The sequence below is a fragment of the Columba livia genome, chromosome 23, assembly GCF_036013475.1.
Source record: "Columba livia isolate bColLiv1 breed racing homer chromosome 23, bColLiv1.pat.W.v2, whole genome shotgun sequence".
NCBI classification, from domain to species: domain Eukaryota; kingdom Metazoa; phylum Chordata; class Aves; order Columbiformes; family Columbidae; genus Columba; species Columba livia.
In genome coordinates, this window is record NC_088624.1 from 5,762,215 (window position 1) to 5,823,162 (window position 60,948).

Consider the following 60,948-nt stretch of genomic DNA (forward strand, 5'->3'; position numbering starts at 1 on the left):
TGAACACCAGACTGGCCATGCCAGGGAGAAGGAGGAGCCCCAGGTGCTGGGTCAGAGGGCCCTGGCTCCAGGCAGGGCTATGAGATGGGCTGAGGGCCCATGCTGATATTTGAGGGGTGCAGGAATGCGGGTGTGCTGGTGACTCCAGAGGGTGAGGGGGGGTGTGTTTGCACTATGGAAATGTATGAGGCAGGCATAATGGAGACAGTCCAATAAAGGGACACTTAGATGATGAAGAGACTGGAGCATCTCCGACATTGTGATAGACCGAGAAGCCTGGGACTGCTCAGTACAGAGAAATCTCAGGGAGATCTCATCAGTGTCTACAATTATCTGAAGGGAGGTTGTGAAGAACATGAAGCCAGGCTCTTCCCCATGGTGTCCAGTGACACGACAAGAGGCACTTGGAACAAAGGGAAACAGTGGAGACCCTCTCTGAACACCAGGAAACACTCTTTCACTGTGACGGTGAGTGAGCTCTGGCACAGGATGTCCAGAGTGGTTGTGGAGTTTCCCTCCTTGGAGAACTTGCCTTCTTCAGTATCCAAAAGAGAAGCTGTGAAGAGAAAGATTTTTGATGCTTCTAGCACTTGACTGCAGGTTGAGGAGCCAGATGGAGCCAAACTCTGCTTGAGCACATTGCAAAAGGGAATGGACCTGTTTGGGAAAAGGAGAAATTCCTCCTGGAAATTGGAATTGTGTTTTTTTAATGATAAAGGTGGAGCATGGGTGGAGATGGATCTCAGTTAGAATGAGACTCTGACTCCACAGAATGTTGATTAAAATACTGGAGATAAAACAAGAGTGTAAAAGGGGATGGCACAGGTGATGTGATGCCCTTTCAATCGTGGGAACCCTGAGTTATGGAGCATGATGTGGATCTCCAATTGGGTTTTAGCACATAGTGCAAATCCCAGCCATGCAGAGATTTGCTGGTATTGTCATCTTTTCAGTTTTCATGGGACATTTTTGGAAATACAACACTCCTAGTGTTGAGTGAAAGGACATTTATATGAAAGACCAGTGCTTCACTCCCAGATCAACACAAGGACGTGTTTGTGGCAACATTGCCAAATTCTGAGGGAGCCACAGGTGTTGCTGCTGGAGGAGGGAGAAACCCAGAAGGAGCATTTGAGGCACAGGAAGAACAGATCAGTTGTCTTCCCCACTTCTACATTTGCTCCCCCACCAGAGTGGTTTCCTGTAGCTCTGGTATCTCGGGGCTGGGAGGTGCTTTTCTGACTCTCTCACTCAACAGGCAGGTCGGTCTCGTCATGCACCTCAGGTATCTCGTCCTCACTGCCTTTCTGGGGCAACTGCTGGGTAAGTCTTGGATTTTCCTCAACACAGTCTTTCTTCCTCTGTAGAAACCCTCACCAGCCTTATCAGGTCCATATGGGAAAATATTCTTGAATTATAGGAGAACACTGGGACAGATTAACTCACATTTGTGTTTTTGCATTGGCTGTCTCAGTAATTTTTACTGTTCAAAAAGGGAGAGGACATCTCAGACCTCTTCTCCTGCTTTTCTATTGCCTTCAATCCTTCTCTCTCTGTCTCTCTTCTCTGATCCACAGGCTGTCTTCTTGGGAGATCCCAGCTGTCTCTACACTCTCACATTTCTTCTTGAAAAGGAAGAAATTAGCAGATCTTGTCAAAGCTGCCCCAGGGACTATAAAGCTCCCATGTGATTGACATTAATAGGGGTTCCATTCTGCCTCCTGGCTGGCACATCAGCCACGGCTTCCAGTTTTCTCCTTTTTGTTGTTGTCATAGCCAGGATTCCCTTATTTCAGGCTCAGCATTCTGTACACTCAGTGAGCCACGAAACCTCTAAGAGAAATATGGGGAAGAAAGATTATTTTCTTTTTTTTTATAGCTCTATGGATGGCTCAGCCTGCTGGAGGGGTGCTGGTCCCCAGACATGAAGGTCAGGCATGACAGGCTGTTCCCTGGTCCTCTGGGCAGTAGGAGCAGGCACACAGCACAGCTGTCCTCAGAATCCACACTTCCTTGTGAGAACCAACCTCCTGCCCAGAGCTACTGTCTACCTCTCTGTCCCCTGGCATAAGGATTTTCCTGTATGGCAAGGGACAAGGAACCTTCTACAGGAGGGTTTTGCATCCATTCCTGATTTGTTCCCAGGGCCCTTCCCTGCAGAGCTGCTGACCTTCACTGTCTTCCAGGCACCATGGGGCAGGTCACTGTCACCCAGCAAGAAGGACAAGTCATGGTGAAGCAGAAAGACACCTTCCAAACAACATGCACATACCAGACACCCACCTTTAATGGCTTGCTCTGGTACCAGCAGAGGAAAGGCCAAGCTCCCCAGCTGGTCTCATATCACGCAGGATCTGGCCTCAAGCGCAGTGACCGTCTCAGCACAACTCTGAACACCACGGGGAAATACAGCGTCCTGCAGGTGGAGGAAGTCGAGGTCTCTGACAGTGCCTTGTACCTCTGTGCTGTGCAAGACACCCTGGTGCAGGGAGCTTCCTTGGCTGAGCAAGAACCCCGGGGAGGGAGGGGATGTGTCTGTGCAAGGCTGAGCTTGTGGGAAGGGGCCCTGAGCTGTGCCCTGGCAGTGCTGCTTCCCCTGTGCCCCCAGGGATCTGCAGGGGAAGATCCTTTAATATAATGTTTTCTGTCCATTCCAGACACCATTTATGAACACATGGTATTCAATATTCTCATAACACAGTAGGTGAAGGCAGTACTCTCTTCTTGTCAATGCATGGGAAGCTCCAGATTCTGATAAAGTATAAGCAGCATATGTGAACATTTGTATTGACATATTAACAATTTGTTCATCTTGACCACTAATAATAACCACAGGAACATCTCTCATCTGCAACAATATCTGGTTTAGTCTTGTCTTGAGGTGGACACACCTTCAAACTGGTTTCATTGTATTATTCCCGTCTCGATCTTCAGCCATTGCAGTTGATGTTAAGAGGTGCTGTAACTTTTCTGTCCCCTCTTGTGCCAGATTCACTGCACCCCCGGCCCAGCCAAACCAGCAGCACTTTGGCCCAGGCTCCAAAGGAGGTAAAGGCCTGAGCTGCAGCCAGGCCAATAACTCCTTTTAGGAAACCCACAAGGAAGCAGGATAGCAAACGAACACTGACAAATTGTGGGTGCACGAATCTCATACAGACCTTTGCCACTGTCTGCAATTTGACTAGGAGTCAACCACCTCATTCTATAAATATGACAGCCTGAGTGAGCCCACTTTGAGCTCTCTCTGCTAAACAAGCTGGCTGTACAGCAAAGGTTTTACTGCTCACAGGTCAGTGGATGATCACAATTTAAATTTCTGATTAATCATTTACCTGAAGTAAATGCATACTGAAAATAATGAATCATCTAGAAGCATAAAGTTGTGTTCTTTTTTATACACTCCCTGCTTCATGTTACTTAGTGAGCTGAATTTGCTGCTATTGTTAAGCTGTCAAATTCTGCTCATATTTACCAAAAACAACTACAAACTACACTGAACATGTACAAGATAAGGTCTAGTTCGCATTTTGCTGGAAACAATTAAATTCATTGAGGAAAAAATAATGATCCCAAGGGTAACACAAAGACATTACAGACATCTGCAAAATGAGGCCTGATTTGCACTTTGCTGACAAGAAAAGTATTTATTCAGACAAAACAGTACCTGCAAGGCTGTGGACTATAATCAGTGTTTACAGCTGAACAAAATACAGGCACATGTGAGATCAGTGAAAAAGATACAATGAGAAGCAAGAAGACCCCAAACTAAGATATTGCTATTGGACAGAAACATGGTATGAATGGTCTTTAAAGATACGAAAGTCTATGGTTTTCTATGTTCAGGCTGGAACTCTGAGCAGGTACCCAGATTGAGTCAGCCCTCCTGCTATTCTACTCCTTTTCTTAAAAAAAAAAAATAATAATATATATATATATATATATATATATATATACATATATTTATTTCTGAGAATTTTGTTTCCTGAAAGTTTCCTCCATGAAATGACATCAGGCCTCCCCTGAAAGTCTGGCTCTGGATGTCTAAAACACAGACTGGGGAGCGAATGGTTATCAGGGAGGAAAGATGCCTGAAATTTTGCTCCACAAATGGGTATCAGGCTCCTGTGGAGAAGGGAAGCAGCATTCGGCTTGCCATATTTCCTCCATGCAGTAAATAATAGAGTGAACCTGTCACCAAAATCTTTTAAGGCGCACTTTTCTTTGAGAAACCTTAACATTGTTCTGCAGTAAGCAGAGCCCTAAATCACTCCCCTGTGACATCTATCCATTGGTATGATAATAAACCAAAACAAATACAGAGAAAGAAAAGTGCAGCTCCCAGCATGAGACATCCATGGGTCTTCATTCCCCTGTTCTCCCTGGGGAGGTAGCAAAAGGCTCAGCCTCATTTCAGCAGGTGTCTCGTCTTTGCCACCAGAACAGTAGGTTGAGGGAAGGTTTCCTCCCCCTTCACTCTGCCCTGGTGGGTCCGCACCTGGAGTAATGTGTCCAGTTCTGGGTTCCCCAATTTAAGAAGGACAAGGAATTACTGGAGAAAGTTCAGCGGAGGGGAACAAAGATGATGAGGGGGCTGGAGCATCTTTCTTATGTGGAGAGACTGAGAGAGCTGTGTCTGTTCATCCTGGAGAAAAGAAGGCTGAGAGGGGATCTTATTCATGCTTATAAATATCTCAAGCTTGGTTGTCAAGGTGATTGGACCAGACACTTTTCAGTGGTGCCCAATGATGAGAGGCAATGGGCAAAGACTAAAACACAGGAGGTTCCATCTAAACGTGCAGAAACTTCTTTACTTTGTGGGTGACAGAGCCCAGGAACAGGCTGCCCAGAGAGGTTGTGGAGTCTCCTTCTCTGGAGACATTCAAAACCTGTTTGGACACAATCCTGCGTGGTCTGCTCTGGTGACCATGCTTTAGCAGGTGGGTTGGACTAGATGATCTCCAGGCATCCCTGCAACCCCAGCCATTCTGTGATTCTGTGATCATCACCCCAAGGAATCCATGTAGACATTCAGTTTTCTAGTGGGAGCTGGTCAGTTCCTTCTGCTCATATTGTGCTATGAACTGGCACTTGTGACAGCAAGTGTCCTGTGTCTGCTTCATCAGGAATGAACTTCACAGTTCTCTTTCCCTAATGGGTCTTTGGTTTGGTTTGGTTTTTGTTTGTTTGATTGTTTGTATCTTTTGTTTGTTTGTTTGTTGTTTGTTTGTTTGTTTTTCCTGAGCACAGAGGTGGCTCCTCAACAGAAACAGCTCCACAAACAGCAGCTGCTGCAGAAACTCCACATACAGGGCCAGTCAGTGTCCCTCACTCTGCTTGGTCAGGGAGGACAGATGCAGCACAGCCGCTGCTTTACAGACAATACCTCTCCAAGCTTCTCCTGGTCACATGTGTGACCTCTGAATGCCTGTACCAGCCTGGGCCCCACACCCCTGGGCAAACACATGGCCTACCCCAGCACAACAGCACAGCCCAGAAAAAAGCTGCATTGCCATTGACCAACAGGAGCAAATGTCACACCAGCTTTGAAAAGTGTCAAGATTGCCCAAAGCAGCTGTGACATTCTATGCTTTTAACGTGTAACCATTCTCAGTCCTCTTGGGAGCTGCACACCCCAGTCCCCAGGAAGGAAACACCAGGCAGCCGGTGACCTGAAACCATGGCAGGAGCCCCTGAGTTTCTAAATTTCAGGTATAACTTGTATAGGCTAGACCGAGAAAAGAAGAGCGGGAGTCAGGAGTGAGTATATCCCAGACCCCAGCCCTGGTCAGTCAGTGTCCACACTAGCAGGGTGCAGGATCCCATGGGCAACTTTTCTGACCTCATTCTCTGCTGCAGGACAAAAATGGAGGGGCACGAGCAAAGCAGGACATGGATGGGGTGTATGGAGGGCAAATTTTTGATGCAGGCAATCCATTAATGGAACAGAGGAGAGGCTGCATTGGACATGCTACTCACAAATGAAGAAGAACAGTTGGATGATGTAGAGTTCAAGGGCAGCCTTGCCTGCATTGGCCAAAAGGCTGTGGAGCTCCAGATCCTGAAAGGACTGACCAGGACAAACAGGATGACTACTGCCCCAGACTACAGAAGAGCCCATGTCAGTCTTGTCAGGGACCTACCTGCTTGGCAGGGTGCCATGAGAAACTGTGCTGTAGAGCAGAGGGCATCAGGAGAGCTGGATACCCATCAAGAACATCCTCTTCAGAGCACAAGAATGGTCCTCTGCAATGTGGCAGCAGGGTGACACTGTGGGGCGCAACCACAGCCCCATGGGGACACACATCTCCAAAACCCAGTAACCTACGGGCACAATCCTCCCTACTGCAAGCTGAGCAGATATGAGAGGAATATTTTCCCCAACTGGATATTAAGTCTTTTCCTCAAATAGATCATGGCCTGTGGCATATCAGGGTGTTCTTGGAGCCCATCCCAATCTGTAAGCAGTTAGTACCTTCCTGGCTGCAAGGAAGACAATTTTTTCACCTTTCCCTCACTCTTACTTTGTAGATACTCATCACTTTATTCTTGGGGTAGTGGGGCAGATTTCCATGAATTAGGGTTACTTCTGCCCTGGTATCCAGCAGAGACATAACCTGTTGTTTATTGTGCTGGGCCCACAGGGTTACAAGCAGAACATAAGGACCATGTTTATTTCCACCCATGCCTGTGCCTGTACCCGTCCCTCTCCCCATGCTGAAGAGGGGACAACCCTTCCCTGGGCTTGCTTGCAGGGAAGGGAGGATGCCATTCTGTGCACCCCCTGCCCCACGGCTCCACCTCACCATTTTGTGCCCAGACCCCTTTGAGATGCTGAGTCTGCATCTCACACAGGGCTGGATGCTTCAGCTCCAAACATCCCCATGTTCACTACAAACACAATAGTAACAGCATTAACATACCATGAGTTTTCCTTACTTTTTTTTGTTCTACCCTGTCTTTCCTGAAATAAGTTAATTCTTCAGGTGGCCTGGGACATTCAGCTAATTCCTCCTTACTTTCTCAATTCACCAGGAGAATCACCTGGCCAAGTGTCCTATGACAGCCCCCCATGCCTGTGTGTGGGGCCAGGCAGGCATTTGGTGTCTCTCTTCTTCACTATCCTTTCTCTACAAAGGCATTTCCCACTAGGACCTGCTGACTACACCAAGTGTTTTGCACCAGGAGCTGCTGCTTTGTTTAGATTCCCCGACTCCCCTTAAATATGAAGCACGATGTTCATGGGATGGAATACTCTTGTTGATCAGTTTGGATGTCAGTCAAGATCTGTCCCATCTATGACCCTCTTCCCTGATGCCTCACACCTGTGGGCACAGCACTCACAATGCCCTTGGCTCTCAGACAAGAGCAATTAAAAATGTTAACTCTGTGCTGGGGTGTTATCTCTTGTTCTCAAATGGAGTCCAAATAAGGAATGTACTAACTATGAAAAATGAAGCTTTCTAACTACATGGAGAAAATTAACTTATTTTCAGTCAAATCAGCATACCTATGAAGAAAGAGGAGGGAGTAGAGATGATCCGATATCCTTCAGATGCCAGGAGTCCCAAGCTATAACATGTACTGTCAAACAGGCAGCTCCAATCAGGACACACCACAACACATATACGCTGCTCATGGAAGTGTGTCTTTTGGTCCACAAGCTTTTAGAAGATTTTTATAAAATAAAATATTACTATTTATAATTTCTGCTATGAAACAGGAAAAGTGTTTGCATGAGAACTTCTTACTGCATTTGAGACACAGTGAAGGACACCCAGAGAATGTAACCACAGGCACCGAGCAGGAGCTGCCTCCAGGCTCATCAGTTACAATCAACTGGATGAATTTTGCCTCTGGCCAAGGGATCTGTGCAGTGCAACATTGCCCTGAAGGGCAAACTCTGCATATAGCACAGCAGAGGACAAAGCCTCCTCAGTAATCTGTCACATGGATCATTAACTCCTTGATGTATGGGGATCTTTGGCTGAGGGTGATGGCACCCTGCCACTTGTTTACATCATGAGGACGAATACCAGCTCTTGAACCTGCTCAGAGCAGCTTTCACATCCTTGTTTCTTGGGGTCTACATCAAGGGGTTGGGCAGGGGATTAATAACCATGTAAAGAACAACCACTGCTCTGCCTGGTTGAAGGCAGCTCCCATGTAGGTGAAGAAATATGGGCCATAGAACCAGGCCACAGCAAGGAAATGAGAAGCACAGGATGAGACAGCTCGGTGCCTAAATTCTGAAAAGCAGAGCCACAGCATAATTTAAATCACCATTAAATAAAACAACCTCAGGCAACAATGCCAACAGTTTGAAGTGTAAAACCTGCCTGGATCCTGTGTCCCTTTCCTACCGATCCAACGCCTCCTCAGTTGTGCAGCCAAGCCGGGAGTCATGCTAAGAGCCTGTGGCAGCCCTCTGGCAGTGCTTTGCAGAAGGGCTTGCTCGTCTGTCAGGAATAATGTCATTCCTCCCTCTTCATCAAGGACAATTACAGATGGTATCATCAATGTGACAGACCTGAGGTACGTTGCAGTTGTTGCAAGGTTTAGTGCAACAAGGTTAGGAAGTGCAGCTATTCTGCTTTTAAAGACATATATTAAGAGCACAACTAGTGAGGAAAGATTTCAGACGTGCAAGTGAAGTGCCCTTGTGAAACTTTTGGCTTTCAGTCATTCTGAGATATGCTTCGTCAGCCATAATGCCCTTTGCTTGGAGGACATGAGTGTACAGATTTCCATCATTCCACCTGGAAAAAAAATATATGAGACTGTAGTGGCTACCAAGCGACATTTCCACCAAACAAAGAGGCTGAGATGTACATTTAAAAGTACCCTTTCTCAGCTCCAAGGGATGGTGCCCAAATTAGGAGCCACTGCAGAGTGTCCCAACTTCCCATTCTTTTGTCAATGGAGAAGGATCATCTTGAACCCTCACCCACTTCCACTCCAAAGTAACATGCTTCTTCTTTGGCAGCTTGGGGAGTTTCCAAACGGGGAAGGACCACATAGAGACCAGGCTTGAATGCAGCAGAACTTTAATGCATACAAGAGGGAAACAAAGTCACTGCAAGTGGAGGACAGCAATGCAGGAATCCAAAGAGGAATCCCAAGGTCTGCAGTCCATGGTCATGAAGAAGTTTGTGCATGATGTTCATTTGCCTGCCCCACAGAGGGAGAAAAGACAGCTGATCCCCACCAGGCTGGACCTGGGGAACCCTTGTTGCCAAGAGGAACCAGAGGAAACAAAGAAAAAGGTAAAAAAGGTAAAGCCATTCAGCTCTACTGAAAACAGCCAATATCTCAGTCCTTTGCCCAGCACCATGTTTTGAGTTCCTCGAGGTGTCTCCCTGGGCCTTTCCCAGAGTCTTTATCAGCGCAGGTACCTTCTGCCAAAGTAGCGGCTGGAAATGCCAGACAGGTCACAGCAGCCAGAGTTGATGGGCACTCCATCACAGCTGAGGATTCTGCCAACAGCAGCAGAGGTGGAGGAGCCCACAACAGTGTTCTGTGGAAAGGAGCTGAGGATGGGGCCAGGCAGGGTCACCACAACAGGCGAGGGCTCAATGACAACTCTGGAGTCCTGGCACTGTCTCACACAGGATTCATTGCAGCTGTTGGCCAACGGGGTCGGGCCACAGGGCTGGCAGGGCAGGCACTGGTCATAGCAGGACATGTCTTGAGAGCAGAGGTTCACCTGGGAGAGAGGGCAGGAGAAGGCAGGGCATAAAAGCAGATAAGAAGTAGCCTGGTTACCCTCTCCAAAAGCAGCCAAGGCCACTACTGAGTGGGGAGCTTGAAGACATGCCAGGAGGCGCACAACCTTCACTGCCCTACAAGGAGCCTCACAGCACAGGGTGGCTCTCTTAGTGAAAAAGCAAAACAGCCCTCTGCAGCCTCCCAGCATCTCTCCAAGCAGAACTTCTCACCCCTTCCATATCCCATGACAAGGAGATGCAAACTGAGGAAAGGACATAGCCAATATGAGCAGAGATGTCCGTCAGTGACAGATGTCAAGTTGGAAGAGAATCAGAAGGGACTTCATACTTACCTGGTTCCCAGGAGGAAGAAGGCAAGAGAAGTGGATGAGAGAGCAGTGACTTGGGCTGCCTTTTATACCTGCCCTTCATTGCCGCAGGACCAGAGGCACCCTTGGCAGAGGTAATAATTTTTGGACAAGCTCATCTTGAATGCAAACATATGGGCTGTGCTTTAGCTTCCAACAGTGCTGCCTTTTCATTTCCAGGCTTGTGCCATGCTCATTCTCCAGTGAAGGCTTTGTCTGATCTATGGGGTTAAAGGCCCCTGGATTTCTCAGGCAGGAATGCAGACAGAAGACTCAGTTCAGGTGGTGGATCGGTCTGAGAGAAGGCAAATGATGTCATTCTGGGTCACTCTCTGTTGCTGATATACCAGTCTCAGGAAGAAGCTGCAACCATAATCGACTGCATGCCCATGGGCTCTCATGCATGAGGATGTGACAAGTCTTCATCTTTCCTTAACTTCTCAGCTCACCCTGATGGTTTTTGTGACTGTTGTGTTGCTTGAATTTGACACCATCCAGCCTAACACTGTCATCAGCAGAGTCCATGAACTTCTCTTAATGTGATGGTTCAAGGTGTTGCTATGTGTGTTCTTTCCTGTATGCACTTGCAAGCAGCCAAGTTTATGCAGATGGACATTTGTGTATAATTGCACACTGGTGTGCATGAGTCTAAGTATGTATGTCCTTGTCTGTCAATCACCACAACAAAATGTGCGGTTCATTGCAGGGACACTCTCTACTGCTCAGTCTGTGAGCACCACAGAGCAGCAGGTTCACAGGACCTGAAGGAACCCGAGTGCAGCTGAGTGATGTTTGCACCAGCCTGCCAGAGATCTGCCCAGGGAAGAGAAATGCAGCCCCTGTCTCCTGAGCCCTCCTTCTCCTGCCCATCCAAATCTGTCACTTCCCTGCTGTTGATTTCAGCTCACAACAAGGATGATTTCAGTCCAGTTTAAATCCTTGGTTTAATTCAGTGTAACAACACCGTATTTGTCTCAGCATGGCTGGCAGCCTCCCCTCCCTGCATCTCCAGGCCAGGAAACGCCTGCTCTCTCCAGCACTAGATAGTTCAAAAGGAGGAGTTTGCTCTGTGGGCAAGGAGGAAGGCTGAGGAAATTTCTCGACCATGTGTTGGCCATCCCTGAGGGGATCTCCTTCCAATGAACCCTAGAATGTGTCTGAGATGAGATAGAGCCACATCTCATGCACAAGTGAATGCCAATGTGCAGTAGATCGATCAGGTCCTATGTCAGACAGGAGTTATGGCCTTCAATCAGAGAGCTACTGACTGAAGGGAACATGGAGTCTGATGTTGCTGTGCTGTGAGTAGAAAGACAGACTGTGTAGCTTCCACTGCGAAAGCCAAACAACAGGCTTTGGACTTCAGCACGCACTGACCATCACATCTTGCATTACAGTTTCAGTCTTCGTGCCCAGGAACTGCCCATGGAAGGGAAGGAACATGGAATTCAAGAAAACATCCCCAAAACGCAGCTGTTGTCCCTCTTTCTAACAAGCACTGTTCCCAGCAAGCACTTTACTGAAGCCTCCACTCCTGAGTGTTTGTCAGCTGCAGCTCAGTTGGGGGCTTTCTGCCTTCCCTTCAGTGACCTCAGTGAGATCAATGCCAGGGAGCTCTGCTGGGAGAGCTCAGCCAGGGCTGATTTGCCCTCTCCATGAAGCTGCTTTGAGCTGAGGACAATGGGCCAATCCCATTGCTTTTTCATGAGGTAACAGGCACTGTGGACATGGAAAGGGCAGGGATATCTGTACCTGGAGCTTAGCAAGACCTTTGGCACTTTCTCTCTTACTTCTTTCATGACCAAGTATGAGATGAATGGGTGCACTGAAAGGATGATAAGGTTTGGAGAAAATTGCCTGGACTAACAGACTCAGATGGTTATGACCACAGTGCAAAGCTCAGCTGCCCAACACTTATTGGTGGGGTGTAGTAGTAGAGATCCAGTAGTAGAACCAATACTGTTTGATGTTTTAATGAATCCCATTAGTCATGGGAAGTGGGGCACTCTGAGAGACTCTGTGCATAACACCCATCTGGCCCATTTGAGATCTTATCTGGAGTACTTCTGCTAGACTGGGGCTCCCTGCTCAAGGAAGGGGATCAACATATGGAAGTGAGTTCAACAAGGCCACTGTACATGTTAGGCAGCTGATGAACATGACATGCAAGGAGACACTGAGAGAAATGGGTGTCTTCATCCTCAACCAGAGATGTCTAGGAAGAGTTTTGCCTTCTATAATTGCTTGTTTGGAGGAACACAAGAAAATGCACACCACCCGTGTAAGTTCCCAGGAGACAGACTTGGTGCAATTTCTATCCTGCGAGGTGCTCAAGAATGGACTGAATGTGACTTTGAGCAACAGAATCTAAAGGGATCTGTTCTGAGCAGAGGAGTGATCTAGGTGACCTCAGGAGGTCCCTTCTTCCCTACATACTGACTCTGTATTTCCCCTCCTCCCCTACTCACACTGACACCTGCACGGTCATGGGCACATGTGTCCCCACAGCCCCTCTGTCACAACACAACTTTCAGGCATTGTGCTGGGATTACACAGAGGCAGCTGAAGGGAGGCTCTCGGTGTCCTCACTGCAAAGCCCAGGAAACCAGTGGCTGTTGTTTCCAGCACCTGAGCTCGGAGACAACTCTGGGAAGCTGGTCCATCTCCTGGGTCAGAGCCCTGCTGTTCCTCAGGCTGCAGTCGGCGCTGTGCGAGCTTCGTTTTGCTGGAGAAAGGGGCGAGTCCATTTCCCAGGAGCGAAAGTTGTGGCCGTGAAGAGCCCCGGAGCCCTGTGAGCCCGAGCGAAAATGCGAGCGGCGCAGGCGCAGTACTCAGCCCTTGGGCGGAGCTCGCTGTGGAGAGAGGAGAGTGGAGGAGAATCGGAGCAGAGAGCCGGGGCTGGCAGGGGCAGCGAGGTGCGGGCGGCGGAGCGGCGGGATGCGGCGGTGCCGGGGCGCAGGGCTGGCCGGACTGGCCGCGGTGCTCCTGGGTGCGCGGGGCTGGCGGGGCTGGGTGGGTGACGGGGCTGAGCCTCGGGTGGACCCCGCAGGTCCCTCGAAGCTCTCGTCCCTTCTGGCTTCTTCACAGACTTCTGCCCCCAAACCACCCTCCCTCCGTCCCACATTCCCTCTAGATAACTCATCGTTCTATTCTTTGTCCAGTCCTCCCTGTTTCCTTCCTTGTCTCTGTGTCTTTCCCTATAACTCATGCAGTCATTCTTTCCCCTTGCTACTTTGTGTTTATCAGTATTTTATCCCACTTATTTTCTTAAATTATTTCACCCTTCCACCTATCGTGCACGCATTCATGTCTCCACCAAATACTATGGACACTTGCATTACTCGTGTGTGCACGTCTTCTGGAACGCCTTCTCATCATCTCTTTTTGTTCCTCAGTGCTTCTGTGGGATTTGTTCCAGGAAGCAGCAGGCAGGACTTTGAGGTTTTGGTGAATTTTGAGGGTTTGAGCATATTTTTCTTCTTTTTCTCCCCGGCAGTGGCTTCGGGCAGAGCCCAGGTGCAGCAGGAGCCGTCGACAGAGACCTCCGAGGGCACCGAAATCAGCATCAACTGCTCACACCCCAGCATACAGACCGGTGATTTCATCCTCTGGTACCGTGTCCTCCCGGGCCGGGGTCCCGAACTCCTCGTGAGGGGTATTAAAGGCTCCAAAGCGCTGTCGGACCCGCCGGGTTGGCTGTCGGTGGCGGCAGACCGCCGGTCCAGCGCCCTGTGGCTCGAACGGCCCCGGCGCGGGGACGCGGCGGTGTATTACTGCGCCGTGGGAGACACGGGGAGAGGAGCCGGGGCTGCGGCCGGACACGAACCGCCGCGGGCGGGGCCGGGCGGGTGTGGCGGGTTCGGGGAGACAGTCCAAGTCGGGCCCGCCAGGGGGCGCTGCCGCTCCGCCCGCCGGAGCCGCCTCGCCCCCTCCGGCCCCGGGGCGGCTCCACCGCCCGTGCAGCACCGGCATCAATATTGACATTACCACCAGCCACACCCCCACATGGAGGACTCAGACCACTGAGTCTACATGCTGATCCTTCCTCCTGACCCTTCCGAATGACAGGAGAAGTTGCCCATGGACAGTTGTCACTTGCTGAGGGCTGGTTGTGCTCCCCAGGAGGGGCAAAAGGTGTAGTTGATCTCTCCACAGAGCCTCCTCATGGCAGAGATGGGCAGTCCCAAGCACACCTGATTGAAATAACTCTCTTAATTCCCTCCCGTCACCTTTTTACACACATTGCCAATGTCCCCCCTGAGCCCTCTCTTCCCCAGGCTGAACACTGTCAGCCCTCTCAGTGTATCCTCATAGGAAAGATGCTCCAGTCCCTACTGATCACAGTCCAGTATCTTTCTTTTATTGGGGAGCCCAGAAGTGGAGTGAGCGCTTCAGAGGTCACCTCAGCAGTATTGAGTGGAGAGGATCAGGTCCTTTGTCCTGCTGGTTGACTCTCTTCCTACTGCAGCCCAGGCTGCTGTTGGCCTTCCTTGCCATGAGGGTCCATTGCCACAGCAGACACAGGAACTCCCCAGAGCTGCTGAAACTGAGCAGGACACAGCAGTGAGTATTCAGGAGAAGTATCCCAGCTGCTTGTCCAGCTCTTACTCTTCCCTCAGCATGCAGCAATGTCCACTGTTGGAAAACAGGACTCTTGTTAGGAGATGTGGCCTCCTGTGTCTTTACCTACTTGCAAAAAAAACAAACAAACAAAGCAAGACAAAACAAAAAAACAGAACACTGAGGGGAAGGTAAATGTTTTCCTAGCCCTGCATCTGGGGATCAGTGAAAGTCTCAACATGCAAGCAAGACCAGTCAGTCAGGCACTGAACAAGAGTTTCTGTTCAAGTATTTGACCTGTTGCTTTGCTCTTCATGTCTCTCTTCTGGCTCTGAGGGCTCACCAGTGCTTTGCTGGGAGGAGTACACCGTGTCTCTGTTGTTCTTTGCCTGACAGAAAATGGCTGCTGGTTGTATTTCTGGGGTGTGTGTTTCTGGGTCTATTTTTCCCCTCTGTGCATGTGTCTCATTATACTCAATCTGTTTTGGAAAGCAAAGAGCTGGACCTGGAGAACATCTTTGGTGGAAGCTGACAAAAGCAGCCATGGTGACAGGCCAATATACTGTGCTTAATGGACTGATGTCACATCAGTAAACCCTGATGGCTGGTGTTTGCAATGAAGCCTTCTGAGGTGACAAAGAAAGCTCAGCTTTTGTGGAAGAGAGAGAGAGGGTGATACGTGCAAAGGAGTCATGGGCCAAAGGGAAAGAGAAGTAGGCTGTCACAGAGGCACCCCAAAGTCAGTTTTAGGTGGATCACAAGTTCCAAAACAGACTTTATTCTACCCAGAAAAGTGCAGACAATAAACCTTCCAGAAACAGGGTTTATACTCTTAGTTAGCACTCCGACAACAGAAAATACCGGTTTGGATATCAGTTGAGGACATTACTCGGGTAGAGCAAAATAAGAATAATGAGGATCCACAGCATGCATGCACACACTCAAAAGAAACAAAACCAGAGCCCTCTGACTCCAGGGTACCCACTAGAAATATTCGCTTGCCTGGGTTAGGCAAGGACTCATTCAAGGATAAATCCAGTAAATAATTACTCACCCAAATGAGGAGGTGAGGCATTCTCAATCCCAGGAAGTTTCCTTAGATGGTGTCACGGAGGCACCCCAAGGTTAGTTTAAGGGGCAACAGGGTCCAAAACAACTTTAATTAAATCAGTGAGAAACAGGGTTTTAGCACTCCAAGAGTGACTTAAATAAAGGTTCAGATATCAGTTGATGAAAATTATTAAGGGGCAGCAACTGATACAACAGGAGGTCCACAGAGTGCATGCACATGGCCTCACCCAAAACAATGCCGGAGCCATCCCTGAGTCCTGGAAGAGTCCACACTTGCCTGGACATGGTGTGGAATTATTTTAAAGAGATACAAGTACTTGTGTTGAGTACGGAAAGTGTACACCCACAATTCTGCGAGGGTAAATTTATAATACACTCGCAGTCCTGCGAGGAGAAATACATGTGCAAATATGCACAGAATATTACACGTGCTTATGTGGGAGCATGGGAGGAAAATACACTTGTGATTGTGTGAGGAAATAATTTATACATGTGCTTGTATTCAGCACGGAAAGTTACACATGCAAATGTGCACTGAAAGTAGATACACTGGCAGTCCTGCGAAGGTTTATTTTACACGTGCTTGTATTAAGCACGGAAAGCACACATGCAAATGAGCATGGAAAGTTACACATACTTATGTGGAAGCACTGGTGGAAAATACACCTGCGATTATGCGAGGATTTATTTTACACGTGCTCATATTGAGCATGGAAAGTACCTGTGCATATGTGCATGGAAAGTATAAATATACTCGCAATCCTGCAAGGAGAAATTTTACTCACACAGGCAGCAGCAAGGCAAGCAGAGTCTCCATCCCCGGGGGGAGCTCTCGCCGGCAGCATCTCGTTCTGCTCCAAGAGTCCCGCGACAATGGGCAGAGTCTCGTCGAGAGTCACGTTTTTTATTGGCTGATCAGATCTGACTGTAGACATTCCAGAAGATTCTCTGCACTCCCACCCTGGCTGTGGTGTGCCCCTGAAGCTTCCAAACATCCCCCACACTGGCCGCCAGCGCCCAGCGCCTCGGCACTCCCTTCTCCTAACGGCCCTGGCGAGTGTGCTCTGGGGCCAAACAAAAGAAGCTGTCAGCCTCAAGTAGCAGAGAGAGGGAGAGATGTGTCTACCCCTTCCATGATGAAGAAGCGAGCGGGAGAGACGGGGTTTACATCCTGCCACAGATGGTGTCCCAGTCTAAGGAGAGGCCTCCAGTTCACAGAGCCAATGCTCTGAGAAGGCCACTCCAAACGAGGCCTTCGACAGGAACCCTGTTTTATAGTCTGGTCAGATCTGGCTGTGGGCATTACAACATGGTCCAGTGCACTCTGGGCACCTCCTCTGCTAACGACCCTGTCAATTGACTTAGGGTCCTGTCAAGGACCCTGTCAATAAACAGAGATTCACACGCCTCCTGCCCCTTCAGCTGGTGGAGGTGAAGTCACCCTGCCCCAGGTACCTCAGTACCACCCTATGTGTGTACATGGGGAGAGGTACAGTGGGGCACAAAAGGTGCTAAAAGGGAGACAAGGAGGAAGACCAGAGCTCTGCAGCCTCTAATTGATGGGCCATTGGGCTACTGCAGGTGTAGCTTTGTAGTGGGACAGGCTGAGCTTTGTAAGTGACAGGAAGCGACAAGAAGAACAGGAGGATTCCCATGTTTGAGATGGGTCCTGTGGGACTAGACAACACTTCTTAAGGCATGTGTAGGGGAAGGCTCAAAGATGGGGGGAAAGAGGAGACTGGGGAGGATCAAGGGGAGGCAAAAGAGAGGGGGAAGAATAAAAGGTTGTACACGCACCTAAGCAGGAGTTGCTCAGTGCAATTGTTGAGGTGCTCCCTGTGCCTGACCACTACAGTCGCCCCTGTCTTGTTATTAAATCCTTTCTTAAGCAAGAAAGGGAAAGGCTGTGTAAACCTGGAGATCCTCTACATCTCTAGGAACATCCTTTGACATCATGAGGTCCAGCACATCATCTGTGAGGACATGAGGTGAGGACTCCACTGTGAGCAGACCAGGAACAGCCCCTTCCCATGATGAGGTTTCCTCAGTTACCAGAGCATCTCATTTTGTAACTGTTTAGAATGCCGAGTGAGCCACACATGTTCTTGCTGGAGGAGGGAGAAACCCAGAATGAGAATTTCAGCACAGGAAGAACAGATCGCTTCTCTTCCCCACTTGTACATTTGCTCCCCCACCAGAGTGGTTTCCGGCAGCTCTGGTATCTTGGGGCTGCGAGGTGCTTTTGTCAGTCTCTCACCCAACAAACAAGCAGGCTGTTCTCAGCATGCACCTTGGGTATCTGGTCCTCACTGCCTTCCTGGGGCAACTGCTGGGTAAGTCTTTGCTTTCTATAAATTCATCCTTCTTCTTCTTCTCCCAAGGAAACTCCCACCAACCTTTTCAGGACCATGCAGAAAACTACTCATGATTAAAGGGAAAACACAAGGTAATGTCACCTCACATTTGAGGATTTGCACCAGTTTTCTAAAGATCCTCTTAGTGTTGGGAGAGAGGAGATGAGAGGAGAGGAGAGGAGAGAGAGGAGAGGAGAGGAGAGGAGAGGAGAGGAGAGGAGAGGAGAGGAGAGGAGAGGAGAGGAGAGGAGAGGAGAGGAGAGGAGAGGAGAGGAGAGGAGAGGAGAGGAGAGGAGAGGAGAGGAGAGGAGAGGAGAGGAGAGGAGAGGAGAGGAGAGGAGAGGAGAGGAGAGGAGAGGAGAGGAGAGGAGAGGAGAGGAGAGGAGAGGAGAGGAGAGGAGAGGAGAGGAGAGGTCTTCTGACCAACCTACTGTCACCATAGGAGATCACAGCTGTCTCTGCATTCCCACTTTTCTCACTTTCCAACACAAATGGTGTCCTGTTCTGCTTCCAGCTGGTACATGTCTGACATGGCCTCCAGTTTTCTCCTGTTTGTCAGCACCGCCAGAGCTCCCTCTTTCCAATATTCAGCTCAGCTGTGTGTTGACTCAGGAGCCCTCACAAATGACAGTGTTTGAGAATCAGGATGAATCTTTTTGTCATACCTCTGCACGTTTCTCATTCTGCTAGTGGGGTGCTGGTTCCAGCACATGAAGGTCAGGCATGACAGGCTGTTCCCTGGTCCTCTGGGCAGTAGGAGCAGGAGCAGAGAGGAGGAACAAGGACACAGCACAGGTTTCCTCAGATTCCAGCACTGAGTTCCTGCCCAGAACTACTCTCCACTGTCCCCAGGCATCAGGATTTTGCTGCACGATGAGGGATGAGAAGCCTTCTCCTGGAGGGCATTGTATTCATTCCTGGTTTGCTTTCCAGAGTCTTTCCCTGCAAAATTCCTGACCTTCACTTTCTTTCAGGCACCATGGGGCAGGTCACTGTCACCCAGCAAGAAGGACAAGTCACAGTGAAGCAGAAAGACACCTTCCAAACAACCTGCACATACCAGACACCCGACTTTTATGGCTTGCTCTGGTACCAGCAGAGGAAAGGCCAGGCTCCCCAGCTGGTCTCATATCACGCAGGACCTGGCCTGAAGCGCAGTGACCGTTTCAGCACAACTCTGAACACCACGGGGAAATACAGCGTCCTGCAGGTGGAGGAAGTCGAGGTGTCTGACAGTGCCTTGTACCTCTGTGCTGTGCGAGACACCCTGGTGCAGGGAGCTTCCTTGGCTGTGCAAGAACCCCAGGGAGGGAGGGGATGTGTCTGTGCAAGGCTGAGCTTGTGGGAAGGGGCCCTGAGCTGTGCCCTGGCAGTGCTGCTTCCCCTGTGCCCCCAGGGATCTGCAGGGGAAGATCCTGTGATGTCATGTTTTCTGTCCATTCCAGACACCATTTATGGAGACATGATCTTCAATATTCCCATACCACACTAAGTCAAGGCAATATCTTCCTCTTGCCAATGCATGGGAAGCTCCACTTTTTGACAAAGTGCAAGCAGCACACACAATAGCCATTGCATTGGCATATTAGTCCTTTGTTCATCTTGACCACTAGCAATAGCCACATGCACATCTGTCCTCCCTGGCAGTAGTAGGGTTTGTCTTGTCTTGAGGAAACACCTTATTACTATTTCCATTGTTCATGGCAGGTGTTTTTAAGAGGTGTTGGACCTCTTCTTTCTCCTATTGATATGCCAATAAACCACGCCACATACAGACAAAGGGAAGTGCAAGTGGGGTAGGTCCCAGCATGGGCCATCCATGGGCCATCGATCGCCTGTTCTCCCTGGGGAGGCAGCAAAAGCCTCAGCCTCATTTCAGCAGGTGTCTGGTCTCTGCCACTGGAACAGTCGGTTGCGGGAAGTTTTTCTCCCCATTTACTGTACTCTGGTGAGGCTGCACCTGGAGTAATGTGTCCAGTATTGGGTTCCCCAGTTTAAGAAGGACAAGGAATTGCTGGAGAGACTCCAGCAGAGGGACACAAAGATAGTGAGGGGTCTGTAGCATCTTTTTATGAGGAAAGACTGAAAGAGCTGTGTCTGTTCATTCTGCAGAAAAGAAGACTGAGGGGGGATCTTATTTATGCTTATAAATATCTCAGGGTGGTGTCAAGAGGATTGTCCAGACACTTTTCAGTCGTGCCCAATGATAGCATGAGGGGCAGTAGGTACAGACTGCAACACAGGAGGTTCCATCTAAACATGAGGAGAAACTTCTTTACTTTGAGGGTGACAGAGCCCTGGACCAGGCTGCCCAGAGAGATTGTCGAGTTTCCTTCTCTGAAGTCTTTCAAAACTTCCCTGGATGCAATATTGTGTGATCTCTTTTAGGTGAAACTGCTTAAGCGTGTGGTTTGAACTAGTTGATCTCCAGAAATACCTTCCAGCTGTAGCCATTCTGTACTTCAGCAAATCTATGTGCCTGGCAAAATTATGGAGAAGGTTATTCTGGGACTTATTGAAGAACATCTGAATGACAATGCAGTCATTTGTCACAGCCAGCATGGGTTCCTGGGTGGAAAGTCCTGCTTGACTGGCTTACTTTGTTTCTACAAGGTTACCCACTTAGTTGACCAAGGGAAGTCTGTTAATGTGATCTTTTTGGGTTACAGTAAAGCCTTTGATATTGTCTCTCACAGTATCCTCCTGTAGAAGGTGTCCAACATACAGATGGATAATCACACAATGCAGTGGGTGAACAGCTGGATGATGGGCTGGGCTCAAAAGGTTCTAGTAAATGCAGTCATGCTGGGCTGGTGACCAGTCACTAGTGGAGTTCTGCAGGGATCCATCTTAGGGCCAGTCCTCTTTCATATCTTTAGAAATGACTTCGACTCAGGACTTGAGGGATTTCTTAGTAAGTTTGCTGATGACACAAAGTCAGGCGGAGCTGTCGACACTCTTGAGGGCAGAGAGGCCTTGCAGAGGTATCTGGATGAATTGGAGAACTGGACAGTCACCAACCACATGAAGTTCCACAAGAGCAAGTGCCGGATTTTGCACCTGGGACACCGCAACCCTGGCTGTACGTACAGACTGAGGGACAAGATGCTGGAGAGCAGCTCTGCAGAGAATGGTTCTGGGGGTTCTGGTTGACAGCAAATTGAACATGAGCCAACAGTGTCCCTGGAGCCAAGAAGGACCCATGTCCTGGGTACATCCAGCACAGCACGGCCGGCCAGGCACGGAGGGCATTGTCCAGCTCTGCTCTGCACTGGGGTGGGCTCACCTGAGGCACTGGGGACAGTTCTGGACACCACAGGATAAAAAGGTTATAAAGCTACTGGAGAGTGTCCAGAAGAGGGCTACAAAGTTGATGATGGGTTTGGAGGGGAAGCTGCATAAGAAGTGGCTAAAGTCACTTGGTTTGTTCATCCTGGAGGAGACTGAGGGGAGAATTCATGGTGGTCTACAGCTTCCTCACAAGGGGAAGATGAGGGACAGAGGCTGAGTTCTTCTCTCTGGTGACCGGTGACTGGACCCATGGGAATGGCAGGAAGATGTGCCAGAGGAGGTTTAGGTTGCGTATTAGGAAAACATTCTTCCCCCAGATCATTTTTGTTGGGCAGGCAAAGCAGGAATCACACCAAGAGCCAGTGGCAGCCCTCTGGCAGCACTTCAGCCAAAGGTGTCTCTCACATGTCAGGAGGAATGCCATCCCTCCCTCAAGACAAATATAGATGGTATCATCATTGCAAAGGACCTGAGGTACTTGGTGCTCATTGCAAGGTTAAGCGCAGTAGGGTCAGGAAGTGCATCTGTCCTGCCATTGATGATAGTTATTAAAGTATGACTAAGGCAAAGACATTTGACATTCAATTGAAATGTGCTTACGAAGCCTTTGGCATTCAGTCATTCTGAGATCTGCTTCATTTGGCATAATTCCCTGGTGGAGGACAGTGCTATGGGGTTATCTGCCCTCCCACTTGTACACCTTCGGGAGGACAACTGGTGGTTCATGCAGGAAACAGGATATGAGTCCGTAGTGGCTGTCAAGAGACATTTCCACTGATCAAAAGGGCTGAGATTAAAATGTAAAAGAAACATTTTCTCCCAGAATGGCAGCCAATTCCTGAGCACAAACTCAGCCCACCTGCAGCTCTCTTGGCATGTGCAACCAGTACTCCCGTGTCTGCTGATCTTCATATTCTCCTTTATGCTGTGGTCAGAGCAATTTGATCTCCCTCAGAAATGCACCCTTTCACTGTCCCCATTTCTGTGCTGGATGTCCTCACCTCCCACATGTTTAATTACAATTTCAGCCTTGACCCATTCAGCAGCGGGTGTGAATTTTCCCTGCTACTCCTGCCCATGACCATGGGCCGTGACCCCTACATTGGGTGATGGAGGGGAGATGAAGGTGCAGCAGCAACTATGGGCCATCCCACGGGCTGCTCCCAGCTTTACTGCTCTTTCCATTCTGCAAAGCAAATAATCTTCCAGAGCTGAATGAGATGGGCTGTGCTTTAGTTTCCAACAGTGCTGCCTTTTCATTTCCAGATTTGTTCCATGCCCATTCCTCAATTAAGCTTTCTTATGATCCCTGGGATGAAAGGCCCGAGGATTTCTCAGGCAGTAACGAAGCAATGCAGGCAGGAGACACAACTGAAGAGTTTGATGGGTCTGGAGCAAACACATGAGATCATCCTGGGATACACTCTTGAGTTTCTTTGATCTGCCATTCTCAGGAAAATTTAATCCTCCTCAGCTGGATGCCCATGGGTTCACATGCATGAGGACGTGCCCAGTCTGTCTTTCCTGGCCTCCTCTGATCACCATTATGGTTCATTTTTTTTCCTTCCCAGGTCTGTGTGCTGTGCTGTTTGGTTATGACCCCAGACCCCGTCTTCACTAACACCGCCCAGTCGCTGGGGTCCTCAGCAGAGTCCGTTAATTTCTCTAGCACCACAGTTCATGCTGTTGCTATGCGTGTTCTTTTCTTGTGTGTACTTGCAAGCTGCCAGGTTTGTGCAGATGCATGTGGGAGCGCAGATTTCTCTATAATTCCATGCTAATGAGCATAAATCTTTGTGTGTGTGTGTCCTTGAGTCTTACACGTCACAAGGGAATGTTCTGCTCATGGCTGGGATATTCTCCACCCCTCTGTCTGAGAAACACCACAGAGCAGCAGGGTCCCAGGGTCGGAAGGAGCCTGAGTGCAGCTGAGTGGTGATGGCACCAGCCTGCTGGAGATCTGTCTGGGGAAGAGGCTCTGAAATACAGTCCCTGTCTCCAGAGCCATTATTTTCCTGCCACTCCAAAGTTCTTGCTCCTCTGTTGCTTATTTCAGGCCACAACAAGGGTGGTTTCAGTCCAGTTTGAATCCTTGGTTTAACTCAATTTAACAACACTGGGTGTGTCTCAGCATGGCTGGCAGTCTCCCCTCCCTGCATCTCCAGGCCAGGACACAGCTGCTTTCCTCAGTGCTAGAGAGTTCAAAAGGAGCAGGTTTGATTTGTGGGCAAGGAAGAAGGCTGAGGGATCCTGCACACCATGTGCTGGCCATTCCTGAGTGAATCTGCTTCCAATGCACTCTTAAATGTGTCTGAGATGGAACACAACCCACCACATTAGATTTGGGAACGAATCCCCAAAAGCCAGACACTGTCCCTCTTTCTAACCAGGTTTGTGTTTCAGTGGGTGCATTTTCTAAGCCTCCCTTCATGAATGTTCATCAGCTGGATCTCGGATCTGACTTGTAGAGCGTGCAATTGTGGAGTTTCCCCCTTCCCTTTATTGACCTCAGCGAGATCAGTGACAGGGAGCTCTATTGGGAGAACTCAGCCAGGGCTGATTCCCCTCTCCATGAAGCTGCTTCTGAGCTGTGGCTCTAGTGATTCTGAGGGTGAACCCCGATGCTTTCTCATGAAGGATGTGGAGTTTTAAGAGAGACCCAGAGGAGCATGAGACAGCAGTGTGCCCTTGCAGCAAAAAGGAGCAACTGCATCCTGTGCTGTATTAGTGAAGTGTTGCCATCAGGTGCAGAAATATGACCCTGTCCCATTTGAGGTCTCATGTGAAGTACTGGTGCCAGTTTGGGATTGCCTGATCCACGAAGGGAGTGAGTACAATAAAGGCAACCATTTATCTTTGGGTGGTGATGAATATGCATATCAAAGGAGAATGAGAGAACTGGGTCTGCTTTTCTTGGAGATGTCACAGGGGAGAATTTCTTACTTTTAATGACTACATTTGCAGAGGAAAACAAGAACATGGGAGCAGTCTCTGGAAGTGCCCAGAAGATAGAGGGAAAGCACAAAGGAGTTTGTGCAATTTCTCTCATGAGAAGCATTAGAGAATGGACTGAATGTGACTCTGAGCAACAGCATCTAATGGAATCTGTTCTGAGCAGAGGAGTGATCTAGATGACCTCTGAAGGTCCCTTCTAACCTACATACTGACTCTGTAATTCCTCCCCTCACCTAGTCACACTGACACCTGCACGGCCATGGACACATGTGTCCCCACACACCCTCTGCCACAAACCAGCTTTCAGTCATTGTGCTGGGACTACACAGAGGCAGCTGAAGGGAGACTCTCAGCCTCCTCACTGCCAACCGCAGGAAATCAGTGTCTGCTGTTTCCAGCCCCTGAGCTCGGGAAGCTGGTCCATCTCCTGGGTCAGGGCTCAGCTGCCCCAGGCTACAGCTGGCGCTGTGCGGGCTTTTTCTTGCTGGAGGAGGGGCAGAGTCCATTTCCCAGAAGCCAATCTGATGGGCGTGCCCAGAGCCCTGTGAGCCCGGGCGAGACCCCGAGCGTCGCTGTGCAGGACTCAGCCCCGGGGCGGAGCTAGTGGCAGAGAGGAGAGGGAGAAGGAGAAGGAGAGGGAGAGGGAGAGGGAGAGGGCGCGGCGCAGCTGGAGCAGAGAGCCGGGGCTGGCGGGGGCAGCGAGGCGCGGACGGCGGAGCGGCGGGATGCGGCGGTGTTGGGGCGCAGGGCTGGTGGGACTGGCCGCGGTGCTCCTGGGTGAGCAGGGCTGGTGGGGCTGGGTGGGAGCCGAGTTTCAGCCTGGAGAGTTCCCAGGGGACCTCAGCACTAACACTTCCGTCTCCTGCATCGTGTCCTTCCTTTCCCCCTCCCTGCATCCCTGACATCTTTTATGATCCTTTCCCACCCCTCCATGTCCCCTCTTCCTATTCTCCCTTACTCTTCCTGTCTTCATCCATTGACCCACACATCTTTGGACCCAAATCTCCATGCATCTACTATCTCTACACCCCACTTCATACTCTCTGAAATTCCTCTCTCATCTCTCCCTCTTCTTTCTTTACATCTGTAGGCATGTTTACTTTCTGCACTGCACCATACATCATGTTATTCCTCTGTCAATTCAGCAATTATTTCTGAATTCAGCCCTCGATGTTTCACTGCATTGCACCAAAATCTCCCATCGCCTTCCTCTGTCACCATACACCCATCTCTGCACCTGACTTTCTTTTTGTCTCTCGATGCATCATTTTCAGATTCCATGCCAGCATTCTGCCCTTCCTCAACAGACCCATACCAGTATAAACTGCCAACCATGTCAATGAGTACATTTTCCCCAGTTGTTCCCATCTCTCTCTTGCTGACACTGTTCCTAAATATTTGTCCGGGGCAAGTGCCATCAGACCTGGGTGATCTTCAGTGATCTTTGGTCTTTCCTTCTCCTTTCTCTGCAGTGGCCAGAGGCAGAGCCCAGGTGCAGCAGGACCTGTCGGCAGAGACCACCGAGGGCACCGGCATCAGCATCAACTGCTCACACCCCAACATACAGTCAAACGAGTTCATCGTCTGGTACAGTCAGCTCCGGGGCCGAGGCCCCGCATTCCTCACACTCGCTCACAAAGGAATGAAAGTGCTGTCGGACCCGCCGGGTTGGCTGTCGGTGGCGGCAGACCGCCGGTCCAGCGCCCTGTGGCTCGAACGGCCCCGGCGCGGGGACGCGGCGGTGTATTACTGCGCCGTGGGAGACACGGGGAGAGGAGCCGGGGCTGCGGCCGGACACGAACCGCCGCGGGCGGGGCCGGGCGGGTGTGGCGGGGGCGGGGAGACAGTCCAAGCCGGGACCGCCAGGGAGCGCTGCCGCTCCGCCCGCCGGGGCCACCTCGCCACACAAAAATCACAGAATGGTCGGAGTTGGAAGGGACCTCTGGAGATCATCTAGTGCAACCCACCTGCTAAAGCAGGTTCACCAGAGCAGATCACACAGGAATGCATCCAGGTGGGTCTTGAATGGCTCTGGAGAAGGAGACTCCACAACCTCTCTGGGCAGTCTGTTCCTGGGCTCTGTCACCATCAAAGTAAAGAAGTTTCTCCTCATATTCAGATGGAATCTCCTGTGCTTCAGCCTGTGCTCGTTGCCCCTCATCCTGTCTCTGGGCACCTCTGAAAAGAGCCTGGTTTCATCCTCTTGACATGCATGCATGAGATAATCATAAACACTGATGAGATTCCCTCTCAACCTTCTCCTCTCCAGGCTGAATAGACACAGCTCCCTCAGTTTCTCTTCATAAGAAAGGTGCTCTAGGCCCCTAATCATCTTCATAGATGGACTTTCTGGACTTCCTCCAGTAATTCCTTATCCCTCTTCAAATGGGGAGCCCTGAACTGGAAGCAGTAGTGCAGATTCAACCTCACCGTGGCAGAGTAGAGGGGGACGACAACCTCCCTTGACCTGCTGGTCACACTCTTTATGTACCCCAGGATACCGTTGGCTTTCTTAGCCTCAAGGGCACATTGTTGACTCATGGTCAACCTGTTGTAATTTAGAACTCCCAAGTCCTTCTCTGCACAGCTGCTTTCCAGCAGGTCCACCTCTAAGCTGTACTGGTACCTGGGGTTATTCCTTCCCAGGGGCAGGACCCTACACTTACCCATGTTAAACTTCATCAGTTGTCTGACTAGCACCAGCATCAGAAATGCCAGGGTGTCACAGCTGCCCCCATGCCCCGTAGGCCTGGGAGTCGTCCACAGACAAGTCTCCAGACTCTTGTACTGGGCAAAAACATTCTCTTACCTCTCATCCCCCTCTCACTCCCACCAGGATACAGACAGAAAGACCCAGTGACAGCGGTGAGGAATTATGACCGGAGCGGTGCCAGTGTCCTGTGGTGCCCAGGAAGGAGTGATTGCAGCTGCTGCCCCGCTGGCTCATGGCGAGGAGCAGCAAGTTTCCACTCTGCACAGGGAGGCAGGCAACAGAGATCCTTCTGCCCATGGGCAGCCACACAGCCCTTGCTCCCACTGCACTGACCGGCCACTGCTCCCATGGAACAGAAGGGGTCTGTTCTCGGGTTTTTTCCTTTCCCCACCAGCACAGCCAAGAGATCCCTGAGCAGGTGTTTTCCGCTGGTCTGTAAACAGAAGGACCCCAATGCTACGATGCTAATGCAAAATTTGACTTAGAAAACAACAACCAGAAGGGGTTTCCCATTTTGTTACTTTGTTGGAGCTTGGGTATGTAGTTTAAAACTGTGTCCTCCAGATACAAGCTTTCAGGGAGATTTCAAAATGTTCCTGCTAGTGTTACAAAGTCACTGCATGCATGCAGTTCAGGAGTTCAAGCTCCACACAAACCAGGAACAGGGGATGTCAAGGTCACGGGCACCTTCAAGCACTCCCAACTGTGGCTGAGTGTTGAGACCATGAGCTTGTGTGACAGAATTCAGCAGCTCTGTAGCTGCGGCCCAGGAGACAGGGTAAAAGCTTGGAATGGTCACACTGACCACAGCCCTAAGGGATGCCAGGTTCCTACTTGAAGAGTGAGACAGAAAGAGATTGTTAAGCTACCCTAAGGGGCTGGATGTCTGAGGTGAGAGCTAGCACTGAAGCAGGGACTGGTCAGTGAACTTCTAGGGGTGAGCCCTGTGCCTGACCACTACAATCCCCCCCTGCCTTCTTATTAAATCCTTTTTAAGCAAGAAAGAGAAAGGCTGTGTCAGCCTGGAGACCCTCTACATCTCTGGGAACCTTTCTTTAAGTTATGAGTAGGTCCAGCACATCCCTGAGTTGAGGACTCCACTGGGAGCAGACCAGGAGCAGCCCCTTCCCATGATGGGGCCCCCAGAGGGCACAGGGCATCTCATTTTTGAAATGTCCAGAATGCTGAGGGAGCCACAGGTGTTGCTGCTGGAGGACGAAGAAACCCAGAAGGAGCATTTCAGGCACAAGAACAACACATCACTTCCCTTCCCCACTTCTACATTTGCTCCCCCACCAGAGTGGTTTCCCATAGCTCTGGTATCTCAGGGCTGGGAGGTGCTTATGTACTCTCACTCAGTAAACAAGCAGATTGGTCTCGGCATGCACCTGGGGTATCTCGTCCTCACTGCCTTCCTGGGACAACTGTTGGGTAAGTCCTGGTTTTCTATAAATGCATCATTCTTATTCTTTTCCCAAGGAAACCCCCATGAACCTTATCAAGGTCATGCAGACAACTACTAACGAATAAAAGCAAACTGCTGGGAAATCTCACCTCTTATTTCTGTTTGTTCACTGGTTCTCTCTATTACTGTTGGAAATGAGAAGGGAAAGATACCTCAGATCCTTTCTCTGCCTTTTCTCTGCCCTTTAACCGATCTCTCTCTGCCTCTCTCTTCTGACCTACATGCTGTCCCCACAGGCGATCTCACATCTCTCTGCACTCCCACATTTCTCCCTTTACCATCTCAATTATTAACAGCGATCCTGTCAAAATCATTACACGGAATTTAAAGCTCTCATCCAATTGACATTAACAGGGTGTCCCATTCTACCTCTGGGCTGGTACATGTCTGTCATGACCTCCAGTTTGCTCCTAGTTGTTGACACAGACAGGGCTCCCTCTTTCCAACATTCAACTCAGCTGTGTGTTGACTCAGGGAGCCAGGAACATATGAGATGACAGGGAATCAGGATGAATCTTCTTGTCATACCTCTGCAGGCCCCTCAACCTGCTGAAGGGCTGCAGGCCCCAGCACATGAAGGTCAGGCATGACAGGCTGTTCCCTGGTCCTCTGGGCAGTAGGAGCAGGAGCAGGGACACAGCACAGCTCTCCTCAGAGTCCAGCTCTAATCTCCTGGTCAGAACTACTCTCCATCTTGCTGTCCCCATGCATCAGAATTCTCCTGCAGGGCAAGGGACAAGGAGACTTCTCCAGCAGAGTTTTGCGTTCATTCCTAGTTTGCTTTCCAGAGCCCTTCCCTGTAGAACTGCTGACCTTCACTTTCTTCCAGGCACCATGGGGCAGGTCACTGTCACCCAGCAAGAAGGACAAGTCACAGTGAAGCAGAAAGACACCTTCCAAACAACCTGTACATACCAGACACCCAACTTTCGAGGCTTGCTCTGGTACCAGCAGAGGAAAGGCCAGGCTCCCCAGCTGGTCTCATATCACGCAGGACCTGGCCTCAAGCGCAGTGACCGTTTCAGCACAACTCTGAACACCACGGGGAAATACAGCGTCCTGCAGGTGGAGGAAGTCGAGGTGTCTGACAGTGCCTTGTACCTCTGTGCTGTGCAAGACACCCTGGTGCAGGGAGCTTCCTTGGCTGTGCAAGAACCCCGGGGAAGGAGGGTATGTGTCTGTGCAAGGCTGAGCTTGTGGGAAGGGGCCCTGAGCTGTGTCCTGGCAGCGCTGCTTCCCCTGTGCCCCCAGGGATCTGCAGGGGAAGATCCTGTGGTGTAACATTTTCTGTCCAATCCAGACACCATTTATGCACACATGGTATTCAGTATTCTCTTACTATACTTAGTCAAGGCAGTATCTTCTTCTTGCCAATGCATGGGAAGCTCCACTGTGTGGCAAAGTGCAAGCAGCACACACATGAGCCATTGCATTGACATGTTAGTGATTTGTTCATCTTGACCACTATCAATACCCACAGGCACACCTGTTCCCTGCAGCAGTATTTGCTTTTGTCTTATCTCAAGATGGATACAACTTGAACCTGACTGCATTATGTTCTTTCTCTCTTGAACTTCAGCCATGACAGTTGGTTATGAGGTGCTTTACCTTTTCCTTCTGATCTCTCTTACTATGACAATAAACCAAAACAAACACAAAGAAAAGCTCCTCCCTGGCAGCTCCCAGCTTGGGGCATCCATGGATCTTCATTCCCTTGTTCTCGCTGGGGAGGCAGCAAAAAGCTCAGCCACATATCAGCAAATGTCTCATCTCTGCCACTGGAACATGGACCCAAGGTGTCTCTGGGGATATTAGAAATTCTCATGGGAGCTCGTCAGTTCCTTCTGCTCATGTTGTATTACGAACTGGCACTTCTGGTTGCAAGTGTCCTATATCTGCTGGATCAGGAATGATGAGCACTGCTCTCTTTCCCTAATGGGATTTTCTGTCCTTTTTTTATTTTGGGCCCACAGGTGTCTCCTCAAGAGAAACATCTCCATGAACAGCAGCGGTTGCAGAAACTCCCAGTGCAGGACCATGCACTGTCCCAGATTCTGCTGGCTCAGGAGCACACATGCAGCACAGCCTCGGCTGTACAGACAGTCCCTCTCCAAGCTTCACATAGTCACATGTGTGACCTCTGAATACCTGTACCAGCCTGGGCCCCACACCCTGTCCCCTGGGCAAACACAAAGCCTACCCCAGCACAACAGCACAGCCCAGAGAAAGGCTGCATTGCCATTGACCAGAAGGAGTAAATGTCACACCAGCTTTGAAAAGTGTCAAGATTATCCAAAGCAGCTGCTAAATTGTGTGCCCTTGACATGTAACCATCCTCAGTTCCCTTGGGAGCTGCACACCCCGGTCACCAGGAAGGAAACACCAGGCAGCCAGTGACCTGAACCCATAGCAGGAGCCCCTGAATTTCTAAATTTCAGGTGCAGCTGAGTAGGCTAGACCAAGAAAGCAAGAGCGGGAGGCAGGAGTGAGGATGACCCAGACGCCAGACCCCAGCCCAGGTCAGACAGTGCCCACACTAGCAGGGTGCAAGTGTGCAGGTGCCCATGGGTGCCTTTTACTCTCTCTATCTCTGCTGCAGAACCAAAATGGATGGGCACAAGCAAACCAGGACATGGATGGGGTGTATCGAAGACAACTTTCTGATGCAGACATTCCGTGAATGGACATGGGGAGAGGCTCTGTTGGACCTGCTACTCACAAATGAGGAAGAACTATTGGATGATGTAGTGTTCAAGGGTAGCCTTGCCTGCAGTGACCAGGAGACTGTGGAGTTCAAGATCTACAGAGGACTGACTAAGTCAAACACGGCTACTACGTCTCCCACTCCAGGGGAGCACGTCACAGTCTCAACAGGGCCCTACCTCTTGGCAGTGTGCTGTGAGAAACTGTCCTAGAGCTCAGAGGATCCCAGCAGAGCTGGCTGCCCTTCAAGGACTGCCCCATCCGAGCACAAAGATGGTCCTCTGCCATGTGGAGGAAAAAGCACAACTGGAGGGGAAAGCTGCAAGGAGGGTGAAGGGAACCAAGAAAGGAATCTTTGAGCCTATTAGCAGAAAAAGGAAGGGTCAGCCAATTAGGGCTCATTGCTTAGTGCGGAAAGACACCTGGTGACAAATGGTAGGAAAAAGGCTGATGTCCTCTGTTGGGACATGGCTAATAGAGAAGGGGCATGGCTCTATTGATCCATTGTATCAGGAGAATTCTGTTCTAAGTTAGCATGAGTAGGCCTCAGTTAGCATGAGTTTGGTGTAGCATAGTGGAAACGTACTGAGCGGTTGCTCTCTGGTTCAGCTGAGCGTTTAGATAAACAAGCTGGGGAATTATCTCTAGCAGGGTGAGGAGGTTGCATTCCAGAGAAACCACAAGAAGGTTGAGCTCATTATGTATACTATCCAATTAATAGAAGACGAGTAGGCATAATTACTGTATACTATCCAATTAATAGATGACGAGTATGCATAATTATTGTAAGTCTTATATAAACCAGCTTAGTGCATCAATAAAGTTGAAGTATGCTTTATCACTCATATTGAGTCGGCTGCATTTCTTCCTCCGTCCGCTCGGGTCTGTATCTCTGCTGGGATTTCTCTCTGCAGTCCTCAATGCCTTATTCTCCTCAGTTTTTTCTCATATGGCATCTCCTCAGGCCTATCACGCCCCTGAACCTCCCACAGATGCTCTAGTAATAAAGCAGTACCCACAGTAGAAGAAGGAACAGAGAAGCTCTTACTGCCAATTGTACATGCCCATGTTCAAGGGCTGACTTTCAGAGCCATCCAAGTGTGTTCAAGGAGCTGACTGGACTCAGTCCCTGAAAGGCAGATGGAGCAAATACACTCAGAAATCTCATCTATACTCATTAAGGGCCAGAAGGGAACTGGGAGCAGCTCACATGGGATTTCTGAGGGTAAATCATGCCTCACCACCCTCAATACTTTCTATGAGGTGGTGACTGGTGCTATATGGAAGGGGAGGGGCACCAGCTGTGGCGTACCTTGACTTTCGCAAGACTTTTGACATACCTTCATGGGTGCACACACACGCACACCTATAAGCACACAGAGATCTGAACACTCACAGGCAAAACCACACAGAACGTCTGTTATTTGGAGCTCAGATCCAACGTGCAGGCAGTGCAGTTGAGGGCTTTTCCCCTTCCCTTCTGTGACCTCAGTGAGATCAGTGCCAGGGAGCTCTGCTGGGAGAGCTCAGCCAGGGCTGATTCTCCTCTTCATGAAGCTTCTTCTGAGCTGATGCCCTAGTGCATCTGAGGGTGGCCAATCTCACTGCTTTCTCATGAGGTAACAGGCTCTGTGGACACAGGAAGGAGAGTGGATGTGTGTATCTAGAGCACAACAAGACCTTTGGCAGCTTCTCTATTGTCATTACAAAAGATGAGATGAATGGGTTCAGTGAAAGGAGGATAAGTAGGGTAAAAAATTGCCTGGACTACCAGGCTCAGAGAGGTGTGACCACAGCGCAAAGCCCAGCTGGCTGACACACATCAGTGAGGTCTAATATTAGGGATCAGTAGTAACACCAATACTGTTTGAGGTTTTCATGAATGCCATGAGTGACAGGAAGTCTGTGGATAACAACCAGCAAGGGGAATGGGAAGTAACTGTGAGACATAGCTTTTGTTCAAAGAACCTGGACAGGCTGAAGAAATGGGCTGACTGGAGCCTCACGAATGCCAAAAAGAGAAAGGGCAAGGTTTTGCGTATGACAGAGAGATCAGTCCCTGCAGTCATGCAGGCTGGGGCTGGCTGACAGGAAATAGATCAAGAGAAAATGAGGTGGGGTTTTAGGACACACTTAGCTGAACATAAGACAGCAGTGTGCCCTTGCAGTAATTAGGACCAACTGTATCCCGAGCTGCATTATTCAAATTGTTGACAGCATGTGCTGGAAAATGATCCTGCCCCTCTGTCCCATTACAGGTCACATCTGGGGTACTGCGTCCAGGTTGGTGGTCTGTGGTCCAAGAGGAATGTTGACATCCTGAAGGGAGTTCAACAAAGTCCACCGTATAAATTAGGGGTCATGAGAAGCTGAGAGAATTGGATCTGTTCACCTTAGTGATGTCTCAGGGGAGAATTTCCTGTTTTCCACAAGGACTTGTTCAGAGGAAAACAAGAAGATGGACCTAGTCCACGGAACTGTCCAGGAAGCAGGGGAAATGTCCAGTAAAGGGATCTGTTATAGATGACCTCTGCAGGTCACTTCTCACATACATTCTGAATCTGGGTCCCCCCTCCCTGCCCTCCCTGACGTCTGCACAACCATGGGCACGTAGGACCTCACATCCCCTCTGCCACAAACCAACTTTCAGTCATAGTGTTGGAAGTACACAGAGGCAGCTGAAGGGAGGCTCTCAGCCTCCTCACTGCCAACCGCAGGAAATCAGTGGCTGCGGTTTGCAGCCCCTGAGCTCGGGGAAAGCTCTGGGAAGCTGGTCCGTCACCTGGGTCAGGGCTCTGCAGCTGCCCCAGGCTGCAGCTGGTGCCGTGCGGGTTTCTTCTTGCTGGAGGACGGGCAGAGTCCTTTTCCCAGGAGCCGCAGTTGTGGCTGTGCAGAGCCCGGGAGACCTGCGAGCCCGGGCGACACACCGAGCGGCTCTGGGGCAGGACTCAGGTCCGGGGCGGAGCTGGCGGTGGAGAGGAGAAGAAGAGGAGAGGAAGAGGAGAGGAGAGGAGAGGAGAGGAGAGGAGAGGAGAGGAGAGGAGAGGAGAGGAGAGGAGAGGAGAGGAGAGGAGAGGAGAGGAGAGGAGAGGAGAGGAGAGGAGAGGAGAGGAGAGGAGAGGAGAGGAGAGGAGAAGGAAGAGGAGAGGAGGAGGAGAGGAGGAGGAGAGGAGGAGGAAGAGGAGGGGTAGGAGGAGGTGGCGCGTCAGGAGCAGAGAGCCGGGGCTGCCGGGCGGCAGCCTGGCGCGTGCGGCGGAGCGGCGGGATGCGGCGGTGCCGGGGCTCAGGGCTGGCGGGACTGGCCGCGGTGCTGCTGGGTGCGTGGGGCTGGCGGGGCTGGGTGGACGCCCAGGCTTTGCCCGGTGTATTCCCTTGGGACCCACCACAAACTCTTCCTTCTCCTTTTTGTCTCTGTCCTCTCTCGTTCCCCTTTAACAGCTCTTTTGAGTCGCCTCTGGGTAGTCTCCCTCTTTTCCATTGTATCTGTGATTGCAAGACTGCTTGCGGGTACTCCTACCTTTCCATACACGCGCTATTTTCTCTGTAAATTCAACAGTTCTTATTTACCTGATTTCAGCCCACTTTAATTGTAACACTCAGTCTTGCTCTCCACTCTTCTTACCTTCGTTCATCTCCCCACTCCTCTTTCTACTTATCTCTCCAGGCCACTTCCATCAGTAACCACTCTTCCTACTCTCTGAAGACCCTCTGCTCTCTCCCTCTGCTTCCTTCATATTTGTAGGAGCAAGTTTGCTTTCCTGCACCTCTCCATTATGCAAATACATGATCTAAACCCCTCATGCTTTCAGCATAAATTATTTTTTCTGAATCCAACCCTCCATACCTCACTGTAACACACCCATTCTCCTCTCTCCTCATCCCCTCCTCATCCATCCATCCATCCATTATTCTGACTTTCTTTCTGTGTCAGGGTACATCAATTCCAAAATCCCCCCAAACTTATTCTCTCGCTCCACACACATCCAGCACATGACCACTCTCCATCCCTGTTCATGGGTACATCTTCCATTCCTTTCTGGTCCAACTCCTTCTCACTGCCATTCTACCTAACAATTTCTTGGGGAAAACCCGAGCTGGGAGACTTTTGATGATCTTTGGTCTTTTTTCCTTCTTTCTCTGCAGTGACTGTGGGCAGAGCCCAGTTGCAGCAGGAGCCGTTGGCAGAGACCACCGAGGGCACCGGCATCAGCATCAACTGCTCACACCCCAATATACAATCATATGACTACATCGCCTGGTACCGTCAGCTACCGGGCCGACGTCCCGAATTCCTCGTGAACAGTTTTAGAGGCTCCAAAACGCTGTCGGAGCCGCGGGGGCGGCTGTCGGTGGCGGCAGACCGCCGGTCCAGCGCCCTGTGGCTCGAACGGCCCCGGCGCGGGGACGCGGCGGTGTACTACTGCGCCTTGGATGACACGGTGAGAGAAGCCGGATCTGCGGTCGGGCACGAACCGCCGCGGGCGGGGTAATGGGGAGCGGGTGAACAACACCGGTCGGATCCGCCAGGGGGCGCTGCCGCTCCACCCGCCGCTGCCGCCTTGTCCCACCCGGCCCATGGCGGTTCCGTTGCCCGAACGGCACCGGCACCAGCTTCAGCATCAACGTCGCCATTGACATTTCCGTTGTCACCCCCCGCGGGACGGAGACAGACATACCCCGTCACATCACGGTGGAATCGTGATCGGAGCAGTGTCGGTGTCCGGTGGTGGCCGGGAAAGAGCGACTGCAGTCGCCGGCCCCGCCGGCTCCCGGCGAGGAGCAGCGACATTCTGCTCTGCAGAGTGGGGCGGGCAGAGAGATCCTCCTGCCCGCGGGCAGCTGCACAGCCCTTGCTCCTGCTGCAATGACCCTCCCATGGAACACACGGGAGCTCTTCTTGGGCTTTTGGTTTTCCCCAGCAGCACAGCCAAAGCCAAGGGACCCCTGAGCAGGTGCTTTCCTCTGCTCTGTAAACACAGGGACTCCTGTGCTAAAGTGCTAATGCAAAACTTGTCTTAGAAAACAACAAGCAGAAGGGGTTTCATGTGTTGCTACTTTGTTAAAGCTCAGATATGCAATTTAAAACTGTGTCCTCCAGCTACACACTTTCAGGGAGATTTCATACATTTCCTGTTAGTGTTACAAAGTCATTGCATGGAGTTAGGAGCTCAAGCTCCACATCAACTAGGAACAGGGGATGTCAAGGTCACAGGCACCTTCAAACACTCCCCACAGTGGCTCATTATTGAGACCACGAGCTTGTGTGTCAGGAGTCAGAAGCTTGGCAGTTGAGGCCCAGGAGACAGCACAAAGCTTGCACTGGTCCCACTGACCACAGCCCCAAGTGATGCCAGGTTTCTACTTGAAGAGTGAGACAGCAAGACATCGGCTAAGTTGCCCTGAGCGACTGGAGATCTGAGGTGAGTGAGAGCTGGCAGGAGGCCTCTGGGAAGAGACTGTGGGCTCCAGCCAGTCCCCAGGAGCATCTGTATGGCTCGAGTAGTTGACAGAGCTGTTCACAGCCCATGGTCAGAGGTTACAGAGGCACAGAGTGAAGGATCAGCCCTGCTCTCTGTCACAGTTGGACTTTCTAACTGTGTTCCCAGGACAAATAAGGCAGAGCAACAGACATGGCCAGTCCAGCACACAGATCTGCCACATGCTCACATGGTATTGACCCCTCTTCTCATTGCCTTCTTCTATCTTCTCACACTTGCTCCTGGCAAAACTACCTTTTCTGGTCTCAGCTCCTTCCCCTAAACAAAGCAGGCTTGCAAAATCACCAAATGCTTTTCCATTGCATCCCATAATGAGGTCTGATACTGATGTATTCAGAAACATTGATGAGTCTATATAATGGTATTCTCACCCTTCTGGATGGCACTATGGACTGTTCTCCCTCGCTGGGGGGTGGTTGGACTTTCTGTGATCTCCAGGAGGAGCAAAAAGCTGTAGTTGATCTCTCCATAGGGCCTCTTCATGGCAGAAGTGGGGACTCTCAAGGACATCCAACTGAGAAGACTCACATGTTCATTCCCTCCCATCAGCTCTGTACACCCATTCCAAGATTCCCCCTGAACCCTCTCTTCCCAAAGCTGGACACTGTCAGCCCTCTCAGCATATCCTCATAGGAAAGATATTCCAGTCCCTGCACCATTTTGCTGGTCTTGTTCCAGTATCTTTCTTGTATCAGGAGACCCAGAACTGGAGCCAGAGCTCCAGAGCTGGCCTCACCAGCAATGAGTAGAGAGGGAGGATCAGGTCCCTTGTCCTGCTGGTTGACTCTCTTCCCACTGCAGCCCAGACTGCTGTTGGCCTTCCTTGCCATGAGGGTCCATTGCCACAGCAGACACAGGAACACCTCAGAGCTGCTGAAACTGAGCAGGACACAGCAGTGACTATTCAGGAGAAGTATCCCAGCTGCTTGTCCAGCTCTTACTCTTCCCTCCGCATGCACCAATGACCACTCTTGGAAAAGAGGACTCTTGATAGAAGATGTGACTCCTCCCGTGGTTTTACCTCCTTTCCAAAAAAATCCCTAAAGAGATAAAGTGTCCTCCTAGCCCTGCATGTGGGGATAAGTGAAAGCCTCAACATGTGAGCAAGACCCGTCAGCCAGGCACTGGACAAGAGTTTCTGTTAAACAACTTGAATTGTTTCCCTGTTCCTCACATGTCGCCTCCAGCTTAGGGACTGACCAGTGCTTTTCTGGGGCTGGGGTGGAGTCCCTGTGTCCCCGTGGGTTCTCTGCCCAACAGAAAAGTGCTGATGGCTGTACTTCTAGGATGTGTCTTTCTGGGATCTTATTTACTCCAGGAACAGGAAACTTTCAGCATTTTGAGGAACTCACTCACCTGAGCAAGTTCAGCAGAGGCCCCTGTAAGGGTGTGTGGAATGTGAGAGCAGCTGGTTCACTAAGGCTGGCTTATCAAGTCCCTTTTCCTTTCTAAGGGAAGAACAAGGAAAAGGGAAAGCGATAAACAAAGCATACAATGACACCAGTCTCTCAGTAAGTGATAAGGGATGCAGGGAAGGAGACCAGAGCTCTGCAGCCTCTAATTGATGGGCCATTGGGAAACTGCAGGTGTAGATTTGAAGTGGGACAGGCTGAGCTGTGTAAGTGACAGGGAGTGAGAGGAGCAACATAAGGATTCTGGATGTATGAGGGGTTTTTGCAGGACTAGAGAACACTTCTGAAGGCATGTGTAGGGGAATGGTCAAAGGAACGGGGAAAAGGGGAGACTGGGGAGGAGCAAGGGGACGGAACAGAAAGGAGGAAGAAAATAGAAGGCTGTACCGACAGCTGAGGCAGGACTGGTCAGTGCATTTGTTGGGATGATCCCTATGCCTGACCACTACAGTCCCCCCGGCCTTCTTATTAAATCCTTTCTTAACCATCCTTCTGTGTAACGTCCCATGTTTGAGTGCCAGTAGTTGGGAAGAGTGGTGTGAAAGAGAGAACTGGGTGCCAGTAACTGGATGGACTGTGCTGTGTGCAGCAAGACCTCCAGCCAGCAGCTGGAGAAGAGACGTCTGCTCCCAGGGTCTGTCAGTCTCTGTGTCAGTAGCTGGAGGAACAACATCGCACATGCATGTGTGAGAAGTCATTGGAGGGATATCAGTGTTTTTTGGTGTTCTTTCTGAATTTAAGTTGATGCTCACATGTGTTTGTGGAATTTTTTGGCATATTGCAAACTTGCTTGCCCTGTGAGTGGATGGAAAAGTTGTATCTAAAGCCAAAGCCAGTGGTGGGTAAGATGGCCCAAGGCCAGCACATGACTGCTCAACAGCCTGATACTACCAAGCTGTGGTAGTGTTTGAGGGATCCAAGAGTTTGGAGATAAGTGTGAGACAAGTAGGTGATTGTGTCCATCTCTTTGTCAGTGAACACCAGACTGGCCATGCCAGGGAGAAGGAGGAGCCCCAGGTGCTGGGTCAGAGGGTCCTGGCTCCAGGCAGGGCTATGAGATGGGCTGAGGACCCATGCTGATATTTGAGGGGTGCAGGAATGCGGGTGTGCTGGTGACTCCAGAGGGTGAGGGGGGGGGTGTTTGCACTATGGAAATGTATGACCCAGGCATAATGGAGACAGTCCAATAAAGGGACACTTAGATGATGAAGAGACTGGAGCATCTCTGACATTGTGATAGACCGAGAAGCCTGGGACTGCTCAGCACAGAGAAATCTCAGGGAGATCTCATCAGTGTCTGCAATTATCTGAAGGGAGGTTGTGAAGAACATGAAGCCAGGCTCTTCCCCATGGTGTCCAGTGACAGGACAAGAGGCACTTGGCACAAAGGGAAGCAGTGGAGACCCTCTATGAACACCAGGAAACACTCTTTCACTGTGAGGGTGAGTGAGCTCTGTCACAGGATGTCCAGAGTGGTTGTGGAGTCTCCATCCTTGGAGAACTTGCCTTCTTCAGTATCCCAAAGAGAAGCTGTGAAGAGAAAGATTTTTGATGCTTCTAGCACTTGACTGCAGCTTGAGGAGCCAGATGGAGCCAAACTCTGCTTGAGCACATTGCAAAAGGCAATGGACCTGGTTGGGAAAAGGAAAAATTCCTCCTGGAAACTTGGAATTGTGTTTTTTTAATGATAAAGGTGGAGCATGGGTGGAGATGGATCTCAGTTAGAATGAGACTCTGACTCTGCAGAATGTTGATTAAAATACTGGAGGTAAAACAAGAGTGTAAAAGATGATGGTACAGGTAATGTGATGCCCTTTCAATCGTGGGAACCCTGAGTTATGGAGCATGATGTGGAGCTCAAATTGGGTTTTAGCACATAGTGCAAATCCCAGCCATGCAGAGATTTCTGGTATTGTCATCTTTTCAGTTTTCATGGGACATTCTTAGAAATACACCACTCCTAATTTCTAGTGTTGAGTGAAAGGACGTTTATATGAAAGACCAGTGCTTCACTCCCAGATCAACACAAGGATGTGTTTGTGGCAACATTGCCCAATTTGTCAGGTGATCTATACAGCTCAGCACAACACAGGCCTGTGCCTGCACGGGTCAGGTTAACTTAACGATAATGAACAGTTTGTTACCTCTGCCATTACTGGTGCCTGGTATCATTCTGGAAAGTGAATGGGAGTAGGGTTCCCCACCTGCAGTACCCCCACCCCTTCACATGCCCTTTCAGCTGTGAGGTGCAAGGCTGCCCCATCCCCACCCCTCACAGTGCAGCACTCCAATGGGTGCCCCATGTGCCTCCTGGGAGTAGGGGGTGACCTTCTGGTCCGTCACCCTGTTCCCTGATGACCCCTCACCCTTTTTCCTAGACTACGAGTACATTGTCCTTGTCACATCTGGGTTTGCGGAACCCAGCAACCCCACTAGAGCCAGGTTCCTCTCTCACACTGTTGATTTTCCCAGCAGGAACAGGACACGGACAGAACCCCTGGGCAGGTCCACAGCAAAATAAACTCCTGGTTTGGAGGATTTGAGGGAGAGGTGTTGTTCCCAGGCAGATGAGGAAAGAAAGGGGAGAAGAGAGAAACAGAAGAGACTTCTGTTCCCAGAGGAAGATGTGAAACCTCCATGGGGAAAGAACCCTCGGATGTCCTAAATGGCCCAGAAGTGGTTGTGCAGAATAGCAGGTGATTCCAGTTCAGGCTTTGAGAATTCCACTGTGAGCTGACTGGGAACAGCCCCTTCCCATGACTGGGGCTCTCAGAGTGCCCAGGACCCCTCATTGTGGAAATGCTGACAAAGCCTTTGGCTGAGGGAGCCACAGGTGTTGCTGCTGGAGGAGGGAGAAACCCAGAAGGAGCATTTGAGGCACAGGAAGAACAGATCAGTTGTCTTCCCCACTTCTACATTTGCTCCCCCACCAGAGTGGTTTCCGGTAGCTCTGGTATATCGGGGCTGGGAGGTGCTTTTCTGACTCCCTCACTCAACAGGCAGGTCAGTCTTGTCATGCACCTCGGGTATCTCGTCCTCACTGCCTTTCTGGGGCAACTGCTGGGTAAGTCTTTGATTTTCCTCAACACAGTCTTTCTTCCTCTGTAGAAACCCTCACCAGCCTTATCAGGTCCATATTGGAAAATATTATTGAATTGTAGGAGAACATTGGGAAGATTAGCTCACATTTGTGTTTTTGCGTTTGGCTCTCTCAAGGTGTTTTTACTGTTCAAAAGGGGAGAGGACATCTCAGACCTCTTCTCCTGCTTTTCTATTGCCTTCAATCCTTCTTTCTCTGTCTCTCTTCTCTGATCCACAGGCTGTCTTCATGGGAGATCCCAGCTGTCTCTACACTCTCACGTTTCTTCCTTTACGACAGAAATTAGCAGATCTTGTCAAAGCTGCCCCAGGGACTATAAAGCTCCCATGCATCTGACATTAATAGGGGTTCCATTCTGCCTCCTGGCTGGCACATCAGCCATGGCTTCCAGTTTTCTCCTTTTTGTTGTTGTCATAGCCAGGGTTCCCTTATTTCAGGCTCAGCATTCTGTACACTCAGGGAGCCACGAACCCTCTAAGAGAAATATGGGGAAGAAAGATGATTTTTTTTTTATAGCTCCATGGATGGCTCAGCCTGCTGGAGGGGTGCTGGTCCCCAGACATGAAGGTCAGGCATGACAGGCTGTTCCCTGGTCCTCTGGGCACTAGGAGCAGGAGCAGGGACACAGCACAGCTCTCCTTAGAATCCACATTTCCTTGTGATCTCCACCCTCCTGCCCAGAACTACTGTCTACCTCCCTGTCCCCAGGCATAAGAATTTTCCTGTAGGGCAAGGGACAAGGAACCTTCTACAGGAGGGTTTTGCATCCATTCCTGATTTGCTTCCCAGGGCCCTTCCCTGCAGAGCTGCTGACCTTCACTTTCTTCCAGGCACCATGGGGCAGGTCACTGTCACCCAGCAAGAAGGACAAGTCACAGTGAAGCAGAAAGACACCTTCCAAACTACCTGCACATACCAGACTTCCAACTTTAATGGCTTGCTCTGGTACCAGCAGAGGAAAGGCCAGGCTCCCCAGCTGGTCTCATATCATGCAAGATCTGGCCTGAAGCGCAGCGACCGTGTCAGCACAACTCTGAACACCACGGGGAAACACAGCGTCCTGTACGTGGAGGAAGTCGAGGTGTCTGACAGTGCCTTGTACCTCTGTGCTGTGCAAGACACCCTGGTGCAGGGAGCTTCCTTGGCTGTGCAAGAACCCCGGGGAGGGAGGGGATGTGTCTGTGCAAGTCTGAGCTTGTGGGATGGGGCCCTGAGACATGCTCTGGCAATGCTGCTTCCCCTGTGCCTCCAGGGATCTGCAGGGGAAGATTCTCTAATATAATGTTTTCTGCCCATTCCAGACACCATTTATGCACACATGGTATTCAATATTCTCATACCACAGTAGTTGAAGGCAGTATCCTCTTCTTGTCAATGCATGGAAAGCTCCGGTTTATGATAAAGTGCAAGCAGCACACATGAACATTTCTATTGACATATTAAGTTTGTTCATCTTGACCACTAGAATAACCACAGGAACATCTGTCATCTGCAACAATATCTGGTTTACTCTTGTCTTGAGATGGAGACACCTTCAAACTGGTTTCATTGTATTATTCCCCTCTTGATCTTCAGCCATTGCAGTTGATGTTAAGAGGTGCTGTAACTTTTCTGTCCCCTCTTGTGCCAGATTCACTGCACCCCCGGCCCAGCCAAACCAGCAGCACTTTGGCCCAGGCTCCAAAGGAGGTAAAGGCCTGAGCTGCAGCCAGGCCAATAAATCCTTTTAGGAAACCCACAAGGAAGCAGAATAGCAAACGAACACTGACAAATTGTGGGTGCACGAATCTCATACAGACCTTTCCCACTGTCTGCAATTTGACTAGGAGTCAACCATCTCATTCTATAAATATGACAGCCTGAGTGAGCCCACTTTGAGCTCTCTCTGCTAAACAAGCTGGCTGTACAGCAAAGGTTTTACTGCTCACAGGTCACTGGATGATCACAATTTAAATTTCTGATTAATCATTTACCTGAAGTAAATGCACACTGAATATAAGGAATCAACTAGGAGTATACACTTGTGTTATTTTTGATACCTTCCCTGCTTCATGTTACTTAGTAAGCTGAATTTGCTGCTGTAAAGTTCTTAAGCTGTAAAGTTCTGCTTATATTTACCAAAAGCGACTACAAACTACACTGAGCACCTCCAAGGTCTAGTTTGCACTTTGCTGGAAAGAACTAAATTGAATGAGGAAAAAATAATGATCCCAAAAGTAACACAAAGACATTACAGACATCTGTAAAACGGGGCCTGTTTTGCACTCCACTGAGAAGAAAAGTATTTATTCAGACAAAACAATACCTGCAATGCTATGGACTATGAACAATATTTATAACTAAAGAAAACAAAGGCACATGTGAGATCAGTGAAAAAGATCCAATGAGAAGCAAGAAGACCCCAAACTAAAATATTGCAATTGGACTGAATCATGGTATGAATGTTCCGTAAAGATATGAAAGTCTATGGTTTTCTGTGTTCAGGTTGGAACTCTGAGCAGGTACCCAGATTGAGTCAGCCCTCCTGCTATTCTACTCCTTTTCTTAAAATTTTTATGTATTTATTTATTTATTTATGTACCTATTTATTTATTTATTACAATTTTGTTTCCTGAAAGTTTCCTCCATGAATTGACATCAGGCCTCCCCTGAAAGTCTGCCTCTGCATGTCTAAAACACAGACTTGGGAGCGAATGGTTATCAGGGAGGAAAGATGCCTGAAATTTTGCTCCACAAATGGGTATCAGGCTCCTGTGGAGAAGGGAAGTAGCATTCGGCTTGCCATATTTCCTCCATGCAGTAAATAATAGAGTGAACCTGTCACCAAAATCTTTTAAGGCGCACTTTTCTTTGAGAAACCTTAACATTGTTCTGCAGTAAGCAGAGCCCTAAATCACTCCCCTGTGACATCTATCCGTTGGTATGATAATAAACAAAAACAAATACAGACAAAGAAAAGTGCAGCTCCCAGCATGAGACATCCATGGGTCTTCATTCCCCTGTTCTCCCTGGGGAGGCAGCAAAAGGCTCAGCCTCATTTCAGCAGGTGTCTCGTCTTTGCCACCAGAACAGTAGGTTGAGGGAAGGTTTCCTCCCCCTCTACTCTGCCCTGGTGGGTCCGCACCTGGAGTAATGTGTCCAGTTCTGGGTTCCCCAATTTAAGAAGGACAAGGAATTACTGGAGAAAGTTCAGCGGAGGGGAACAAAGATGATGAGGGGGCTGGAGCATCTTTCTTATGAGGAGAGACTGAGAGAGCTGTGTCTGTTCATCCTGGAGAAAAGAAGGCTGAGAGGGGATCTTATTCATGCTTATAAATACCTCAAGCTTGGGTGTCAAGGTGATTGGACCAGACTCTTTTCAGTGGTGCCCAATGATGAGAGGCAATGGGCAAAGACTGAAACACAGGAGATTCCATCTAAACGTGCAGAAACTTCTTTACTTTGCAGGTGACAGAGCCCAGGAACAGGCTGCCCAGAGAGGTTGTGGAGTCTCCTTCTCTGGAGACATTCAAAACCTGTTTGGACACAATCCTGCGTGGTCTGCTCTGGTGACCATGCTTTAGCAGGTGGGTTGGACTAGATGGTCTCCAGGCATCCCTGCAACCCCAGCCATTCTGTGATTCTGTGATCATCACCCCAAGGAATCCATGTAGACGTTCAGTTTTCTAGTGGGAGCTGGTCAGTTCCTTCTGCTCATATTGTGCTATGAACTGGCAGTTGTGACAGCAAGTGTCCTGTGTCTGCTTCATCAGGAATGAACTTCACAGTTCTCTTTCCCTAATGGGTCTTTGGTTTGGTTTGGTTTTTGTTTGTTTGATTGTTTGTTTCTTTTGTTTGTTTGTTTGTTGTTTGTTTGTTTGTTTGTTTTTCCTGAGCACAGAGGTGGCTCCTCAACAGAAACAGCTCCACAAACAGCAGCTGCTGCAGAAACTCCACATACAGGGCCAGTCAGTGTCCCTCACTCTGCTTGGTCAGGGAGGACAGATGCAGCACAGCCGCTGCTTTACAGACAATACCTCTCCAAGCTTCTCCTGGTCACATGTGTGACCTCTGAATGCCTGTACCAGCCTGGGCCCCACACCCCTGGGCAAACACATGGCCTACCCCAGCACAACAGCACAGCCCAGAAAAAAGCTGCATTGCCATTGGCCAACAGGAGCAAATGTCACACCAGCTTTGAAAAGCGTCAAGATTGCCCAAAGCAGCTGTGACATTCTATGCTTTTAACGTGTAACCATTCTCAGTCTTCTTGGGAGCTGCACACCCCAGTCCCCAGGAAGGAAACACCAGGCAGCCGGTGACCTGAAACCATAGCAGGAGCCCCTGAGTTTCTAAATTTCAGGTATAACTTGTATAGGCTAGACCGAGAAAAGAAGAGCGGGAGTCAGGAGTGAGTATATCCCAGACCCCAGCCCTGGTCAGTCAGTGTCCACACTACCAGGGTGCAGGATCCCATGGGCAACTTTTCTGACCTCATTCTCTGCTGCAGGACAAAAATGGAGGGGCACGAGCAAAGCAGGACATGGATGGGGTGTATGGAGGGCAAATTTTTGATGCAGGCAATCCATTAATGGAACAGAGGAGAGGCTGCATTGGACATGCTACTCACAAATGAAGAAGAACAGTTGGGTGATGTAGAGTTCAGGGGCAGCCTTGCCTGCATTGGCCAAAAGGCTGTGGAGCTCCAGATCCTGAAAGGACTGACCAGGACAAACAGGATGACTACTGCCCCAGACTATAGAAGAGCCCATGTCAGTCTTGTCAGGGACCTACCTGCTTGGCAGGGTGCCATGAGAAACTGTGCTGTAGAGCAGAAGGCATCAGGAGAGCTGGATACCCATCAAGAACATCCTCTTCAGAGCACAAGAATGGTCCTCTGCAATGTGGCAGCAGGGTGACACTGTGGGGCGCAACCACAGCCCCATGGGGACACACATCTCCAAAACCCAGTAACCTACGGGCACAATCCTCCCTACTGCAAGCTGAGCAGATATGAGAGGAATATTTTCCCCAACTGGATATTAAGTCTTTTCCTCAAATAGATCATGGCCTGTGGCATATCAGGGTGTTCTTGGAGCCCATCCCAATCTGTAAGCAGTTAGTACCTTCCTGGCTGCAAGGAAGACAATTTTTTCACCTTTCCCTCACTCTTACTTTGTAGATACTCATCACTTTATTCTTGGGGTAATGGGGCAGATTTCCATGAATTAGGGTTACTTCTACCCTGGTATCCAGCAGAGACATAACCTGTTGTTTATTGTGCTGGGCCCACAGGGTTACAAGCAGAACATAAGGACCATGTTTATTTCCACCCATGCCTGTGCCTGTACCCGTCCCTCTCCCCATGCTGAAGAGGGGACAACCCTTCCCTGGGCTTGTTTGCAGGGAAGGGAGGATGCCACTCTGTGCACCCCCTGCCCCACGGCTCCACCTCACCATTTTGTGCCCAGACCCCTTTGAGATGCTGAGTCTGCATCTCACACAGGGCTGGATGCTTCAGCTCCAAACATCCCCATGTTCACTACAAACACAATAGTAACAGCATTAGCATACCATGAGTTTTCCTTACTTTTTTTTGTTCTACCCTGTCTTTCCTGAAATAAGTTAATTCTTCAGATGGGCTGGGACATTCAGCTAATTCTTCCTCACTTTCTCAATTCACCAGGAGAATCACCTGGCCAAGTGTCCTATGACAGCCCCCCATGCCTGTGTGTGGGGCCAGGCAGGCATTTGGTGTCTCTCTTCTTCACTATCCTTTCTCTAAAAAGGCATTTCCCACTAGGACCTGCTGACTACACCAAGTGTTTTGCACCAGGAGCTGCTGCTTTGTTTAGATTCCCTGACTCCCCTTAAATATGAAGCACGATGTTCATGGGATGGAATACTCTTGTTGATCAGTTTGGATGTCAGTCAAGATCTGTCCCATCTGTGACCCCCTTCCCTGATGCCTCACACCTGTGGGCAGAGCACTCACAATGTCCTTGGCTCTCAGACAAGAGCAATTAAAAATGTTAACTCTGTGCTGGGGTGTTATCTCTTGTTCTCAAATGGAATCCAAAAAAGGAATATACTGACTATGAAAAAGGAAGCTTTCTAACTGCATGGAGAAAATTAACTTATTTTCAGTCAAATCAGCACACCTATGAAGAAAGAGAAGGCAGTAGAGTTGATCCTATATCCTTCAGATGCAGGAGTCCCAAGCTGTAACATGTAGTGTCAAACAGGCAGCTCCAATCAGGACATACCACAACACATATATGCTGCTCATGGAAGTGTGTCTTTTGGTCCATCAAGCTTTTAGAAGATTTTTATAAAATAAAATATCTCTATTTATAATTTCTGCTATGAAACAGGAAAAATGTTTGCATGAGATCTTCTTACTGCATTTTAGACACAGGGAAGTACACCCAGAGAATGTAACCACGGGCACCGAGCAGGAGCTGCCTCCAGGCTCATCAGTTACAATCGACTGGATGAATTTTGCCTCTGGCCAAGGGATCTGTGCAGTGCAACATTGCCATGAAGGGCAAACTCTGCATATAGCACAGCAGAGGACAAAGCCTCCTCAGTAATCTGTCACATGGATCATTAACTCCTTGATGTACAGGGATCTTTGGCTGAGGGTGACGGCACCCTGCCACTTGTTTACATCATGAGGACAAATACCAGCTCTTGGACCTACTCAGAGCAGCTTTCACGTCCTTGTTTCTTGGGGTCTACATCAACGGGTTGGGCAGGGGATTAAGAATCATGTAAAGAACGACCACTGCTCTGCCTGGTTGAAGGCAGCTCCCATGTAGGTGAAGAAATATGGGCCATAGAAACAGGCCACAGCAAGGAAATGAGAAGCACAGGATGAGACAGCTCAGTGCCTAAATTCTGAAAAGCAGAGCCACAGAGTAATTTAAATCACCATTAAATAAAACAACCTCAGGCAACAATGCCAACAGTTTGAAGTGTAAAACATGCCTGGATCCTGTGTCCCTTTCCTACCGATCCAACGTCTCCTCATTTGTGCAGCAAAGCCGGGAATCATGCTAAGAGCCTGTGGCAGCCCTCTAGCAGTGCTTTGCAGAAGGGCTTGCTCATCTGTCAGGAATAATGTCATTCCTCCCTCTTCATCAAGGACAATTACAGATTGTATCATCAATGTGAAGGACCTGAGGTACGTTGCAGTTGTTGCAAGGTTTAGTGCAATAAGGTTAGGAAGTGCAGCTATTCTGCTTTTAAAGACACATATTAAGAGAGCAACTAGGGAGGAAAGATTTCAAACATGCAAGTGAAACTTTTGGCTTTCAGCCATTCTGAGATATGCTTCGTCAGCCACAATGCCCTTTACTTGGAGGACATGAGTGTACAGATTTCCATCATTCCACCTGGAAAAAAAATATATGAGGCTGTAGTGGTGTCGAGGGTTAAGATTGCGGGGTGACAATAAAACCCTGGCAGATGTATTGTTAGCCCCCTCTACCCCCCACACTTCCCCCTCCCTCTCCCCCTTTTTCACTAAGGAGAGGCGATTGGAAGGCAAAGAAGCACAGAGTGAAGAGAGTTGGAAAAAATTAAAGATGTTTTACTAATGCTACTAATAAGAATAGAGAAAATAATACAAAATATACAAAACCAATCTTGAAAGTCTCAGCAACTGCAGAGCCGGCACCCAAAGTCCTGGATTAGACTCTGCAGCCAACCGGAGCTGGATTCAGTCTGTCAGTAGGCCTCAGTTCGCAGGGATGACTAGCAAGGTCCTCTCCTAAGGTCGGCCATAAGCAGCAGGGAAAAGGGAAAAGCAACACGAGATCCTCGTGATCTCCCACTTATATATGAAGTATTCACGTGAATGGAATGTTATACCCCGTTGGTCAGTTTCTTGGTCTCTTTCTTCTCGTCGCCCCTCTCGCGAGATGTCCATCTGTGCTTATCATTAAGTTTGCATTCCATTGATAGGTTTACCAAAACATGTGTCTGGTGCTCCAGGAAAATGCAGTTAATATGAAGGCTTTAGCTGACAGGCAAATTCACTGAAAGAAAAACTTGTTTTTAACAAAACCAGGACATTCCACCCCTTATAATATGCCATTCACTGAATGCTTAAACCTTATCAATACAATCTATCAATATAATCTAATTAATCACTACTACTATATATATACACATATGCACATATATACACAGGAGTAATTAATCAGTGGACCATCCTTTGAAAAGTTCATTAAGTTCATTTTGTCACGACAGTCTCCCAGGGCAGGAAAAATGGTACAAGTGCATCTCATGACCACTGTTTGTGGGTTAAAGACATCAACTTCGAAGAAGTTGTCAGGCGCCACTCGAAGAAGCTAGCTCTGGTTTCATCATCACTGTTTTGATCTGAAAAACACTTATTAAACACTGTTAGCATGGCAATTCACATTATGCAGTTCAGTATTGCATATTTTCACCTAAACTCAAATCCCCTTGAGGTACACACCGAACTTCTCCATCCTTAAGCATCACCCACCAGGTGCTGCCAGGTCCCTGGGCAAAAACAATCCCACGAATGGGTTTGCCTTTGCCTGAGGCAGGAGTAACCCAGACTGCCTTTCCTAACATGTTTTTCATGTGTACTACAGGGACTTTATCTCCTTCTACAGTCCGTAGAATTTCTGATTGGGCAGGCCCGGCTCGATTGGTTGATCCCCTGGTGTTGACCAACCAAGTGGCTTTTGCTAAATGTGAATCCCAGTTTTTAAAGGTTCCACCACCAAGTGCCTTTAGTGTAGTTTTTAGCAAACCATTGTACCTTTCAATTTTCCCAGAGGCTGGTGCATGATATGGAATATGATATACCCACTCAATACCATGTTCTTTGGCCCAATTGTCTATAAGACTGTTTTTGAAATGAGTACCATTGTCTGATTCAATTCTTTCTGGCGTACCGTGTCGCCAAAGGACTTGCTTTTCAAGGCCCAAGATAGTATTTCGGGCTGTAGCATGAGGTACAGCATATGTTTCCAACCATCCAGTGGTTGCTTCCACCATTGTAAGTACATAACGCTTACCTTGACGTGTTTGTGGAAGTGTAATATAATCAATCTGCCAAGCTTCTCCATACTTATACTTTAACCATCGCCCCCCATACCATATAGGCTTTAACCGTTTTGCTTGTTTGATTTCGGCGCAAGTCTCACATTCATGAATAACCTGTGAAATAGTGTCCATAGTTAAATCCACCCCTCGATCGCGAGCCCATTTATATGTTGCATCTCTACCTTGATGCCCTGAAGCATCATGGGCCCACCGAGCTAGGAAAAGTTCACCTTTATGTTGCCAGTCCAAGTCCACCTCAGCTACTTTAATCTTAGCAGCTTGATCCGCTTGTTGGTTGTTTAGATGTTCCTCGGTGGCTCGACTTTTAGGGACATGAGCATCTACATGCCGAACTTTCACAGGCAGGCTCTCTAGCCGAGCAGCAATGTCTTGCCACAGTGTGGCGGCCCAAATGGGTTTACCTCTGCGCTGCCAATTGCTTTTCTTCCATTGCTGTAGCCACCCCCACAAGGCATTTGCTACCATCCATGAGTCAGTATAGAGATAAATTATTGGCCACTTCTCTCGTTCAGCAATGTCCAAAGCCAGCTGGATGGCTTTCACTTCTGCAAATTGACTAGATTCACCTTGTCCTTCAGTGGCTTCTGTAACTTGTCGTGTGGGACTCCACACAGCAGCTTTCCACCTTCGATGTTTTCCTACAAGACGACAGGATCCATCTGTGAACAGTGCATACTGCTTATCAGTCTCTGAAAGAGTATTATACGGTGGTGCTTCTTCAGCACGTTTTACTTCCTCCTCATCTGGAGACATCCCAAAGTCTTTGCTTTCTGGCCAGTCTGTAATCACTTCTAAGATCCCTGGGCGATTGGGATTTCCAATTCGAGCTCGTTGCGTGATCAATGCAATCCATTTACTCCACGTAACTTCGGTTGCATGATGTGGAGAGGGAACCGTCCCTTTGAACATCCAGCTCAGCACCGGCAGTCGAGGTGCCAGGAGGAGCTGTGCTTCAGTACCGATCACTTCTGAAGCAGCTCGAACTCCTTCGTATGCTGCTAGTATCTCTTTTTCAGTTGGAGTATAGTTGGCCTCAGATCCTTTGTATCCTCGACTCCAAAAACCTAAGGGTCGACCTCGGGTTTCTCCTGGTGCTTTCTGCCAGAGGCTCCAGGTAAGTCCATTATCTCCGGCTGCAGTATAGAGCACATTTTTAACATCTAGTCCAGTCCGAACTGGTCCAAGGGCCACCGCATGAGTTATCTCACGCTTAATTTGTTCAAAGGCTTGTCGTTGTTCAGGGCCCCACTCAAATTGGTTCTTTTTACGAGTCACTCGATAGAGAGGGCTCACAATCTGGCTGTAGTCAGGAATATGCATTCTCCAAAAACCTACAATGCCCAAGAAAGTCTGTGTCTCCTTTTTATTAGTAGGTGGAGACATTGCTGCAATTTTGTTGATCACATCCATTGGGATCTGACGACGGCCATCTTGCCATTTTATTCCTAAAAACTGGATCTCTCGTGCAGGTCCCTTGACCTTGCTTCGTTTTATGGCAAAACCAGCATCCAAAAGAATCTGAATTATTCTCTCACCTTTCTTGAAGACTTCTTTCGCTGTGTCGCCCCATACGATGATGTCATCAATATATTGCAAGTGTTCTGGAGCTTTACCTTGCTCCAGCGTGGTCTGGATCAGTCCATGGCAGATGGTAGGACTGTGTTTCCACCCCTGGGGCAAGCGATTCCAAGTGTACTGGATGCCCCTCCAGGTGAAAGCAAACTGCGGCCTGCACTCTGCTGCTACAGGAATAGAGAAAAATGCATTAGCAATGTCAATGGTAGCATACCACTTAGCTGCCTTTGACTCCAGTTCAAATTGCAGTTCTAGCATGTCAGGCACAGCAGCACTCAGTGGTGGTGTAACTTCATTCAGGCCACGATAGTCTACAGTTAGTCTCCACTCGTCACTAGACTTACGCACTGGCCAGATTGGGCTGTTAAAAGGTGAACGAGTCTTACTGATCACACCCTGGCTTTCCAATTGACGGATCAACTTCTGGATTGGAATCAAAGAGTCTCGGTTGGTGCGATATTGCCGGCGATGCACTGTTGTGGTAGCAATTGGCACTTGCTGATCATCAACCATCAGCAGTCCTACAACAGAAGGATCATCTGAAAGACCAGGCAAATCAGACAGCTGTTCAATTTTCTCAGTGTCCACAGCTGCTATACCAAATGCCCACCTATACCCTTTTGGGTCCTTAAAATACCCTCTCCTGAGGTAGTCTATGCCAAGGATGCACGGAGCATCTGGACCAGTCACAATGGGATGCTTTTGCCAGTTTTTTCCAGTTAGGCTCATTTCAGCCTCTACAACAGTCAGTTCCTGGGATCCCCCAGTCACTCCAACAATATTGATGGATTGCGTTCCTTTATAATTAGAAGGAATTATCGTGCACTGTGCACCAGTGTCCACTAAAGCTTTGTACTCCTGGGGGTGTGTTGTACCAGGCCATCGTATTTGTACAGTCCAATAAACTCTGTTATCCCTTTCCTCCACCTGGTTGGAGGCAGGGCACCTCTAATTTCTGTTTTGCACAGTCTCTGGGTGTGAATTAGAGGTTCCTTCAAGAGCATCAGAATCTCTTCTGCTCCTTTTGTAAACTGGAGCAGCCACCTTCCTAGGAGTTTTTCTTTTTATCTCACGTACTCGTTCCTGAAGTTCTGAGGTAGGTCTTCCATGCCACTTATTCATGTTTTCTCCCTGCTCATGTAGGAAGAACCACAGTGAACCTCTTTTTGTGGGCTGCCTCTGTCCTCTCTCTCGAGATTGGAAACGCCTTTTCCTAATAGCTGAAACATAGGTTTGTGCAGGTCGTGAATGGTATGTGTCTTCTCTGAGTTCTTTGATTTCTTGCAATATCTTTTCAAACCGGTCACCAGATTTTTCACACAGTTTCTCTACAGCAGAGACACAAGCCCGTAGAGAACCAGCAAGGCTGTCCTCAAAGTTCCGAAGCTGCTCAATCATTTCATTAATCTCTTGTTGACCTCCAGCTGACCAGACCATTCCTGCCAATGACCTAGCATATGCAGGGGGTGCACTTTGTACAAATCTGCGCCACAGAGATCGTGTACAATTGATTTTATCTGGGTCTGTCCCCTCTTGGTTGTCTGATCCAAAATAGATGATCTCTCGCACAGCTAATTCTCTCAGGAACTGAATACCTCTCTCCATAGTATTCCATTTCCCTAACTTGGATATACAATCTTCCTTGTAGGGAAATCTTACTTTCATAGCTATCAGGAGTCGGGTCCAGAGACTAGTGGCATTAGACTCTCTTGAAATTGCCCTATCAATGGTGGAATCTCTTGACAGAGATCCCAGCTGCCTGGCTTCACCACCTTCCAATTCAATTGTTTCTGCCCCATTGTCCCAGCATCGGAGCAGCCAGGTTAAAATATTCTCGCCTTCACGGCGACTAAAGTCTTTTCTCATATCTCTCAGCTCACCTGGAGAAAAGGACTGAGTGGTGGTCACTTCATCTCCTCCCTGTCCTGATGGTGCACCTTGGGTTGATGTTGGCCCTGTGCCATCATCTGCTGCACGGGTAGTCTTTCTAGTGACTTTCTTACAACCAGCAACTGATGCTGATATGGGTTTACCATCATTTGATTTATTTCCAGAGTCTGAATGACTGTCACAGTGGTTACAGCAGCAACAGTGCCCAGTGTGTGAAGAAGGGGGGGCTGCCTTGTTAGCCTTTGAGGCTGGAGAAGTAATGTTATCTGCAGCGACCTTGGCAGAGGAACTCTGCGGAGGAGCTGTAGCTTCAGCCTGCGAAGCCGCCGTTGTGGGGGCAGTGGCTGCAGCGGCAGCTTTGGCTGTTTTGCTCTTTCTCGAGCGGCTCGGAGTGCTTTTTGCTAAAGCTTCCGAAGACGCACCGCAAATCTCAGGACTAAAAAGAGACGCAAACCTCCTGTTGAACGCCATTTCTCTTAACAGAAGCACAAACTGACACACATTCAGCAAACCAGATAACACCATCACAGTTCTATCAAAACTCCAAGGATATTCAAAATTCTCTAAAACATTTGCAAACTGTCCTAGCGAAAAAACGAAAGTATTGTTAGTCAGCCTTTCTAAAGATTCGCTCGACCAATTAGCAAACACAGAGCCGTACTGCTCTTTAATCTCTCCTGGAGGCTTTTCAAGGTAAAGCAGAAGCGAGTAGAAATTCATTAGCGGCTGCAGTATAATGAAATAAACCAGTGACAAACCACACAGTATCATCATGACCATTGTCCAGTTCCTTGTTGTTATATAATGAATACTTCGATTCAAAAAGAAAGCCCAACACAGATATGGAATCAGTGAGCACAGTGTAGAAAATAACTGATACAACTTATGCCATAACATCTTTAAATCAGTGTAATTCACTTTGCCTTAATACAACTAAATAATATCCAAAGCAAACGGACGCGCGAGTATCACAACTCTATGAGTTGGCACCGTGCCAAGAAAACTGAAAGGTACGTCAGAGCACTGGAAAAGCCAAAAAATCTTCAAATTTACCCCTTTCTCTTGCCCCACGTTGGGCGCCAATTATCTGTCGAGGGTTAAGATTGCGGGGTGACAATAAAACCCTGGCAGATGTATTGTTAGCCCCCTCTACCCCCCACACTTCCCCCTCCCTCTCCCCCTTTTTCACTAAGGAGAGGCGATTGGAAGGCAAAGAAGCACAGAGTGAAGAGAGTTGGAAAAAATTAAAGATGTTTTACTAATGCTACTAATAAGAATAGAGAAAATAATACAAAATATACAAAACCAATCTTGAAAGTCTCAGCAACTGCAGAGCCGGCACCCAAAGTCCTGGATTAGACTCTGCAGCCAACCGGAGCTGGATTCAGTCTGTCAGTAGGCCTCAGTTCGCAGGGATGACTAGCAAGGTCCTCTCCTAAGGTCGGCCATAAGCAGCAGGGAAAAGGGAAAAGCAACACGAGATCCTCGTGATCTCCCACTTATATATGAAGTATTCACGTGAATGGAATGTTATACCCCGTTGGTCAGTTTCTTGGTCTCTTTCTTCTCGTCGCCCCTCTCGCGAGATGTCCATCTGTGCTTATCATTAAGTTTGCATTCCATTGATAGGTTTACCAAAACATGTGTCTGGTGCTCCAGGAAAATGCAGTTAATATGAAGGCTTTAGCTGACAGGCAAATTCACTGAAAGAAAAACTTGTTTTTAACAAAACCAGGACAAGTGGCTACCAAGCGACATTTCCACCAAACAAAGAGGCTGAGATGTACATTTAAAAGTACCCTTTCTCAGCTCCAAGGGATGGTGCCCAAATTAGGAGCCACTGCAGAGTGTCCCAACTTCCCATTCTTTTGTCAATGGAGAAGGATCATCTTGAACCCTCACCTGCTTCCACTCCAAAGTAACATGCTTCTTCTTTGGCAGCTTGGGGAGTTTCCACATGGGGAAGGACCACATAGAGACCAGGCTTGAATGCAGCAGAACTTTAATGCGTACAAGAGGGAAACAAAGTCACTGCAAGTGGAGGACAGCAATGCAGGAATCCAAAGGGGAATCCCAAGGTCTGCAGTCCATGGTCATGAAGAAGTTTGTGCATGATGTTCATTTGCCTGCCCCACAGAGGGAGAAAAGACAGCTGATCCCCACCAGGCTGGACCTGGGGAACCCTTGTTGCCAAGAGGAACCAGAGGAAACAAAGAAAAAGGTAAAAAAGGTAAAGCCATTCAGCTCTACTGAAAACAGCCAATATCTCAGTCCTTTCCCAACACCATGTTTTGAGTTCCTCAAGGTGTCTCCCTGGGCCTTTCCCAGAGTCTTTATCAACGCAGGTACCTTCTGCCAAAGTAGCGGCTGGAAATGCCAGACAGGTCACAGCAGCCAGAGTTGATGGGCACTCCATCACAGCTGAGGATTCTGCCAACAGCAGCAGAGGTGGAGGAGCCCACAACGGTGTTCTGTGGGAAGGAGCTGAGGATGGGGCCAGGCAGGGTCACCACAACAGGCGAGGGCTCAATGACAACTCTGGAGTCCTGGCACTGCCTGACACAGGGCTCATTGCAGCTGTTGGCCAGCGGGGTCGGGCCACAGGGCTGGCAGGGCAGGCACTGGCACACCGCAGGACATGTCTTGAGAGCAGAGGTTCACCTGGGAGAGAGGGCAGGGAGAAGGCAGGGCATAAAAGCAGATAAGAAGTAGCCTGGTTACCCTCTCCAAAAGCAGCCAAGGCCACTACTGAGTGGGGAGCTTGAAGACATGCCAGGAGGCGCACAACCTTCACTGTCCTACAAGGAGCCTCACAACACAGGGTGGATCTCTTAGTGAAAAACCAAAACAGCCCTCTGCAGCCTCCCAGCCTCTCTCCAAGCAGAACTTCTCACCCCTTCCATATCCCATGACAAGGAGATGCAAACTGAGGAAAGGACATAGCCAATATGAGCAGAGATGTCCGTCAGTGACAGATGTCAAGTTGGAAGAGAATCAGAAGGGACTTCATACTTACCTGGTTCCCAGGAGGAAGAAGGCAAGAGAAGTGGATGAGAGAGCAGGGACTTGGGCTGCCTTTTATACCTGCCCTTCATTGCCGCAGGACCAGAGGCACCCTTGGCAGAGGTAATAATTTTCGGACAAGCTCATCTTGAATGCAAACATATGGGCTGTGCTTTAGCTTCCAACACTGCTGCCTTTTCATTTCCAGGCTTGTACCATGCTCATTCTCCAGCGAAGGCTTTGTCTGATCTATGGGATTAAAGGCCCCTGGATTTCTCAGGCAGGAATGCAGACAGAAGACTCAGTTCAGGTGCTGGATCGGTCTGAGAGAAGGCAAATGATGTCATTCTGGGTCACTCTCTGTTCTTGATATACCAGTCTCAGGAAGAAGCTGCAACCATAATCGACTGCATGCCCATGGGCTCTCATGCATGAGGATGTGACAAGTCCTCATCTTTCCTTAACTTCTCAGCTCACCCTGATGGTTTTTGTGAGTGTTGTGTTGCTTGAATTTGACACCATCCTGCCTAACACTGCCCCAGGAGTCATCAGCAGAGTCCATGAACTTCTCTTAATGTGATGGTTCAAGGTGTTGCTATGTGTGTTCTTTTCCTGTATGTACTTGCAAGCAGCCAAGTTTATGCAGATGGACATTTGTGTATAATTGCACACTGGTGTGCACGAGTCTAAGTATGTATGTCCTTGTCTGTCAACCATCACAACAAAACGTGCGGTTCATTGCAGGGACACTCTCTACTGCTCAGTCCGTGAGCACCACAGAGCAGCAGGTTCACAGGACCTGAAGGAACCCGAGTGTAGCTGAGTGATATTTGCACCAGCCTGCCAGAGATCTGCCCAGGGAAGAGAAATGCAGCCCCTGTCTCCTGAGCCCTCCTTCTGCTGCCTGTCCAAAGCTGTCACTTCCCTGCTGTTGATTTCAGCTCACAACAAGGGTGATTTCAGTCCAGTTTGAATCCTTGGTTTAATTCAGTGTAACAACACTGGTTTTGTCTCAGCGTGGCTGGCAGCCTCCCCTCCCTGCATCTCCAGACCAGGAAACGCCTGCTCTCCCCAGCACTAGAGAGTTCAAAAGGAGGGGTTTGCTTTGTGGGCAAGGAGGAAGGCTGAGTTAACTTCTTGACCGTGTGCTGGCCATCCCTGAGGGGATCTCCTTCCAATGAACCCTAGAATGTGTCTGAGATGAGATAGAGCCCCATCTCATGCACAAGTGAATGCCAATGTGCAGTAGATCGATCAGGTCCTGTATCAGGCAAGAATTCTGGCCTTCAATCAGAGAGCTACTGACTGAAGGGAACATGGAGTCTGATGTTGCTGTGCTGTGAGTAGAAAGACAGACTGTGTAGCTTCCACTGGGAAAGCCAAATAACAGGCTTTGGACTTCAGCACGCACTGACCATCACATCTTGCATTACAGTTTCAGTCTTAGTGCCCAGGAACTGCCCATGGAAGGGAAGGAACATGGAATTCAAGAAAACATCCCCAAAACGCAGCTGTTGTCCCTCTTTCTAACAAGCACTGTTCCCAGCAAGCACTTTACTGAAGCCTTCACTCCTGAGTGTTTGTCAGCTGCAGCTCAGTTGAGGGCTTTCCGCCTTCCCTTCAGTGACCTCAGTGAGATCAATGCCAGGGAGCTCTGCTGGGAGAGCTCAGCCAGGGCTGATTTGCCCTCTCCATGAAGCTGCTTTGAGCTGAGGACAATGGGCCAAACCCATTGCTTTTTCATGAGGTAACAGGCACTGTGGACACGGAAAGGGCAGGGATATCTGTACCTGGAGCTTAGCAAGACCTTTGGCACTTTCTCTCTTACTTCATTCATGACTAAGTATGAGATGAATGGGTGCAGTGAAAGGATGATAAGGTTTGGAGAAAACTGCCTGGACTAACAGACTCAGATAGTTATGACCACAGTGCAAAGCTCAGCTGCCCAACACTTATTGGTGGGGTGTAGTAGTAGAGATCCAGTAGTAGAACCAATACTGTTTGATGTTTTAATGAATCCCATTAGTCATGGGAAGTGGGGCACTCTGAGAGACTCTGTGCATAACACCCATCTGGCCCATTTGAGATCATATCTGGAGTACTGCTGCCAGACTGGGGCTCCCTGCTCAAGGAAGGGGACCAACATATGGAAGTGAGTTCAACAAGGCCACTGTACATGTTAGGCAGCTGATGAACATGACATGCAAGGAGACACTGAGAGAAATGGGTGTCTTCATCCTCAACCAGAGATGTCTAGGAAGAGTTTTGCCTTCTATAATTGCTTGTTTGGAGGAACACAAGAAGATGCACATCGCCTGTGTAAGTGCCCAGGAGACAGACTTGGTGCAATTTCTGTCCTGCGAGGTGCTCAAGAATGGACTGAATGTGACTTTGAGCAACAGAATCAAAAGGGATCTGTTCTGAGCAGAGGAGTGATCTAGGTGACCTCTGAAGGTCCCTTCTTCCCTACATACTGACTCCCTAATTCCCCCTCTCACCTACTCACACTGACACCTGCACGGTCATGGGCACATGTGTCCCCACAGCCCCTCTGTCACAACACAACTTTCAGGCATTGTGCTGGGATTACACAGAGGCAGCTGAAGGGAGGCTCTCGGTGTCCTCACTGCAAAGTCCAGGAAACCAGTGGCTGTTGTTTCCAGCCCCAGAGCTGTGCGAGCTTCATCTTGCTGGAGGAACGGGCGAGTACATTTCCCAGGAGCCAAAGTTGTGGCCGTGAAGAGCCCCGGAGCCCTGTGAGCCCGGGCGAAAATCCGAGCGGCGCAGGCGCAGTACTCAGCCCTTGGGCGGAGCTCGCGGTGGAAAGAGGAGGGAGGACGAGGATCGGAGCAGAGAGCCGGGGCTGGCAGGGGCATCGAAGTGCGGGCGGCGGAGCGGCGGGATGCGGCGGTGCCGGGGCGCAGGGCTGGCCGGACTGGCCGCGGTGCTCCTGGGTGCGCGGGGCTGGGTGGGTGACGGGGCTGAGCCTCGGGTAGACCCCGCAGGTCCCTCGAAGCTCTCGTCCCCTCTGGCTTTTTCACAGACTTCTGCCCCCAAACCACCCTCCCTCCGTCTCACATTCTCTCTAGAAAACTCATCGCTCTATTCTTTGTCCAGTCCTCCCTGTTTCCTTCCTTGTCTCTGTGTCTTTCCCTATAACTCATGCAGTCATTCTTTCCCCTTGCTACTTTGTGTTTATCAGTATTTTATCCCACTTATTTTCTTAAATTATTTCACCCTTCCACCTATCGTGCACGCATTCATGTCTCCACCAAATACTATGGACACTTGCATTACTCGTGTGTGCACGTCTTCTGGAACGCCTTCTCATCATCTCTTTTTGTTCCTCAGTGCTTCTGTGGGATTTGTTCCAGGAAGCAGCAGGCAGGACTTTGAGGTTTTGGTGAATTTTGAGGGTTTGAGCATATTTTTCTTCTTTTTCTCCCCGGCAGTGGCTTCGGGCAGAGCCCAGGTGCAGCAGGAGCCGTCGGCAGAGACCTCCGAGGGCACCGAAATCAGCATCAACTGCTCACACCCCAGCATACAGACCGGTGATTTCATCCTCTGGTACCGTCTCCTCCCGGGCCGGGGTCCCGAACTCCTCGTGAGGGGTATTAAAGGCTCCAAAGCGCTGTCGGACCCGCCGGGTTGGCTGTCGGTGGCGGCAGACCGCCGGTCCAGCGCCCTGTGGCTCGAACGGCCCCGGCGCGGGGACGCGGCGGTGTATTACTGCGCCGTGGGAGACACGGGGAGAGGAGCCGGGGCTGCGGCCGGACACGAACCGCCGCGGGCGGGGCCGGGCGGGTGTGGCGGGTTCGGGGAGACAGTCCAAGTCGGGCCCGCCAGGGGGCGCTGCCGCTCCGCCCGCCGGAGCCGCCTCGCCTCCTCCGGCCCCGGGGCGGCTCCACCGCCCGTGCAGCACCGGCATCAATATTGACATTACCACCAGCCACACCCCCACATGGAGGACTCAGACCACTGAGTCTACATGCTGATCCTTCCTCCTGACCCTTCCGAATGACAGGAGAAGTTGCCCATGGACAGTTGTCACTTGCTGAGGGCTGGTTGTGCTCCCTAGGAGGGGCAAAAGGTGTAGTTGATCTCTCCACAGAGCCTCCTCATGGCAGAGATGGGCAGTCCCAAGCACACCTGATTGAAATAACTCTCTTAATTCCCTCCCGTCACCTTTTTACACACAT

At 49.5% G+C, this 60,948-nt stretch overlaps 3 gene segments (V, D, J or C); all 3 read left to right on the forward strand.

Moving 5' to 3' along the window:
* The window catches only part of LOC135576220 (T cell receptor alpha variable 26-2-like), a 5,994-nt gene extending 4,739 nt beyond the window's left edge, over positions 1-1,255 (forward strand). The window contains exon 2 of the V gene segment in view: positions 1-1,255. This exon is cut by the window's left edge and continues 3,762 nt beyond it.
* A 16,412-nt stretch (positions 1,256-17,667) lies between these two features.
* On the forward strand, positions 17,668-26,694 carry LOC135576221 (T cell receptor alpha variable 4-like). The segment is given in 2 exon segments: positions 17,668-18,036; positions 25,776-26,694. Coding segments are annotated over 2 exon segments (534 nt in total).
* A 7,599-nt stretch (positions 26,695-34,293) lies between these two features.
* On the forward strand, positions 34,294-36,051 carry LOC135576222 (T cell receptor alpha variable 4-like). The segment is given in 2 exon segments: positions 34,294-34,501; positions 35,328-36,051. Coding segments are annotated over 2 exon segments (399 nt in total).
* The last annotated feature ends 24,897 nt before the right edge of the window (positions 36,052-60,948 follow it).